This window comes from Myotis nattereri (assembly GCF_964212035.1).
Source record: "Myotis nattereri genome assembly, chromosome: 1".
NCBI lineage: Eukaryota > Metazoa > Chordata > Mammalia > Chiroptera > Vespertilionidae > Myotis > Myotis nattereri.
The window spans coordinates 109,101,536-109,172,764 of NC_138075.1; the positions used below are offsets into that span (position 1 = coordinate 109,101,536).

At 51.1% G+C, this 71,229-nt stretch overlaps 2 protein-coding genes across 3 annotated transcripts in view; one reads left to right on the forward strand and one right to left on the reverse strand.

The window, feature by feature from the left end:
- Positions 1 to 8,858: 8,858 nt before the first annotated feature.
- CSPG4 (chondroitin sulfate proteoglycan 4) lies at positions 8,859 to 43,810 on the forward strand (the record flags this gene model as incomplete). The annotated part of the gene is made up of 10 exons (XM_081107664.1): positions 8,859 to 8,946; positions 28,471 to 28,634; positions 30,065 to 33,592; positions 34,727 to 35,209; positions 35,544 to 35,720; positions 37,281 to 37,479; positions 37,561 to 37,695; positions 37,807 to 37,973; positions 41,507 to 41,690; positions 41,988 to 43,810. 10 exons carry the CDS (start codon positions 8,859 to 8,861, stop codon positions 43,808 to 43,810), a joined length of 6,948 nt encoding a protein of 2,315 aa, XP_080963790.1.
- Positions 43,811 to 69,564: 25,754 nt separating this feature from the next.
- SNX33 (sorting nexin 33) overlaps positions 69,565 to 71,229 on the reverse strand; it is a gene marked incomplete at both ends in the record, with an annotated part of 7,949 nt that continues 6,284 nt past the window's right edge. For both annotated transcript variants that reach the window (XM_081084489.1, XM_081084488.1), the window contains one exon: positions 69,565 to 69,818. In XM_081084489.1, the coding sequence (XP_080940615.1) occupies positions 69,565 to 69,818 (254 nt within the window). The remainder of the gene's footprint in view (positions 69,819 to 71,229) is intronic.

A 71,229-nucleotide genomic window follows, 5' to 3' on the forward strand; every position in this document is an offset into this window, starting at 1 on the left:
CTGATTTTGATTGCTGTACTCTGATTGTGAAAAAGATGGTCCTTGTTCTTAGAAAATACACACTGAAGTATTTAAAGATAAAGGAGCAGCAGTATGTCTGCAACTTACTCTCAAATACTAATAGTTCAGGAAAATATATGCACGTACATAGAAAAGAATTGAAAATGTGGTAAATATTAACCTCCGGGAAATCTAGATGAAGGGTATGTGAGAAATATTTATAATGTTCTTGCTTCTTTTCTGGAAGTCTGAAATTATGTCCCAAAAAAAAAAATGTGAGGAGAAAAAAAATGTTGGTGTGTCAGAGTTCAGTCCTGGGGCTTCCTGTCATTTGCCACTACACTCTTCTTGTCTGGGTAGTCTTATCTTCTCTTGTTGCTCCAGCCCCACTAACTGTACCCCAACAATTCCCAGATATATGCTTCTGGCCCAGACCATTTTAGGGGCTTTAGGCCCACATATCTGACAGCCTGCACAGCGTCACTTAGTTTTCTCACAAGCATCTCTAAATCAACATGCCCAAAGCTTTTCCCATGAGATGCCCCTGCCACCCATTTATCTCAATGAATGGTATCACCATCCATTCAAGTGCCCACACTAGAAAATTGAGTTTGTCCTATACATCTCACTTGTCCCTACTCCCCATATCCAACAATCACCAAGTGACTTAGGGAGTCTGTGAGCTCCCAAAGGCAGGGTTTCTGTCATTTACTCTTGGGTCCCCAGCCCCCAGCATAGTGCCTAACATTTCTCTAGTGCTTGAGAAATATTGTTGAATGAATGAATGACTCTATTCATTGATTGGTCAAGGAAACATCACTCCTCCTCAAAGAAGCAGAGTTCAAATAAGCCAGTCAGAGAAAGATAAATACCACATGATCTCACTCATTTGTGGACTATAGAGAACAACATAGACTGATGAAAAGGGACAGACCCAAAGACTGAGAAACAGCGATCAGGCTATCAATCCTCAGAAGGAAAGTAGGGGAGGGCGGGGGTAAGGGGAAGAGATCAACCGAAGGACTTGTATACATGTATATAAGCCAAACCAATGGACATGGACAACAGGGGGGTGGGAGCATGAGTTTGTGTGTTGGGGGGGGGAGGTTGGGGGTTAATGGGGGGGATGTGGACACATTTGTAATACCTTAACTAATAATAATAATAATAAAAAAAAGCAGAGTTCTACTCTGTGAGTCCCAGACACATTTCCAATCTGGCTCATTGGACTACCATTTACAGTTGTACAGGTTTGTATCAGCTACCTTTTGCTGCATAACAAAACTGTCTTCAAAATCTAAGGCTGGCCCTAGCCGGTTTGGCTCAGTGGATAGAGCGTCGGCCTGCGGACTCAAGGGTCCCAGGTTCAACTCCGGTCAAGGGCATGTACCTTGGTTGCAGGCACATCCCCAGTAGGGAGTGTACAGGAGGCGGCTGATGGATGGTTCTCTCTCATTGATGTTTCTGACTATCCCTCTCCTTCCTCTCTGTAAAAAAATCAATAAAATATTTTTTTAAAAAGAAAAAAAAATCTAAGGCTGTTTCTGTAGGTCAGGAATTTAAGAGTGGCTTAACTGGATAGTTCTGGCTCCAAGTCAAGATGTGGCAGTCAAGATGTCACAAGTAGAGGAGAAACCAAGATGGCAGCATAGGTAAACACCGGAGATTGCTGCCTTACACAACCACTTCAAAAATACAACTAAAAGATGGAACAGACATCATCCAGAACCACAGGAAGGCTGGCTGAGTGAAAATTATACAACTAGAAGGAAAGAGAAAAGCATACTGAGACTCAGAGGAGGTGCGGTGCGAAAGTAAAACACAGAGGTACAAAGACGCATGAGAGAGGGTTGGCGGTTGAGGACACAGTTGTCTTTTTTAATCGGGAGGGAGTCTCAAGCTCTGAGCTCCAGTTCCAGGCGAGTCTCTGGGGACCCAGACTCATACGGGAGAAACTGGACTGTCTGGCATTGGTCGGAGCTCGAGGGCAGCTTTCTCTCGGGGGTGCTTGCAGCAATTGCCAGGACACTGAGAAGCAGGACCTCTGAGGGCAGGACTAAGAGCAGCCATAACTGCTCGCTCCACCCTGTTGATCCCTTGGGACCCTGCCCTGCCCAAGCCATAGAGGCTTTTACATATGAAAGACCTGGCCCTTTGCAATCTAAAATTACCTAACAAACTGCAGCTGGCCCAAGGCCCCAGGGCAACTTGCATTGTGTCACAGCTGGCTCCTTCTGAATAGCCTCAGGCAGAGGCTAGATTAGCACCTCCTTAGAGATCCAGGAGCCAGTGTGCCCCGTGGTCAGAGTGGGACCATCCAGATTGCAGCTCCTTGGATTCATAAAGGACACACTCAGGGGGCAGACTCAGTGAGCACCAAAGCCCCATTGAGGCAAGTCTTGCCCGGAGGGGTGTCTGCAGCACAGAAGTTCTCCCACTGCAGACACAGCTGATTCTCACAGCCAATTGGCCTGGAGGTCAATCCCTCCCAGTATTACCTACAACAATCAAGGCTTAACTACAACAAGACTATGCACAAAGCCCACAAGGGAGTGCACCAATAGTGTCTACCTCAGGTAATTGGGGAGACTGAGCCACTGGGCCCTAGAGGACACCTAGTACAGAAAGCCACTCTATCAACACAGCAAATCATAAAAAAATGTGGAGACAAAGAAACAGGACACAAATGACAGAAATGGAGGAAAGCAAACTATTGGATATAGAGTTCAAAACCACACTTTTAAGGTTTTTCAAGAATTTTCTAGAAACCGCCAACAAACTTAATGAGACCCTCAAGAAACCTAATGAGACCCTCGAGGTTGTGATAAAAGACCAACTAGAAATTAATCATACACTGACTGAAATAAAGAATAATATACAGAGATCCAACAGCAGACAAGAGGATCCCAAGAATCAAGTCAAAGATTTGAAATACGAAGAAGCAAAAAACAAGCAACTGGAAAAGAAAAATGAAAAAAGAATCCAAAAAGATGAAGTTAGTGTAAGGAGCCTCTGGGACAGCTACAAGCGTACCAACATCCGAATTATAGAGGTGCCAGAAGAAGAGAGAGAGCAAGATATTGAAAACCTATTTGAAGAAATAATGATGGAAAACTTCCCCCACCTGGTGAAAGAAATAGACTTACAAGTCCAGGAAGCGCAGAGAACCCCAAACAAAAGGAATCCAAAGAGGACCACACCAAGACACATCATAATTAAAATGCCAAGAGCAAAAGACAAAGAGAGAATCTTAAAAGCAGCAAGAGAAAGATAGTTACCTACAAGGGAGTACCCATACGACTGTCAGCCGATTTCTCAACAGAAACTTTGCAGGCCAGAAGGGAGTGGCAAGAAATATTCAAAGTGATGAATACCAAGAACCTACAACCAAGATTACTTTAGCCAGCAAAGCTATCATTCAGAATTGAAGGTCAGATAAAGAGCTTCACAGATAAGAAAAAGCTAAAGGAGTTCATCGCCACCAAACCAGCATTATATGAAATGCTGAAAGGTATCCTTAAGAAGAGGAAGAAAAAGAAAATGGTAAAGATACAAACTATTAACAACAAATACACATCTATCAACAAGTAAATCTAAAAATCAAGTGAATAAATAATCTGTTGAACAGAATAAACTGGTGATTATAATAGTATCGGGGCATAGAAAGGAGTGGACTGACTATTCTTGGGGGAGAAAAGGGTGTGGGGGATGCAGGAAGAGACTGAACAAAAATCGTGCACCTATGTATGAGGACAGTGTGGCGGGGGGAGTGACCGAGGGTGGGATGGGAAACAGGTGGAGGGGAGCTATTGGGGGGAAAAGAGGAACAACTGTAATAATCTGAACAATAAAGATTTAATTTTTTTAAAAAATGTCACAAGTAGGGCCTGCAGTCATCTGCATGGGGCTGGCAGATCCATTTTCAAGATGGCCACTCACATGAATGGTGAGTTGATGCTGTCTGTTGGAAAAGGACTCAGTTCCTCTCCACATGGGTCCTCCACAGGCTATTTAACTATCCTCAGGCCATGGTGTCTGGCTTCCCCCAGAGCAAGCAATCAGAAGAGAGCAAAGCAGAAGCTTCCATGTCTTTTATAATTTTGCCTTGGAAGTCATTCTCCATCATTTCTGCAATGCCCTATTGATCATGCAGGTCAGCCCTATTCAATGTGGAAGTTGACTACACAAGGGCATGAGTGCCAGAAGACCACTGAGGGACATCTTGGAGGCTGGCTACCACAGGTATTTTACTGCACAAGAACACTTAGCCAATGGGGCCAAAATGCAAGCTCTCTGTTCTTGTGTAGAGTGGCATACCCACTAAGTCCCACACTACTAAGCCCTGCCAGCTAGCTCCAGTCTTGCCTCTTCTTCAAGGGACTCCCAGGAGTCATGCAGAGAGCAGGACCCTGCCATCAATACTTCCCATCAACATAACCACCAGGCACTGCCCTTCACAGTTTATGAAGCCCTAGCACCTCTGTTGGAGAGCATCATCCAAGTGCTACAGTGGTTGTAAAATTTACAGATTAGGGGAATGGTCCAGAGAGGTGAAGTGACTCACCTGAGGCCACACAGAAAGGCTTGGCAGAATCAGACTTCTGGCTCCTAACTCCACATTCTTTCCACTGCCCTGCCCAGCTGCCAGCTCAGACCCATGTCCCCTAACATCCACTGAAGCTTCATTCATAGTCCTGAGGAGGTATTTCTCATCCTTTTGGGAAAGCCCTCCACAGTCCTCAAAATGTGCCTGCCCTATGCTAGAGCCTGAGCAAGTATGTGCATAGATTTTCCATCCAAACAGGGACTGTTTGTTCCCCCTCCCAAGGCTTTCTCTGTAGGTAGCTGGGTGTCCACTGGTGGGGCACAGCAGGGTTAACAACATGAACCACTATTTAGAAATAGTGCAACCCCAAGGGAGTCAGCTGTGGCCAGCTGGTCACAGCCACTGAAGCCACAGCCTTTGTCGATGTGGTATGCATGATGAGTGTCTGCTCCTGGGAACAGAGGCTCTGAGAGGGTCCTCCCACCCCCAGTCTGTCTGTCCAGAAGGGCTTGGGGCATGGTTCAGACCCTGTCCCTGGCCAGGGCAAAACTCTGCCACTGGCCTCCAGCCCACAGACGGCTGCTGGGGGCAGCAAACATGATATTTCAGCTCCTGAATATTGTAATTGTTGGGAATAGCTGCCCCACCCCTCCTGTGCCTGGCCTCTACACTTGGAGGAGCTCCATCAATGCCTTCAGCCTAGAGCAGGAGCAAGACCACTCCTAGCAGAGGCCCCTGTCAGAGGCCCAGGCCTGGGGCCTGCTGATGTGGAGCTCCTGCCCATGAGACTGCAGGGGCGAAGAATCAGGGACAAAAACCTGTGTCTCTTTGCACAGTAGTGGTCTGGGTTCTGTGTTCTTCATGGCAGAAGGCCAATTCCCTGAGGGCAGGACCTGGATAGTGAAAGCACACCCCAGCTCAGGTGCCATCCCATTTAGGGCATAAGCACTCACCATTTACTAGCAAGCTGGCTTTGGTCACAGGTTCCTTGGGTAGGGCCCAGGTGTTCAGGGTACAAAACATGGAGTCACTCAGAGTGCCAGGCCGTGGCTAAGGGCAGGACCAGGCCACAGCCACTACCAGAGCAGGCATTCTTAATCCCAGAAGCACTGAGGGTAAGCGTGACCAGGGGGGCCTGACCAACATGATTGGCTGAGTTCTGCTTGCAGAGAAAGGAGTGATGCTGGGCTCTCTTGTTTGTTCTCCCAGAAGCAAATCTCTTGAGGAAACTGAGGCAGCACGTACCACAGGTCAGTGTAGCTTCAGAAAATTTGGAATCCTTCTCCACCCCTGGACTGTGGGCATCCTGCTTTATTCTTTGAATGTGTTCTGAGTCTCCCTCTTCCCAAACTGGGAGTGCTATCCTGTGCTTTGCTGGGGAAAAGTCAGTCAAGGGGACAGGTGAGACCCTGACTCAGACTTCCTGACCTAACTAGGCATGAGGAGAATACAGAGACATCACTTCTCCGGGGAGTCTGTGGAAAAGGAGGCGAATGATGGGAAGGAGGGCTGAAAGGGCTTCCTGGAGGAAGCTGAGATGCAGCCAGGGAAGCAGGAGCAGTCAGAGATGGTCACTGAGGATACCTGGCCAATTCAAGCCAGAGAAAGTCATGGCAAAGGTCAGAATGCAGAGGGAGAAGGCCTGAGGATGCCAGAGCTTCGGGGCCTCAGGGGCACGCTGAGGAGGTTGAGAGAGGACAATTGAGGAGCAGGCAGCAAGCATTGCCCAGTCCAGAGACTTTTGCTCTGAGATAGTAGGAAGTAGTCAGGAACCAGTTCAAAAGCAATGCAGGGCCCCAACTTTCTGCCAGTCTGCCTGGCATGATGCCACTCAGCACTGGTCCGGGGCTCAAATGCTGGGCTACAGGCTGAGCAAAGGCCAGGCTTGTATGTGCCAGAGCCCCAGCATCACTTTTCCATTATAGCCTCAGTTTTCTCATCAGTGAAAAGGAAGCATGGTCGCCTGACACACACACTTCTCAGGGTTGTCAAGAGACCAGGTGAATGTTTTATAAACTGGGAGGCCCAGCAGAGAACCAAGCATGGGTTGCCATTATTTTTCCAGGCCTGTTTCTCCCCCTAGTTAGTGACAAGGCAAGGGAGGCTTCGAGCTAATCCTGACTCCATCTTGAACTGCAACGGGCGGCTCCACAGACAGTGGACTCCTGGTGGGTAAATCTGTGTGGGTAGGAATCAGGCAGAACATGGAGAGAGGGAAGAATGAGAAGATGGGATGGCTGGAAATCTACCCCCAAGTTTGTGATTCATAAAGAGACAAAGCCCTTCTCCAACCTTTTTTTTTATTATTATTCCTAAAATGAAAGCTCTAGTCCTTCAAACACAGTCTTCCCAGCAGCTGCCATCCCCTGCCCCAGGCCCACACTTGGCCAGAAATTAACCCCTAACAAGAACCAGGTGCCTTGCTAACTAGGGGAGAAGGGGAAAAAAGGAGCAAGTTGTAGAATCAGCTAAGCCACTAAGACCAACTGAGCACAGCCTCACCCCAGGCCTTCTAGGGTGACCTAGATGAGACTTCTTAGGTTTGCCAAAATTCCCACAGAGCAGCAGCAATTGGCTTCCTAGTCAACCCCACAATGCATTTATTGAGCGTCTACTATATGCAGCTGCCTCTGAAGGGGAAAGTTCAGCCTTCAAGGGGCTTTCCTTCAAGGGAGATGAAGAGTATGAAGCTGTATGCAAACTGAAACGCGGATGTGCAGCAGGACAACAGAAAAAGAGGAGAAAAGACAAGTATTTGTTGAACAGTTGCTGTATACCAGGCACTGGGCTAGACACTTGAAGTACATTAAAGCATTTAGTCCTCACAAATACAATTTTAGGAATGAGGAAACTGAGCCCCAGAAAGGTAAAGCAACTTGCTCAAGTTTGGACAGTTAAGTGAAAAATCTGAAATTTTAAATCAGGGCTGAGTTCAAGACCAGTGCTCACAACCACCTCACAGACCTGGCACTATCACACTGTGCCTTGGTGGTAGGAGTGCTGGGCTTGGGATCAAAAGACCTGGTTCCACCTCTTAGCAGCTGTGTAGACTCACTCAAGTCCCATAAGCTCTTTAAGCTTCAGTTTCTTCATCTCAAATGGGGCTTAATTTTGTTGCAAATTGTGAAATGCTGTACACATGGTGAGAATGTTACTGGTCAAGGGGAGAGGCTGGGGAGAGAGTACTTGGGGTTGAGGGTAGGCTTAAGCAGGCAGGTGTGATAGAGGAATTCTGATACAAGAAGGGAGAGCACTGCAGGGGTACATGTCCAACCATTCGCTGGACATAAAAACTGAGGCCAGGCAAGGCTGATGCCAGGACCAGCAGAAAGCAGGCAGAGCCTAGGTACTGGAAATCTACAATAATATAGCCTTTTCCACTCCTGTTTGGGACAGGATGAGGTTGTTGCCTGGGAGGGAGCCAGGCTCCAGCCTGAAACTGTTAGGTAGAAGCTAAATCCAGGGCCAGATTTCTCGGAGGCAGCCCCAGGAAGTTGAAACAACCAAATTCAGGAGTCAGGGGGCCTGGGATTTGAGTACCAAATGGTCAGGGACCTAATCTCCACCTGTGGTCCTTGAAAGAACCACTTCCTGCTCTCAGCCTGTTTCCTATTCCATGAAATGGGGAAAGGGGTGGTTCTACCCACCTTGCAAGGCTACTCTAAGGCAAATGATACCACGGAATTGAGAACCCCTCCTGCCTTGTGGGTGAGTGTAGGACATCTCTCCTCTAAATACTAGAAACTGAGGCTCTGCAGAGAGGAGAAGGTCAAGGTTGCAACACCAGGGGGCAGAGAGCAGGTGAAGAACCTAGGGTGATGCCTCTCTGCCCAAATGGAATCCTGAGGAGACCTCAGAAGCAAAGAGGCCCAAAAGCAGTATGTGGGGTGGGGTCCTTCCTCCTAGCCCTAATATGAGACCTTGCCTCCAATCCTTGCAAGGGCAAAAGGAAGAAAAGTAAGTGGGCCACCCTAACTCATATAGGTCTAATCTCTTCTGGGACTTGGTCCCAAATATTCAGGGTGGGGTCTGTGTCTGACTGAGCTGTAAGGGTCCACTCACCCCTCCATAGGAAGGAGTAGCCTAGCATGGGCCCTTTAAGAAGGTTGTTGGGGGGGGAGAAGCGGGGGATGGGGGGGTGGGGGGTGGGGACAGGCAGGGAGCCCGGTGAAATCCGAGTGCTGGTTGGGCTGCTGCTCCGCCCCCAGAGTTAAGTAGACTATGTGCACCGGGAGCCCCAGCCCACACCAGAAGAGCCGAGTTCTCTCAACTGGAGACTTTGGCGCTTAAGTCCGGCTGCCAGCCCGCTGCAATGCACACAGATCCTCAGCCCCGAATCCCAGCCCCTGCCCTGGCCTTGGCTTTGACCTTGGCTATGTTGGCAGAACCAGCATCTGCAGGTAAGTGAGGGACCTGAGACCCCAACCCAGACTGGCAGGAGCTGTGGAGGGTTCCTTAGATAGAGAAAAGGGATGGGCCCCAGAAGTGGCCTCCAGACTAGGAAACAAGGAGGCTGTGCTCCTGCCACCCCAGGCTGGGGTCTCTGGGAACTCCACCCAGGAGAGACGCTCTCCATCTCAGGGTTATATGGGCTCTGGTTTCCTGAGCTTGGCCCCAGAAAGGGATTGCCCAGGGCATGGCACTATGTAGGATTGTTCTCCATACCCAGTGGAGCCCCTTCAATGCTGTCTGAGCTCCCTGAGCCCAGTAGGCTTTCTGTGACCACACGGTGCCCAAAGGACACCCAGTGATGAAAAGTACCCCAGCCTCAGCCACCCAGGCCAGGAATGGGGAGTGCTGAAAAGCAAGAAATGGGGAGGGAGCTACCCTGCCCCACCCTATGCTGGGGGGATGGGGCACAGGCACCTCAGCCTCCACCTCCTCCAGCCTCCTCTGGTCTCCTCCAGCTGCCTCCCAGCTCAGTTCCTGCTCCTACTCCCCTTGTCCAGAGATGCATTTTCTGTCTGGCTTCTTCATCGCCACCTTCCTCCTGTCCTCATCCCCCTCCTGTCTTTTTCTCTCTCCTCTCTCCTCACTGAGAAGTCTTGATTGGTGACAGACAGGACCACCCACTCTTCAGCCTCCTAGAGGCAGGTCTGGTGCCTCTCCATATCCTGTGCTCCAACAGGGGCTTGTCCCTCAGACAGCTCTGGGTAACCCCTGACACACCTCCCTGTCCCAGGCATTGGTGGCTGACCCCAGCAGAGACTGGATGACAGTTTGCCTTCTGAAGGGTGCTAGGATGTGTCCCCTCTCAGTCACAATGCCAGAAATCCCACCACTGCAGCATTCTTCCTTCAGTGAAAGCATAAGAATTGTGGCCTCAGAACCCATCAGTCATTATACCCATGTATGAGTCAGTGCTTCAGCCTACAACTTTTGGGACCACTCCCAAGAGCAACTTTGAGCAGAGGAAGGACCTGAGTCTCCCTTCCATGGGCTCAGACCACTAAAAGGGAAATGAGTCAGGGGAGAACCCCACACATACTGGGTGAGTCAGAGCCAGATCCCCAGGCTTGCTACTCCCAGCGCCAGAGACTCCATCCTCCAAGGTCTCAGGGCCTGGGTGATGGGCAGGTCTCTAGAGAGATGGGATGTGGGCATCTGAGGTGACTGGGGAGGTTCACTCATGTAGCTCCACAGCCTCCAGCCAAGGGAAAGGTTCCAGCACCACCACTTCCTTAGCTTCAACTGAGAGCCTCTTTCAAAACCTCCTCAGCATCGACAATGTGCAGGTACCATGCTGGGCAGTGAGGAGTGCACAGAAATTTATAAGCTGAACTTGGTTTCATTCAGGAGCTAGAAAAGCAGATTAGAACTCAAACAGCAATTCCTGTCATGTCTGCAAAGATCCTGATAAAGGGTATGGAGAAAAGAAACCCAGAGGCAGCTGGGGCCAGGCAGAGGATGATCCGTGAGCCAGGGCTTGGAGGGTGTGAAAGGTCACACTCCAGGAAGGGGGTCCATGAACAATGGCCCTGAGGTGGTATGAGCAGAAGGATGTTGAGATAGAAAGGCCAGCAGCCTGGCTGAAAGACACATTTTGAGCAAGAGCTAGGAAAAGCAATTGCACTGGGGCCCAGAAACTTTAAATGGCAAAATGCAGCCCATTGCCTATGCCCTGCTGAGGAGCCAACAAAGGTTTTAGAGAGGAGATGACATGATGCCAATTGGGGCTTTATAACATTAAGCCAAACCCTGCCTTTAGGAAGGATTTGGAATTGGGTAGGGGTTGGGTGACCTGGTATCCTCTCCCCCTCCCAGGCAGAGTTCCTCTCCAAAAACCCATCTCTGTCACCACACCTAGTGAACTCCCTTTCCTGGTCTCTGCAGTAGGGACAGCCCCTGCCTGAGGAGGACGTCACTCCTACCACCCCTAGACACCCCTGGCCCCAAAGGCCCTCAAGGTACAAGAGTGAGGCACATTGGGCATCTAGGTCATGGGGCCTGAGAGTTGAGCACCCTTGGAAACCATCTGGTCCAGCCTTCCAATTGTACAGACAGGGAAACTGAGGCCCCAGGGAGGAAGCAAAGTGCCCTAAGTCCCACGGAGAAGCCCAGCTGCCAGGGAAGAGCCTCCAGTCCTGCTCTGAGGAAGTAAGTGTGGTATCCAACTCCTTCAGAGCACTGCGGGAGGCCCTCAGCAGAGTAACAAACATTGGGGAAGACTGGGTTTGAGCTGATGTGGAGATGACAGAATTGGAGGTCAGAGTGAACATAGAACGGGTGTAGCTGCCTTTGAAAGGTAGGTGAGGGGTTGAAGTGGAACTCAGGCAAGAGCCCCTGGCAGGGAGGGCTCCTGTGTAAACTTGATGGGGGCTCTGAACTAATGGGTCTGTCTTAGAGAGCATGGGGGGACCAGGTGCAAGGAACTCAACCAGGGCAGACTCCCTGGATGGTCTGGGGGGAACAGTCTCTGAGCCATGCACATACTAGCCTGAGCCTCAGGGCAGGGCAGAGGCTAGGGCAGCCGTGGGCAAACTATGGCCCGCGGGCCGGATCCGGCCCGTTTGAAATGAATAAAACTAAAAAAAAAAAAGACTGTACCCTTTTATGTAATGATGTTTACTTTGAATTTATATTAGTTCACACAAACACTCCATCCCTGCTTTTGTTCCGGCCCTCCGGTCCAGTTTAAGAACCCATTGTGGCCCTCGAATCAAAAAGTTTGCCCACCCCTGGACTAGGGCCTTCAGCCCAGACCACCCAGACTCTAGAAAAACTGTTTCAGAACCAAGTATAACTGAGCCCCCTCCCAATGTTTGTCTGCCTGCCTGCCTGGGCAGGATAAGAAGGGCCTTTCAGTACAGCCGCCTAGGGGGCCCAGACGGGGGCCAGGCCAGGTGGGCCAGGCCATTGGCGATGGCTAGGAGGAAGTGGGGCATGTGGAGAGTTCTCAGAGGTAGTATATAGGCTCAGTCTGGGAACTGGGCATGCTGCCCAGGAGGGGGCAGGCAGGGGAGGGGGAGTTGGAAATAACCCTGACATACACACTCATTGGTGCACACAGATGTGGGCTCGCACATGAGTACAGACAACCCGGCACACAGCCAGCTGCCCTCACAGACCTGGGTGGGTAGCTGCTACCAGGAGCCCAGGATGGCTGCTGCCTCCCTATCTGGGAATACAAGCCCCATATTTCACAGACCTGGGCTGGGTGATGACTGAGGGGGAAGGAGGTGAGGACAAGATGGAACCAGGGATGCTATGCTGAGCTGTGGCTCCTATTTGGTGCCAGGAGCAAATGAAGAAAGGGGCCTTTGGGTCCAGGACTTAAGCCTGCTCACTGCCTGGTCCCTCTGCTCCTCCACTGCCTGTCCCCCAGTTCCCGGTCCCATCCAGCTCCCCTTTTCCTTCCAACATGCCCCCTGCCCCAGCATATGTCTAGTTCTGTAGAGTCTTCTAGAGTTAGGACTCTTTCTCCAGGGGCAAATGTAGGTTGTGTTTCAGAAGTACTGTATTCATTGTTACTGAATGTGTAGGAGTCATCTTTTAATTAACTGAATTGGTATGAACAATTCTGTACTAGGATTTTCTCTGGGGTAGGAAATCCTAGTTCTTCCTGCTTCTCAGGAGAGTCCATAACTCCAAACAGGGGAGAGAATGGAGCTGTGTTATAATAGGGGTTCTACCTCCAGAGATACCCTGTGGGAAGGCTAATCATATTGCCATGAAGCCTCACAGCCCTGCAAGTCAAGGACATCCATGTTTTACAGATGAAGAAATGAGGCTCAAAGAACAGGAGGGACTGGCCTCAGGTCACTCTGGGCACACAGGCCATGGTGTTCTCACTCACCCCAACAATAGCTGGCTCTCCCATATAAAACCAGGTGGACAGCCACCACCAGGGCCCCCCAGCAGGGAAGAGAGACAGGTCATCAAGGGAGAGACAGCTCCCTGAGGCCCCCAGATCTCTGTTCCCATCCCCCCATGCCCCTCTAACACCCCACCTCTCCAAATCCTCTCCACTTTCTCATAGCATAAGCAAATCCTCTTCAAGAAAGCTCTGCACTCCTCCCCCAACAGCTGGAATGGCAAAGGAAATCACATTTGTCTCCGATGTAGGGGAGTGGCTCTGGGGCTGCCAGCAAGATGGCTTGGTGGCATGGCTCACCCATGTTCTGGACAGTGCTTATCCTGTTGACCATTCCTTCCTCCCACTCAACTCCTGCCCATGCCCTGCCCGCTTCCAGCCTTTGAAGGAGCTGGCTCTGCCAGGCCTCCTTCCACTGCTCATGCTAAACTGTTTCAGTGTGTGTCTCTCTCATGGCTTAACTGTCATGGTGTGTCAGCAAGACTGCCTCCCCTCCCAGACCTTACTGCAGAGACTGCTGATCTCAGGCCAGACCCCCATGGTTCACAAGGAAACCAGAACCCAGAGAGGGGCAACTATTTTCTCAGAGTCACACAGCAAGTCCTTAGCTGGGCAGGGTCTGGGCCTCTCTGCTCTTTGCCCTTATACCCTGGTCTAGATGTGGCTTTGCCCACAAGACCAGTAGCTCCCTGAGAGCAGACCGCCTATTTGCTATTCTCAGGGGTCTCCACTTCTTGCTGAGCACAGGACTGGACCCACAAAGGGGCATAGAGACCACTGAGTCAACCAGGGGTTTCCAGACTGTGCCCAGGGTGTTCCAGGGCTTTACATCCCCATATCTAGAAATACAGGATACATGCCCCACCCTAATCCATGCATAGCAGTTTCATGGATTAAACATTTATAAATTGAGGTTTTATTTTTGATAAAGTATTCTGTGGCTTTAAAAAACTAATAAATTGCTTTGAGTTAAAACATATTGAGAGCATAGGAGATTCAGACCAGATACAAGGAAGAACTTCCTGGCTTTCAGAGAATCCAAATCACGATTGTTACAAAGGACCCCTGGAAGTTGTCCTCCCCCAGGTGGACACAGTCTGGAGACCCAAAGGCAGGGAGCAGAACACAGTCCCAACTTCCTCCCAGCCAGGCCTGGGGGCCTGGCCTCTCATGCCCCAGCGTCCCATTCGTAACCCTCCTAGAGCCAAATGGGACATTCCTAAGCATCCAGGTAAGCAAGAGCCTCATGGTGCCACCTGCCTGTCCCTGCCTCAAATACCAGCCTCCACATTCAAAGTGATCCTGTGTCCCACAGCCTAACTGATGAACTAGGACAGCAGATAGTAACCCATAACCCCTAATACCTTTCCACCTTTGCCCAGCCGGTTCCCTACAACTGCTCTTCCCTTTTTCTCCCCATCCTTCAAGGCCCAGTTCCAACATCACCACCTCTGGGAGCCTTTCTAACCATTGATTGCTGAGGCCCACGGCCTGGTCTGCCCTCCTCTTGGCCCCCACCTTGCATCTCTATGAGCTCACAAGCCTTTCTTCCCCTATCTTCATCTGGCCTCTGCCCCAGGTGCATGACCTCCATCATTGCACCCAGTGGGAGCATGGGCACGCACACATACCGTGTTGCTCAGCAGCCTGGCTTAGAGCCTAGCAAGGAGAGTGTCTAGCCCCTGAGACAGAAGTCCTGGGGGAAGTCCCCAACTCAGGACACACAGCCCCAGCTCCACCACCAGAGCAAGGCCTCTGGCCTGAGACAGGCTGCTCTCTGGGGACATAGAGGGGGCTGGGAAGAGGAGACCAACTTCCGTTCCCACCTAAGAGCAACTCCTCCCCCACTCACATTTCAGGAGGGCCAACTATAAATATCAGTGGGCCCTGGATGCTGATTCCCACGACACCAACCCCTCCCTGCCCCCTTCCCTCATGCACATTGGCTGGGACCAACCCCGCACTTCTGCAGCTTTAGGCCAGTCAGCAGGCAGGCCTCAGGCACACACACACACACACACACACACACACACACTTCCACAGTGGTCAGGAAAGGAACAAATCACCCTTTTGGGTGCTTTGAGCTCCCTTTCCACTCTCAGTTCTGACTCAGGCCCAACCTCTCCCCACTGTGAGTCCTTAGCTCTGGGAACCTCTACAGGCTGGGGGATGAAGGAGGCAGGAACATAATGGTAAAGAACACAGTATTAGAGAGTCTAGAATTTAATTACAGCCCTACCACTGGATGCATGACCTTGGGCAAGTGACTTGGCCTTTCTGAGCCTCAGTTTTCTCCTCTCTAAAATGGATAAATAATTCCTACTTCTTCTGTTCATCAAGGATGAAAGCCCTTTACCTAGAATAGGAATCTGCTCCTGAGGTTGCTGTCACTCTATTTCCATCTCCTTCGGGAATGGGGGCAGCCCCAGCAAGATGGGGGATCCTGCTTAGGAATCTTTCAGAAAGGTCCCCAGGTTGGGTATTGGATATGGGGGCCCTGTGAGAGGGTCTGTGTGGGATAAAGTGACATAGAAAAGAGGAGGTAGGCTCCAAAGGGAGCTGTCAGCCAGCCACTGACAGCCTGCCCAGGGGGAAGGGAGTCTGCATCTGACTGACCCTCTTGGCTGAGACCTACACACCCTTCCCACTGTGAGGAGAAGCAGGACAACCCCTCCCAGCCCTGACCCAAATCCTAATAGTCCCTTAGATGGATATCACTGAGCCAGAGTGCCATATAATCAACGTGTGCTTAACAGATGACCAAATGACACTCAGACCTGCCCAAAAGCAGATGAGCTGGGACAAAGAGAGGACAGGAACCAGCACCTCCTACATGACAGGGAGCCTAACCGCCTTTCTCTTCATTTGCCCACCCCTCAGGGGCCTCTCCAGAGGTAGGAGCAAAAGTCCAGGGCCATGAGATGGTTCAACTGCCAGAGTTCCCATGGAGATATTACCACCACTCATATGTGGCAGTGGCTGCATAGTGAAGAGCAAAATGAAAACTGAGGGAGTGGGGGATCCTCTCTGCCCTGGGCTGCTTGGAGCCATTGGGATGTTGGTGATGAGTCCCTGTATGTGTGAGATCAGGGTTGGTAGAGGTGAGGGGAAGTGAGTTTCAGGAAATGAGCAGCTGAGGAGGTTGGGGGTGTCACTGGAGAGACACTCTGGATAATAAACTAGCCAGAGCCTGGGCCCCCAGCTTAAAATCCCACTGTGTGGGCATCCTCTGCCTTCACCCTCATAGGGGTAACTCTTCTCAACAGACCTTTGGGCAGATCCCAGCTAGCTCCCCGGATATGAGCTAATAGCTAATAAAATCCAGGCCCCAGCTGCTAGCTGAGACTCTACTTCTGGGCATCTGGTGCCCACATGCTTCCAGCCACCCATTTGGAGCCCAGCTGAGCCCCTCCAGGCGCAGGTACAGTTGTTCCCCTTATCCATGGGGGATATGTTCCAAGACCCCGAGTGGATACCTGAAACCTCAGATAGTTCTGAGTCGTATACATACTATGTTCTCTCCTAAACAGGCACACCTAGTTTTATTGTGCTTCACAGATATTGCTTTTTTTTTTTTTTACAAATTGAATGTTTGTGGCAACCCTTTGTCAAACAAATCTATTGGTGCCATTTTCATATTATGGATAGCATTTTTAGCAATAAAGTATTTTTTAATTTTTATTAGAATATTGAAGAAGGAGGGAGGGAGGGAGGGAGAGAGAGAGAGGCGGGGGGGGAGAGAGAAACATCGATGTGAGAGAGATACATCGATCAGTTGCCTCCCACACACTCCCAGACTGGAGATTGAACCCAAAGCCTAGGTATATGCCCTGACCAGGAATTGAACCCATGACATCCAGTTCATCAGACAATACTCCAACCAACTGAGTCACACTGGCCAGGGCAGCAATAAAGTATTTTTAATTAAGGTATGTACATTGGTCTTTTTAGACATAGTGCTATTGCACACTTAATAGACTACAGTATAGTGTAAACATAACCTTTATATGCACTGGGAAACCAAAAAAATTGTGTTTTTCACTTTATTGCAAAGTTCGCTTCATTCTTGTGGTATGGATTCAAACCCTCAATATCTCCAAGGTATGCTTATACATTTTCACTTAAAGGAAGCAATTCACGCCTTCTTTTTGGCATATCTAAATTACCAGCATCACTAGTCTTGCACTTTGGGGCCATTAGTAAAATAAGGATTACTTAAACAAAACAGCCGATCTTATCTGATCATTGAGCCAGCTACTAAGTGATAAAGAGGTGGGGGGCACATACAGTGTGGAGAGATGCTGGACAAAGTGATGATCCATCACACTATTCAGAATGGTACACAATTTAAAACTTATGAATTATTTCTGGAATTTCCATTTAATATTTTCAGACCATGGTTTACCATGAAACCACAGAAAGCAAAACCACGAATAAGGGGGTACTTCTGTACTCAGATGGGAGCCTGTCCCTTCAACTGTTGACAGCCCTGGGGAAGGGGAGAAGTTGTAGGGACCTGGGTGGCCTTAGTCAGACTTCTGTTCCTCTCTGGGTCTCTGTGTAGGATCTTCATCCTTCAAGGTCAATTCTAAAATTCTGAGCTCAAGCCTCTTAGGAACAGGACAAGAGACTCTGCTTCTGTCCAGACAGAGCCAGATGCTTGTTCTGGGCCACATAACAAGGTAGGCTGGGCCTGGGACAGGACTGAGAGGCAGCCCAGCCTGCCAGAGCTCCCAGGCATTGGGAAACCGATTTTCTCTGTAGCACAAAGCCCTGGGGCTCTCCTGGAATGAGAGTAGCAGCTTCTCTCCATCCCCACTTCCCATCTTACACCCTCTGACTCCAGCCCCACCCTGCCAAAAATAAACCCAGACCACCCCGTCTTGTACCAGCTAGACCCACCCAGCCCCTCCAGAGGCAGCTGAGTCACCGCTTGGAGCTGCTTCTTTTTTTAACTGTCTGAGTCACCAGTGTGGCTAAGTCTCCATGACACATACCTCAGGCTGCAGCCCCCAAAGGTCCAAATGAGGGAGGAGTCAGAATAGAGGCTGGCAGCAGGTGTGAGTTCAGGCTAGGGCCTCCAGGCCTGAGGAACTCACCCCCTAGCAATCCAGAGCCCAGACCTGCCCCTAATGATCCTGTCATTACCCTGCCCCATCTGCCAGGACAGTCCTTTAGGGATTTTGGTGACAAAGCCCATCTGCATCGGCCCTGCTTCCACAGCATATTGCCAGGAACAGAGGGTCTCCAGGCAATGGATGGAAAACAGCCCAAGGTCTGGTGAGCCCTGCAGGGTAGGAGTGAGCATGGCTTGGCTTTCTGAGCTGAAGGATACAGAGATGTTCAATTCCTGCCTTTCCTCACTGGATCCAACTCAGACTGTGACCACTCTGCCCAGAGCACCAGGAAGACTTTTTGTGGGACAGAAGCCCCCACTTCAAACCTTTCCTTGCTCTCTCTATGTCCCTTCCACAGAACCAACTGAGCTGCCGAACTTTCCCCCATCCCTGTCTCTCTCTCTGCCTCTGTCAGCCCCATCTCTCTGGCCTTGCTCTGTTCTTCCTTTACCCAGTTGTGGTGGCAGTCCAAAGTGCTCCCTCTGAGGCTGGCACCTCCACAGGTTCTTCTCTGCCTTCCCAGTAGACATGACACACCTCACCTCCACCCATTCCCACAGAGACTCTGAGCTCCAGGGACCAATTCAAAGAAAAAGTTTCCATCTCCCTCAACCAAGTCCCCTCCTTCCCCTGTCCAAAAACACAGCTATATCCTGTCCCAGGGAGTGTCAAGATCCCACAGGCACTTCCTTAGCAGCTAAGAAAGTGGGAGGGGGGAGGACGGGGCCTTGGAGGCCCCTTTCCTCCTCCCCGCCTTTCCCCCGCCTGTTTGGAGCCTGCACAGCCTCAAACCCCATCTATCTCCTGTCTGTGCTATGGACTCCAGCTATAAATAGGGACTCTGATTCTATTTTCTTTAAAAACAAGCACCAGACTCTGTTACCACAGGCCCAGAAAAGCACTCCCTGGCTGGGGCAGGGTGGGGACATTGTGTGCAGGCCCCTGCCTCTGGTTACTGGGGCCCTAAAAGACAAAGGGGGACTAGAAAGAAGCCTGGAGGTGAGACAGGTTGGGTAGAGCTGGTCAAGCCCCCAGGTGCCATCCTTACCAGCAGTCCACTAGGGAATATGGCTGCCCCTCTCATCCTCCTGGGCCCGTCCTCCTTTCTTCCCATCTCCCTTCACCAAGCAGCCAGTCTTATCCCAAGACTCATAGTGTTCATGGAGAGAAGTGACAGTGACACAACTCCCCAAGCCACAGTGGAGTGTCTTTGCACCCCCAATGCAGAGGAGCTTTGGGCTGTGGGGAAGGATGAGGAGAACTTTTATGAAGGAGCATGAGGGCATTTCACAGGCAGAGAAAGAAGAGCTCACCACGTAGAAGACCTTGAGCAGAGGCTGGGAGTAAGAACCTGACAAGTATGGATGGAAAACAGCCCAAGGTCTGGTAAGGGTGGCACGTGGGGTGTTCAAGGGAGGTGCACAGGAAAGCCTGTGGATCAGGAGCAAGGTCACCCAGCACCCCACATCAGTGCTGCACTAGGGGGTTGAGGTTTGATCATGGGGCAATGGGAAGCCATCAAAGTCTTCCAGGCAAAGAAGGATGATGGAGTGACTTTCATTTTAGGTTAACTGTGGCTGCTATTAGCAAAACAAGGCAGAAAATTTATTAAGCCGGGCAATTGATGGTGGCCATCTGCTTTGCAGGATAGCACAGAGGAGCAAGAGGGGGAGTTGAATTTGAAGGAGAATTTAAGAGTAGGATGGGTGTCCATAAGGAGGGAGGAGAAAGAATGTCTGAAACAACTTTTAGATTTCTGCCTAGCAGTGGGTGGGTGGTGGGACCTTCACTGGATGGGAGCAGAGATGACACTGACTCTGGCTTGAGATGGGTGGGCTTGGGGGTTCCTAGGGTTGTTTCTGGTGTAGATGTCTACAGGTCATTGGCAGTGCCAGAGACAGAGATTGGGTACCATAGCAAAGAGGTGGTACCTGAGGCCAGGAAAGAGAGATGGACTAGAGAATGTGGTAGTATGGGCACAGCTTGGAGGTACTGATAGGCTAGAGGGGTTACAGAATTAGTGAGCATGCTAGGTAGGGACCTATGCCAAGAGGATTCAGGCCTGTCGTGGGGGGACTCAGTCTGGGGATCTCTGGGGTACCTGGTTGGCACAGAGGCCACTAGCAAGGACACTTAGGTTACCTGGTCCACCCTCACAGGTCACACCCTCCTGGCAGCACACCACCAGTATGAGAGCTTGCTGTTCTGCCTATCGGCTGTCAGCTCTGCCAATAGAAAATCCCTCATTTGAGCCAAATGCTTCCTCATTTAATCTTTGTATTCCCTTAAGTGCTGGTACTTCCTCTGTCAGTACATGTGTCTAGTCCTCCTGGATGATAGATGCCCTAGGCACAGGACACAGGCTCTGGGCCCTGTTCTCAAGAATTTCCAGTCTGGTCAGGCCTGTCATCCCTTAGGCCAGAGGTGAATTCTGCTGTATCCACTGTAGTGACCACACCTCTCCACCAGCAGTTCCTCTTGGGCTGGGCTAGGCTGATCTGGCCAGGGCTTAGGTGTATGTGTCAGTCTCCACACCTAAGTCCCTTTTCACAGATGGGAAAACTGAGGCCAGAGAGGGTATGGCAGCATGTGGCTCTGAGTACAGTGTGTGTGTGGGTTCCTGACCCAAGCCTCTGCTTCCCCCAGGTCTCCTGGACATGGAACCTCTGTCTGTGGGGTCATCCTACCTCCCTTCCCTATATTTCAGATGGGAGGACTAAGGCAAAGATAGTGGTGTCTTCTCTAAGGCACATAGCCTATTGAGCACAAGTTGGTCAAGTTGGTCCAGACCTCTGTCTGGCTTCCACTGTTCCCCCATCCCAGCTAACACTCACTGTCTCCAAGCCGTCTGCCAGGCTCAGAAAAGCCCTGAGGCACCTCTCCAACAGCCTTCCCTCAGTGATTTCTCATCCCAGAGCAGAAAGGATTCTGACAGAAGGGATGGCCCCTCAGCCTCCTGAAGGCAGGCTTCTCACCCTGGGTGGAAACCACACCTCCCACCTCTCCAGCCTCTTCCATGACCTCTAAGACCTCTATGGGCTGGTGGATCAGAGAGGGACCTTCTTCAGTGCTGACTCACTTATCACTATTTTCTGGAACGTGTCATCCTCAGCCAGCCCTGAAGACCCAAAGCCAGACCCCAGCCAGCCATGCTGGGAGAGGCCAGCTGCCAAACCATGCTCTCCCCTTCCCTCACCCCCTCCCCCCTCCACCCCCCCCCCCCCCCCCCGCAACCCTGAAAGAGGGAGTCTTAAGGACAGGAAGGGAAAAAGTGTGTCTTCCCCAGGCAGGGGGCCAGTTCTCACACTCAGGCAGATGCTCCACTTCTAAGTCACACATAGCAATCAACACCCCCTTCTATGTGCATACCCCACCCTGACACCTACAGTACCAGGCTCAGGAAGCACACCAACAAGGTCTTGAATCCCATTCCATGGCTGCTCTTTATGCCCTAGCACAGGTAACTATCTTCTTTGCCTCAGTTTTCACACTTGTAAAATGAGAGCAATCTCACGGGGACCCTGCTGGACGTGAGGGCTGGACAGGCCAGATGCCAGGCAAGCTCCTTCACTCTTTCTTCTCTCCAGAGCCCCTACCTCAGCCTGGTCAACTGAGATGAGGGACCCATATTCCCTCCAGGGCCAGGAAAGCTAGGGGAAAGGGAATATGGATGAGGGCCTAGAAATCCTCCCTTTATAAGGAGGAAAATCACAGGACAAGAAAAGGCCTTTCTGAATTGCTTCAAGCCACAGAAGCCCCACCCCTTCATGTTCTGGCTTGGAGAACAGCAGGCTTCCACAAAGACTCCACTGAGGGCCCTGCTTCCTCCTGCCCCAGCCTTCCAGCCTGGGTGGACTCTGGGCTGCTTCTTCCAGCAAAACCTTTCATTTTCTCTCCCACTTCCTCTGTGTCCCACATGGCCCCAGGGTAGGAACACATGGCTGGGAGCCCAGGGCACCAAGTCTGCCTGATCAGTGTCTGTGAACCAATCTCTGTATCTTACTCCACTAGTCCCCTGCTTCCTCCCCAGAGGCACTCACCTTCCAGAGGGGTTCCTAAATTGGACATGTTCCTCAGTGTATGGCCCTTGGTATGGGTGGCCTCCAGGTACTTGGTTAGAAGACCAGTAGCTGAGGCCAGTGACCAGGGTCAGGGCTCAGCCAATAACTGAGGAAGCCATTGTCCTGCCCTGTACTCCTTGGCAACCAAACACAAGGTCAAGTACCCTGAGAGTGAGTCTTGTGGTCAAGCGTTCTCCAAGTGAGGAGGAATGGGGACCACAGCTGAGGTCTCTGTAGTGTTGAGATGTAAAGATAGGGGTTTGCCCACAAGTACAGGAGCCTCTCCAACAGCCTGCTCTCAGTGATTCCCACACTCTGTATACTGGGACAAGCTGTTGTCTCCTGAGAGGAACAGGAATGGCCGCTGTTTTAAGTTCCCCATGACTTTGAACTAATCTACTGTTGTTCCTATGTCCGTGCCTTGAGGGTGCTTGAATGGCCCTGGGTTATGGACTCCATCTGGAACCAAGGACACAGGTAGTAAGCACTGAGGGTGCCAGGTGCATGAGCATCTTCCAGGCAGCCAGCCCTGGCAGGTCCAGTATTCAGAGACAGGCTGGGCCCACCACACCAAATCCTCTCTTGTTCTGCACTCACTTCCACCACTACCCACTGTGCAAGGGTTAGGGTCTGCACTGCTCCATGGGACTGAGTTCTCATACCAGTACATTTTCTCTCCCAGCTCTGCAATGGGAGGGAGCAGCATAGGGAATATCAGCCCCATCAGGTTCTAAATCAGAGGGAACTTCCCTACCCCAGCCTCATTAGAGGTTCCCTGGCTTGGGCAGCAGAATACTGGGGATCTGGCTTGAGGTGACCTCAGGGAGGGCCCAGCTACAGGGGAAGGACACCTGGCCCATCCCTGCTCTCACACAGGGCCATTCACAAACACACCCATGAAGACAAAGGACCCTTCACCCTTGCTTTGGCACTCTCAGAATACCCCACTCTTCAGAATCCCCAGGGGGAATCTCCCAGCCTCAGCCTCTCCCTACCCTGAATCTGGAACCAGGATTTGTCACCCATAGTGGAAGAGTACAGCTTCACCTAGAGCAGGATCCCCTCTGTCTCCAACTGGCTTGCGGGTTGTCCCCTCCTCATCCTCCTTGCTCCTGTCCACAGCAGCAGGCTCACTGCCGATATCCTGCCTTCTCCAACTCTCTTGGGTTTTTCTTTCCCCATCTCCCTCAGGCCTCAGTCTGGATCCCTGAATTCAGTCTTTGTGGAGGAAGGGTCTTTATTTTCCATTCTCAGGTGTGGTTTTGTTTTGTTTTCATTGTTAATCCTCACTTGAGGATATTTTTCCATTGACTTTTAGAGAGTGGAAAGGGGGAGACAGAGAGAGACGCATCATCTGGTTTCCTCCCACATGCAAGGCCGGGATCGAGCCTGCAACCGAGGTATGTGTCTTTGACCAGAATCGAACCCTTCAAGTCTGCAGGACAATGCTCTATCCACTGAGCCAAACTTGCTAGGGCCCATTCTCAGTTTTAATATCTTTCTCAGGCTTTCTGTCTTTCCTAGGTTGGTTCTCCCTCTACATCCCTATCATTTCAGTATTGTATTTGTGGATGAATGAATATGGTTCTGCCTTCTCTCACCATCCATCTCTCAGCTCCTGCTCTGTCTCTGTACCAATAAGTCCTTCCTCAACAACACATGTCCAGGTCTCCCACCACCCACACTTGACTGTGCGCCTAGGCACTCCCCACTGGCCATCCTGCCCAGCAGCTCTCAGCTCCCAAACTTTCTCCCTTATAAAGTCAGACAGCAGCAAACACCCAGGAATGCTGCTGCTGCCCATGACGCATGCTGGCTGTGGGGCTGCCTGGCTTCCCCCAAGCGACCAGGAATGTGGCAGGAGCAGGCACAAGGGATCAATTGCCAGGGAGGCGTGAGGTGGGGGTGGGGGTGCCCAGACAGGTGGCAGGGCCAGCACTGAAGGCTTTCTGCTTTTCTCTGTCAAATTGCTTCTCCTCTGGGGCCTCGGGTGTTCAAAGAAATGGAAGCCAAGTCCCCCTACTGCAGGCAGGGCTACAGAGAATTTTGTGGTCCCCACAACCCAGGAAGTGGGAACCAGGCTGAGAAGGCAAGAGGCCCCAGGCCAGACTCTTTAGACTGTTCTGGAGCAGGGGTGATGTTCCCAGATACAACCAGGATGGGGCAAAGGGAAGAGGGGAGGCAAAGGCTAAGACAGGGAGAGATGAGGGAAAACAGGCAGAGACAGGCAGCAGGGTGGCTGAAGAGCCAGGACAGAGATAAGGAGAGATGGGACAGACAGAGAGAGAGACAGTCTGGCTAGCCTGTTCCTAAGGACTCAGAAGGAGCAGGGTCTGCAGCAGCCCACACCCCCCCATCCCCATGCCCGACTGGAAAGGCACCATACTTGAAACCTGTCCCTAGCCTGGGAAATGGTCGACAGCCTGATGTGCACATACTCTGCCCCTTGTCACAAGAGCCTATTGACAGGCAGACACTTGGGCATCACCATGGAAGTAAGCCTCAGGTTTAGGATCCTCCCCCCCACTCCCTGCAGAGCAGGAGCCAGGTTCCCATTCATAAATGTCCCAGGAGTGCCCCCAGGGAGCCAGAAGATGCCCACATAACCTGTGCCCTGCTAGAGGGTGGCTTGCTAGGGTCCCTTGGCCTAGGCTTCATCTCCCCGTGTGAGAAGGGGCTTGGTAGGGAAGGACACAAGCTCTTTCTGTGCTCCTAGCCCTTGTCTCAGGAAGAGGAATGGAGCTGCCCAGCCCTGGGCACAGACAGCAGTGCCCTATTCATGGGCAGGAAGGGTGGGATGTTATGGGCCTTCTCCACCTTCAGTAAACCTCTTAGAATCTAAGACTTAGATGGATGGGCGCCAAGGAGGAGGGGCAGAAAGCCTCCAGGAACACAGGGCCCCTTTCACAGAGCCAGGCCCAGCCAAGTCATTGTGGGTGGGCACTGAGGGGCAAGACAGGCCTAGGCACAATCACTGTTCTGTCCTGGCAGCTCCCAGCACACACACACACACACACACACACGCACGCACACACGCACATGCACAAACATGCAGCCTTATGCAAATCCAAAACATACCCCCAGCAGCCACCCACACACTTGCACACACATGCAAATACACATCTGTATTACTCTGGACACTCACCTATCTTCCTTCTTCTAGGCAGAGAAACTCATACATATAGGATTCTTCTTGCTCCTTCACTTATCCCCCTGACCCTGTGGAGCATCCTGCTCCCACCATTCTGAAAGCTTGGCACCACTCCGGCAGCCCACAGCATGAACCCTCTGCACACCCATATTAGAGAGCAAACCTCTGGAGGGGGGAGGGACCTCCAGGAATAATTCCAACAAACAGGAGGAGGAAGGATTGGAAGGAGTGCTCATTTTACAAAATGGTGACCAGGAGGCCTCCTGTACAGCGCACACTGGGGATCAAGCCTCCAACCCTAGCATGGGCCCTTCTCCAGCTGCTGCAGGCCTGAGCTGGTATTTTGATGAATCATGGGTCTTCTTGACCCAAGAGAATCAAGGGGAGGTCTCCAGACATTTCTAATTCCTCCTCTCCTCCCGGATCACCCAAATCCCCAGCAGTCACTAAGCCCAATTTAGTCATGTTACCTTTCCTTCTACTCTCCTCTGTCTTCAACATTCTGGAGCCTATATATTCCTGCTGGTCTCTCACTTGTCCTTGTCCTTGCTTCCCATTCCCCTTCCTCTCTGCTCCTCTACGCCACCTTTATCTCCCCCAGGAAGCCCTTGGGGATTGACTTCTAGCTCATTACTTCTTTATCCTGTACCACCTATTCATTCAAATTCCCTCTCCAACTGCCCCCTCCCCAGGACAGAGATTCTAGGTTCTTGCATCTGCAGCCATCAGAGACAGTAAGGGGCAGAAGAAGAACAGAAAGTAGAGGCAGTGAGGTGGGGGGTGGCGGGGGGACTGTCAGAGTTTCCAAAACCCTGGCCAGCAAGGCCTCAGAAGCCTCTGTTGGGTGGAGGGGCTGCCTGGCCTGTGAACTCCCAGCATAGCACAAGGCTGCTGTGTGAGCCTTTCCCTGCCTGGCCCCATTGGAAACAGCAGGGTCCAGCCCCTCAATGAGCCCATTCAGACTCCAGCCCTCTGGAAAGTACCTCTACTAGTACATCCTGCTGCCCTCCCACTTGGGCTTGGAGAACCAGGCCAAACTGGCTGCTGGGAGGGCACTGGAGGCAGGTTGGTTAGAGCCAGCCATCTATTTCAATTCCTGCTTAATCCAGAGCCCTGACCTTGATCATGCCCCAGCAGATTTATTTATTTTTAATATATTTTTATTGATTTCAGAAAGGAAGGGAGAGGGAGAGAGAGATGGAAACATCAATGATGAGAGAGAATCATTAATCAGCTGCCTCCTACATGCCCCACACTGGGGATTGAGCCTACAACCCTAGTATGTGCCCTGATCAGGAATCAAACCATGATCGCCTGGCCAATGCTCAACCATTGAGACTGGCCAGGCCCCAACAGATTTATATCCACCTTTAGCAAAAGGGAGTACCGATGGGTGTTTGGGTTCATTCCCACACAGGGGAGAGAACTGGGCCCTCTCTCTGTGGGTGGTAGGCAGGTAAATGTTCAGCAACAGGTTCTCTGAGAGAGAGTGAGCCCTGATTTGTGGTTTTGGCCTCGTTACATCATGTTATAAATATTCTCACCATGCAACATCACCTGGCTAACAATATCCCTAAAAATTTACAACCAGCTATTGCCAGCTGCTATGAGCGCTGGCCTACCACCATGCTGGCCCTGTTCTGCAAGGGCCACGTGCCCCAACCTCTGCAGCTGTGTGTGCACTCAGTGTAGTATGCTGCATTTTGTTATTAAGAATCAATGTCCTTGCAGGTAAGTTACCCACAGGTCCCCTGACCTGTCCCTTACCAGCACCAAGGTCTGTTGGCCTTGCTGGGCTTACTGGGCCACGTTCTCAGGTGGTTTTGAAGTTCTTATTTGACTCCTTTACCTACCCAATCAAAGGCTCCTGTGTTTCCAGCAAGTGCCAGCAAAGGAGATGACTATAAGGATTGTAAGCTCAGCCCAAGTGGAAGAGCGTTATCCTTGGACCTCCCTCACATAGTGCTGGCTGCCCGTAGGGCATACATGCCTCCGACTCCTCCAGTGGCTATTTTTTCAGGCACACATCAGCTGGTTCAGGTTGGCCGGGGACTAGTAGGTATATAGCCAATGCTAGACCATCCCTATCAAGCCATCAGCCTTTATTCACTCACATGGGGTTTAAGGGAAGCCTAACAGGGATGAATCATCTTTTTAAACCATTACTGTCTGCCTCTCCCAGCCTTGGACATCTGGGGGACAGATTCAAAGTTATTTTTGGCCCTAATCTCCACAAAGGAATAGGCCAGAAATTGTAGCAGCAAGTTGGAGGGCAAGAGAGGCTAATTTGAGGAAACTGCCTGGAAGGAGGTGGCAACTTAAAAAGAGGAGGTGTCCCAGCATGGGACAAAAAGGACCCTGGACAGTGACCACTAACCCTATGAAGCCGCTGCTGCTTTGGGAGGCCCACTGGCCTGCCCAGCAGACCCTCAGCTCCTCCCAAGCCTTGTCTTCAGCCTCAGACCCTGCCTTAGAGAACTCAGCTGTTGTCATCCCTGGCTTGCAAACAATGGGACCGGATCTGACTGCTCACCAGGGACCAGTAATAGCTCTACCGCAGGATGCAACATGGGGTGATGCAGGAAGTTTTGGCCCATTTGGGGTCTAGCACTGCACATGGCCTCCATCTGGCCTTAGAACTTTTGCTTCTCTATGGACTCAGACCAAACAAGCTGCCTCTGCCCCCCCGCCCCAAAAGCAGCTGGGAGCATGGCCCAAGAGAAAAGCAAAGATGGGTGAGCTGCCTGACAGGAACACCACCAGGCCCCAGCCAACCCACGGAGGTGGGGCATAGCATGCAAAGTGGCCAAAGTGTAAGGGTACTTAGGAGAAGAAATTTGAACAGGGATCAGTTGAGGGTAAAGGTGATTCTTCTGGAACTCCAGTCCTGGGATTTGTGACCACCAGAGAGGTGATCACACCAGTGATGGTTTTCCTTTGGGCCAAGAAGGGGCCAGACCCAGATTCTGCTGGGGCTGAGGGGAAGAGAGCCATTGCTAGTAGAGGACCCTGGCCCCAGGAACCTCTGAAGAGGAGACCTGAGTTGCTTGAAATTGCTGGATTGGGCCTTCTTCAGAGGCAAACTCTAGACTGGGTACCTTCTGGGGCCAGGACCAAGCAGGTGCTGGGATCTGGCTGAGGCCCATGGGACAGCCATGTGGAAGACCATGAGGGTGCGCCAGCATGAAACTGTTCCCTACAGCACACATATTCACTCTGTAGCACCTGTCCTCCTCCAGGCAAGGGTCTGAGACTTGACTAAAACTCCCTCTCTCACACAGCCTCCTTCTTCGGTGAGAATCACCTGGAGGTGTTAGTGGCCACAGTTCTGACCAACATAGACCTACAGCTACAGTTCTCCACATCCCAGCGTGAAGCCCTGCTTCTCCTGGCAGCAGGCCCAGCTGACCACCTCCTCCTGCAGCTCAATTCTGGACGCCTGCAGGTCAGTGACATCTCCCTGCTGAACTCTAGCTTTCAATGGCCCCTAACTAGCTATGTGACCTTGTGCAAGTCATTTTCACCTTGGGGTCTCAAGTTCTCCACTGTGAGATGGACAACTGAATCCCAGAAGCTGTGAGTCTGTCATGAACTTGCTCTGCCCTCCTGTTCTCCAACCTCACTTCTTACCACAACTCTAGCTGGCCTTTAGATGCTGACTACTCCAATGGCTTTCAGTTCCCTGGTTATCTATGGTCTCTTGCTGCCAGGTGTTTTCTCACTCCAATCCCTGTGCCTCATGCCTGTCTCACCAACTCCCTGCACCTAACACTAGTCTCTCCTTGAAGTCTCAGCATGGACATTTCTCCCTCCCCCTACCCCCAACCCCACCCAGTGATCACCTGGGCTCTGCATAGCAACAATCATGTCTGTAGGTGATGGCAACAACAGTACTGCCACAGCTTCCTCTTTTTTCCATTTAATCCTTCAAGTCACTACAAGCTATATTAGCAAGGATTCCTCTGGCTCTCTCTTGAGGCTTCTCCCTAACCATGAAGAGTTTGAGAACCCAAGGTCTTAGTCCAAATGAGAGTCAGCTGATTCCAGGCCACACTGAGGAGAGGACCATGGCCTGATCACCCATCAATCCATCTGCTGCTGCCATTGCTTCTCACTGCCATAAGATATCACTGTTAAACCTGGCCTGGTTATAGCCTGGTCCTGATACCCTTCCTCTCGGCCAGATGCAATAAGGCCACACCCCTACAGAGGTGCTCCCTACTTGGACTGCCAAGGTCTCATTAATAGTGCTCTGCTCTTTCAGTTCTCCTACTCTGCCAAGACCTGTTCTGCCTTCTGGTTGTGGGAGCACTGCACCAGAGTCAGTTTTGGTGTCAATGTCCTGCAGTCAAAACCATGTCCCTCTTCTCTCCCTAGGATCTCCCCTCACTTTAGGTCATGGAGCTTTTCTTACTAAACCTTCACAATGCAGAACCTCTGGTTGGGCTCCCCATCCCTGAATAGTGAGCCTGGCTGCTTTGGTAACCCTCCATGTTTGCCCCACTCAGGGCCCTCAGCAGGGGTTCCCAGGTGCCCATGATGAAATCTTTTATATTCCAAAGTAATTTTTCTAGCATCTCCCAGCCAAGGAAAGAGGGAACAAATTTTTTTTAACCCAGATTGAATATCTAGGAGAGCATCCTCTAGATATCAGTTATTTGTGGATAGGGACCACATCTGACTCATATCAGAGACCAGAGGCTATCCAGGCCTCATAGGGATCACTCTGGTGAGTGTTTAGAAAATAAGAGATGACAGAAAGGAGAGAGAGTGGCATGAGAAGACCTTGTCCTAGGCCCTAGGGACCAACTATGCTTTTCCAGCAAAACTGGTAGATTCACAGGGCTGCCTCCCCTACTCCCCATCTCTCCTCAGGTCAGACTTGTCCTAGGCCGGGAGGAACTGAGGCTGCAGACCCCATCGGAGATGCTGCTGAGTGACTCCGTCCTCCACACAGTGGGGCTAATGATATCAGATGGCTGGGCCTCGTTGTCAGTAGATGGGCTCCTCAACACTTCCACCCCAGTCGCAGGGGGGCCTCTGAAGGTCCCCTATGGACTCTTTGTGGGGGGCACTGGAAGCCTGGGCCTGCCCTACTTGAGGGGAACCAGCCGACCTCTGAGGGGTTGCCTCCATGCAGCCACCCTCAATGGCCACAGCCTCCTTCAGCCACTAACCCCAGATGTGCATGAGGGCTGTGCTGAAGAGTTTTCTGCTGGTGATGATGTGGCCCTGGGCTTCTCTGGGCCCCACTCACTGGCAGCCTTCCCTCCTTGGAGCACTCGGAATGAAGGCACCCTAGAGTTTACACTCATCACAAGGAGCCAGCAGGCACCCCTGGCCTTCCAGGCAGGCGGTCAGCGTGGGGACTTCATCTACTTGGATATATTTGAGGGCCACCTGCGAGCTGTGGTCGAGAAAGGCAAGGGCACTGTATTGCTCCACAACAGTGTGCCTGTGGCCGATGGACAGCCCCACGAGGTCAGTGTCCACATGGATGCTCACCAGCTGGAAATCTCCGTGGACCAGTACCCAACACGTACTTCCAACCGTGGGGTCCTCAGCTACCTGGAGCCACGTGGTAGTCTTCTCCTCGGGGGGCTAGATGCAGAGGCCTCTCACCACCTTCAGGAACACCGCCTGGGCCTGGCCGCGGGGGCTGTCAGTGTCTCCCTACTGGGCTGCATGGAGGACCTCAGTATCAATGGCCAGAGGTGGGGGCTCCGGGAGGCTTGGCTGACTCGAAACATGGTGGCCGGCTGCAAGCCTGAGGAAGATGAATACGAAGAGGATGCTTATGGCCCCTACGAAGTTTTCTCCACCCTGGCACCTGAAGTTTGGCCAGCCATGGAGCTGCCTGAGCCCTGTGTGCCTGAATCTGGGCTGCCTCCTATCTTTGACAATTTCACCCAACTGCTGACCATCAGCCCCTTGGTAGTGGCCGAGGGTGGCACAGCCTGGCTTGAATGGCGGCATGTGCAACCCACCCTGGACCTGAGAGAGGCTGAACTGCGCAAATCCCAGGTGCTGTTCAGTGTGAGCCGCGGGCCACGCCACGGCAAGCTAGAGCTGGACATTCCGGGTGCGCGGACTCGGCAAATGTTCACTCTCCTAGATGTGGTGAACCGCAAGGCCCGCTTTGTCCACAATGGCTCTGAGGACACCTCCGACCAGCTGGTGCTGGAGGTGTCAGTGACAGCTCAGGGGCCGGTGCCCTCCTGCCTTCGGAGGGGCCAAACTTACATTCTGCCTGTCCAGATAAGTCCTGTCAATGACCCGCCCCGTGTCATCTTCCCACATGGCAGCCTCATGGTGATCCTGGAACACACACAGAAGCCACTGGGGCCCGAGGTTTTCCAGGCCTATGACCCAGACTCCCCCTGCAAGGACCTTACCTTCCAGCTCCTGGCTAGTGGCCCCGTGGAACGCCGAGACAAACCCGGGGAGCCAGCAACCGAGTTCTCCTGCCGGGAGCTGGAGGCAGGCAGCCTTGTCTATGTCCACAGCGGCGGGCCTGCCCAGGACCTCATCTTCCGGATCAGCGATGGGCTGCAGGCCAGCTCCCTGGCCACATTGAAGGTGGTGGCTATCCGGCCAACCATTCAGATCCGCCACAACACAGGGCTGCGCCTGGCCCAGGGCTCTGCTGCACTGGTCTTGCCCACCAACTTGTCAGTGGAGACAAATGCTGTAGGGCAGGATGTGAGTGTGCTATTCCGAGTCACTGGAGCCCTGCAGTTCGGGGAGCTGCAGAAGCAGGGATCAGGTGGGGCAGAGGGTGCAGAATGGTGGGCCACACAGGCCTTTCACCAGCGGGATGTGGAACAGGGCCGCGTGAGGTACCTAAGCACTGACCCACAGCACCATGCTGAGGACATGGTAGAGAAACTGAACCTGGAGGTGCAGGTGGGTCAGGAGACCCTAAGCAATCTGTCCTTCCCTGTGACAGTCCAGAGAGCCACCGTGTGGCTGCTGCGGCTGGAGCCACTGCACACTCAGAACACCCGGCAGGAGGCCCTTACCACAGCCCACTTGGAGGCCACCATAGAGGAGGCAGGCCTGAGCCCCACCACTTTTCACTATGAAGTGGTTCAGGCCCCCAGGAAAGGAAATCTGCGACTCCAGGGCATGCGGCTATCAGAAGGTCAGGGTTTCACCCAAGATGACCTGCAAGCTGGTAGGGTGACCTATGGGGCCACAGCACGTGCCTCAGAGGTGGTCGAGGATGTCTTCCAATTCCGTGTCACAGCTCCGCCACACTTCTCCCCTCTGTACACCTTCCCCATCCATATTGGTGGTGACCCTGATGCTCCTGTCCTCACCAATGTTCTCCTCTCAGTCCCTGAAGGTGGTGAGGCTATCCTCTCCGCTGACCACCTCTTCATCAAGAGTCTCAACAGTGCCAACTATCTCTATGAGGTCATGGAGTGGCCCCGCCATGGGAGATTGGCATGGCAAGGGACACAAGACAAGACCATCATGGTGACATCCTTTACTAATGAGGACCTACTGCATGGCCGGCTGGTGTACCAGCATGATGACTCTGAGACCACAGAAGATGACATTCCATTTGTAGCTACCCGCCAGGGGGAGGGCAGCGGTGGCATGGCCTGGGAGGAGGTACGTGGTGTCTTCCGAGTGGCCATCCAGCCCGTGAATGACCACGCCCCCATGCAGACCATCAGTCGCATCTTCCATGTAGCCCGGGGTGGGCAGCGACTACTCACTACAGATGACGTGGCCTTTAGCGATGCCGACTCTGGCTTTACTGATGCCCAACTGGTGCTGACCCGCAAGGACCTCCTCTTTGGCAGTATTGTGGCTGTGGATGACCCCATGCAGCCCATCTACCGCTTTACTCAGGAGGACCTCAGGAAGAAGCGAGTACTATTCGTGCACTCTGGGGCTGACCGCGGCTGGATCCAGCTACAGGTGTCTGATGGGCAGCACCAGGCCACCACACTGCTTGAAGTGCAGGCTTCAGAGCCCTACCTCCGTGTGGCCAATGACTCTAGCCTCGTGGTCCCTCAAGGAGGCCAGGGCACCATTGACACAGCTGTACTCCACCTGGACACCAACCTAGACATCCGCAGTGGGGATGAGGTTCACTATCATGTCACAGCTGGCCCACACTGGGGGCAGCTGCTCCGGGCAGGCCAGCCAGCCACAGCCTTCTTTCAGCAGGATCTGCTGAATGGGGCCGTTCTCTATAGCCACAATGGCAGCCTCAGCCCCCATGACACCCTGGCCTTGTCTGTGGATGCAGGACCTATGCACACGGATGCCACCCTACAAGTGACCATAGTCCTAGAAGGGCCACTGGCCCCACTGCACCTGGTCCAGCACAAGAAGGTCTATGTCTTCCAGGGAGAGGCGACTAAGATCAGAAAGGATCAGCTGGAGGTAAAGGGCTGGGGGATGAGCAGCATATGGGCCTTCATGCTGTGTGTGCTTGGATGTTTCCGGTATGCCTGTGGTGGCTTCTGGGTCAGGTGTATGTACATGCTTTGGGTATGCTCCTGTTCACATGCATGTTGTGTGCCCAAGAGTTTCTGGGGAATTTGTTGTACATAAAGCTACCTGTGCATTGTGTGTACCTCCATATGTGTACATGCTGTGGTTAACGATGCATGTTTCTGGGCCCCTCCCAGGCCACAAAATCTCTGAAGCCTAAGAATTGAGCCTAAGAATCTGTATTCTAGTAACAATAAGTTCTCTGGAGGGTTATCTTGGACACAAACTTTGAGGACTACAGACCTTGGAGACAGGCTTAGCTGGTCCTCAGGCTCCCATGTCCTCAGCTCTTTTCCCAGACTTCAGACTAGGACTCATGGTCTGAAGAGAGCTGCTGAACCCCCAGGAACCTCACAGAGCAACCACAGGCCTCCCAGCAGGCCCACTGACTTGCTTTGTGATCTTAGCCAGTCTCTTGCCCTTTCTGGACCTTATTCTCCTACACTGTCAATTTCTGAACCCCTTGTGGTTCTGGCTGTCTGGGCTTTTGTCAGAATGTGACTATATATATCTGGCATCAGGCTGTCTTTGCTCTGGAGAAGGCAGCATTTGAGCCAGGCTTTGAAGAGTCTGGGATTTCAATTAGCAGGAAATGGGGGGAACCATATTACAGGCCCAGGCAAAGGCACAGAATCAGGAATGTGAACTTGGGGGTGGACAATCAGGTGAAGGAGCATCCAGAAGCCCTGGATCTAGACAGGGTCTGCAAGTCCCACGGAACCTATAGTGTCTTAGCGTCTGTGCCTCAAGAAGGATGGGGCGCTCTCTGGTGGTGAGAAGTGACAATAGTGGAGGCGGGGCAGCATGCGTGTGTGTGTGTGTGTGTGTGTGTGTGTGTGTGTGTGTACACACGTGTGGGATGATTGTGTGTCCCTAGTCACACGTCAGTATTTAGTAAAATTATATGTCTATGTCACTGAATCTGAGGATGTGAGATTGTGTACATCTCAGGGAGTGTGTCTCAGAGGTCATGACAGCCTCCCCTATGCCTGTGGTGAGTCTCTGTGACCCTCTGTTAAACAGGCAGCCCAGGAGACAGTGCCACCTGCAGAGATTGTGTTCTCAGTGAAGACCCCCCCAAGCGCTGGCTACCTGGTGATGTTGTCTCATGCCACCCCTGCAGCCGAGCCACCCATCTTGGACCCCGTGCAGAGCTTCTCTCAGGAGGCCGTGGATGCAGGCAGGGTCCTATACCTGCATTCCCGCCCTGAGTTCTGGAGTGATACCTTCTCCCTGGATGTGGCCTCAGGCCTGGGTGCTCCCCTCGAGGGTATCCACATGGAGCTGGAGGTGCTGCCCACCACCATCCCACTGGAGGCACAGAACTTCAGTGTCCCTGAGGGTGGCACCTGCACCCTGGCCCCTCCGCTGCTCCGCATCACTGGGCCCTACTTCCCCATGCTGCCAGGCCTTGTCCTGCAGGTGTTAGAGTCACCCCGGCACGGGGCTCTGCGGAGAGAAGACGACCCTCAAAACAGGACCCTCAGCACCTTCTCCTGGAGAGAGGTATGCTGTCAGGGAGGTCCCAGGGGTACAGTCCAGTTCTGGGGGCAGAGTGAGGGAGCCTAGGGGTGCCCAGTCTGGAGATGTGTGAAGAGAGGAGGCATGGAGCCCACCTTTACAGAGCATGTTTGCTTCAGATGCCTTACCTCATTCCTTCTTCACCAGGTAGATAGAAATGACGATCCCATTTCCTTCACTCCTTCATTCCTTTACTCGGGGAGAAAGGGCTGTCTCCACCTGCAGAAACTGAAGTGCTAAGGGACTCAGTCTCCTCCCCCATCTGAGGGCAGGGCATGAAGGGTACTGAGCCTGACCTCCAGCCTGGGCCGACCTGCAGGTGAAAGAACAGCTGATCCACTATGTTCATGATGGGAGCGAGACACGGACAGACAGCTTCATCCTAGTGGCTAATGCCTCAGAGATGGACCGCCAGAGCCATCCCGTATCCTTTGCCATCACCATCCTGCCTGTCAACGACCAACCCCCTGTCCTCACCACAAACACAGGCCTGCAGGTGAGAGCATTCTAGAACCATCTCTCACCCCCACCCCCTCCTGGAGAAAGGCCCAACACACAGCTTCCCCCTCTCTGAGCCTCAGTTTCCTCCTCCTTATAATAGAGACAATGTCACGTGCCTCACTAGGTTGTTGGGAAGAGGGAAGAGCTATTGCACTGAAAATAGAACACAGGTGTGAGGTTTTCTTCTTGGACACTTATAAGTACAGGAGGCAACCTTGTGAATGGCCACACCTGGCACTGCTCTTTCCTGGGCTCACTCCCAACAGAAGGGTTTTTCTATGGCTTAGGACCAGAATTCCTGAAGAAAGTTCTTTCAAGCCCTTAAGGGTGGACTCCAGGTGAGGAGCCATTAAGCTCCCCACTTCCACCCCCAGCAAGTAAATCTCACAGCTTGGCTCCCCAAGTCCCTGCCCCCACATGGGGCACAACAGTGGTGCCCCCATTCAGCAGAGGTGGAAGCTGAAGCCCAGACAGGTGACAAAACTTCTCTACGGTCTCAAAACTAGTTATTGGTGGAACAGAAAGGGTGTGGCTTCACCCAGCAAGACAACGATGGACAGGGTGTGGACTCCAGGTCAGCAGAAGACATGGGAGGCTTTGAAAGAGGGCTGACAGGCTGTCTGTGACATGAGCACTGGGCATTTTTGTGATATAGGATGTGCTACTGCTCAGTGGTAGGGAGACCAGCAAAAGGTAGGGTATAGGCTAAGCGCTGTCCCTCTACCCCACCCCCTGTCCCCCACCCTCACCCCGGGGGAATAGTCAGGTGGTACTGTGTGGAAGCTCAGCCACCAGGTGGTGCTGTCCACTGTGTTCATGCCAGGAGCCTTCAACCATAGTTGTCTTCCTTCTAGAGCTCTGGCAGGAGTCAGCTGGGGCTGGGAGAGAGAGTCCAGGCATCCCAGAGACCTTAGTTCTCCAGGTTTGGAAGCCCCTCCCCAATACTGCTCACAAGTTGTTGACACAGCAGGGCATGTAACAGGACTCTGGGAATGGTATCCTGCCCTGCTGGCAGGTAGGAGGGCGGAGGGAGGTTCCCCTTCACTCTGAGCATAGGGAGGGGCAGTCCGCATCCAGGCAGGCCTCACCCACCCACTGAGGCTTGTGACTACCCTATTCCCAGTGCTGTTTCAGTGCTTCAGGGTGGTGGCCAACCATTAGCCTCTCCAGCTGTCCCTGCCTCCCATCCCCTCCCTCATCTGGAAGGGGAGCCCATTTCTAAGTATCCTGGGCAGGCGAAATTACTGTTCCCAGCCCCTGCTTCCCAGACTCACTGCCCTGCCAGTGAGACAACCAGATTAAGCATTGCTGTTGGCCAGGCTTGGAGGGTTCTGGAGGTGAGAAGCCTGTGAGAGTGAGAGCTGGAAGCTTCCTGAGGTAGAGGGACATGAGCTGTCCTTGAGGGACAGTCAGGATTAGGGCAGATGGGAGCAGGGAGCCTGGGCCTGGGGCCCCTGGGGTAACAGAGAAAGGTGAATACGGTGGGACCCTTTGTGCAGACAAGCCCAGAATGGCCATTGGTGGGGGCAGAACCTTCACAGGCCTGTGTCCCCAGATGTGGGAGGGGGGCACTGTGCCCATCCCTGTGGCAGCCCTTAAGGGCACAGACGGCGACTCAGAGCCCGAGGACCTGGTCTACACCATCGAGCAGCCCAGCAATGGACGAGTAGTGCTCCAGGCAACACTGGGCACCGAGGCCCACAACTTCACACAGGCCCAGCTGGACAGTGGGCTTGTGCTGTTCTCACACAGAGGTGGGTGCTTAGATGTGGGGACACCCTGAGGAGAGGGTACCAGCATGGGCCAGTGATACCCAATTCTACATCTGCCCTCAGGAGCCCTGGATGGAGGCTTCCGCTTCAGCCTCTCTGATGGCAAGCACACTTCCCCTGGACACTTCTTCCATGTGATGGCCCAGAAGCAGCCACTCCTTTCACTGGAGGGCAGCCGAACACTAACTGTCTGCCCAGGTGGGTCTGTCAAGTATGGGTGGCACACCAGGGTCATGCTGCCTCTCCAGAAGTCACAGGCCTTGCCTGGCCCCTGGCCTGAGTCTGACAGGCCCTTTTTGCCTCTCATAGGATCTGTCCAGCCGCTTAGCAGCCAGAACCTGAGAGCCACCTCCAGCATAGGCACCGACCCTCACCATCTGCTCTATTGGGTGGTGCAGGGCCCCCAGCTTGGCCGGCTATTCCACACCCAGCAGGGCAGCACTGAGGAGGCCCTGATGAACTTCACTCAGGCTGAGGTAAGGCCTCAACTCTCTACAGCCACATCTTAGGTGGCCCACTCTGCCATGGACACACATGGATACGGGTACCAGATCCAGCATAGTTGGCAGCACACTCCCTGAACCCCTTATGACCAAGGCCATGCATGCCTTGCTCTCCAGGAGCCACTAGGCCCTTAAGGCAAATGGGACTTAGTGTTCCATGGTGAGAGAGAAGGATGCAGGAGGTCAAGGAGCTCAGAACAGGGATCAGGTCCTGGGACTTGGCTTCCAGAAGGAAAATGAAGTTGGACCCTAGGAGCTAGAAAGTGTGCACTGGTTGGGGGACATTAGTACACCCCAGTGGCTGGTGAGGGGCATTGTTTGGTTCAGGGGATGGAGTTTGAGATGAAGGCAGCCCTGAATGGAGGCTTCCCCTGGACAATTTGGGCCTGTGGACAGATGTATGAGCTTGGGTCTCAGCTCAGGAGCCAGCAAGAAGCAGAGTGGGTCCTGGGAGCACATGAGTGGACAGAAGGCAGCTGAGTAGGTCCAGTGGGGAGTGGAGCTGCCATCTGTCCATCACTGCAGTTTCAGGGCTTGACTGTCCTAAGACACAGCAGAGGCTAACAGTAAACACTCAGACTACAGGGCTGCTGGGATCACAGAGCTCTGTGCTAACAGTACCAGTACCAGCAGCCATCACTTAACACCCCTTCTATGTGCAAGAGGTGCCAGGGCAGCCTTGGTTCTCCCAAAGACAGAGCAGGTAGGGAGCTTTTAGGCCTCAGGAAAGGAGAGTCTTTAATGGTAGTGGGAAAGGTTTCTTGGGTCTCTCATATCAACATCCACTAGGCCTGGGTTCTTGGTTCTCTTGGAGCCCTGGCTTCTGCTATGGCCCTCTTCCTGCCCCTCCCTATAATGAAATATTCAGTAGACTGGAGGCTGCAGCAGCTGTGCACCTGAGTCCCTGGGAGCCTTTATCATCAGATGCCCAGGAAGTGGGAGGGAATAGACTAGGCCTCCTGAGCCCTGCCCCCACCCTACAGTGCTTCTCCCCACATCCCAGTAATCTGAAGGACCAGGTTAAACAGTCAACAGGGGGTGAGCTGGCAGTGCCATGCAGAGGAGCATGGCAGAGACCCATCTGCCCTTGAGGAAGGGGGCTGAGGAAGACTTGGTGATATCTGACATCCACCACTGCCCCACAATATTCTGAGCTGGGTGGGTCAGGGAACAGGTGTCCCCATCTTGCATATAAGAAATCTAAAGGTCACAGAGGTCAGGTGAAACGTCAGAGCATGTGGCTAGTAAGAAGCAAAGCCAGGATTGTGTCTTCTGACTGTGAGTCCAAGGTTTCTTTCCCTAGAGGACATTGCTTGCTCCCAGAGCTTGGGGACCCTCTCCACTCTGCCTGTGATTTGCCCCACCCTCAAGCAGACCCCTCTCACCCATGATGTTCCTGTGCCCAGGCATTCAGCCTCCCACCCTCACTCCCAGCGGTCTTCATTTCCTTCCTGCCCACCCTTCAGCCTAGGCCAAAGGTCACACCTGGCTGTCCTTGCAGGCCACATCTGGCCAACAGCCTGCACAATGCATTCAATAATTTTTTAATTAATGGTCAACGTACAACCTTTAGAAAATTTCAATTAAAGAAAGCTAATTTCCAGTTTTTTAAAAGGCCTGTGTTCCCTCTTACAGCAATCAGATGAGAAGCAACCACCCTTTTAATTAGGCTGTGCTCCCCAGTCATCACAGCCCTTCTCTCCTAAAGCCTTCCACACCAGTCAGTTTCCATGTGGCTATTGCACAAGTCCTTTTCTTCTGAGTGAATGAAAATAGTTCTGTGTCTTCTAAAAGGAGAAAACAAAAGATAAGCCAAGAGAACACATTAGGATCAGAAGGGGAGAGGAACTTCTTTATGGAAATGAAGAATATGCCTGGTATTTAACATGCAGACAGTCCTAGCAAGCAGCAAGTTGGCTGGACTGGACTTGCTAAAGAAGGGTGGTCACAGGTGCAGTCAAAAGGGTAATGGGGTCACAATGGGGTCTCTGTAGTCAAATGATAAGCTATTGCACAATCTGAGCAAGAGTGACATGATCTTACTTTTTAAAAGCTCACTCTAGTTTTTGTATTAAGAATAAATTGTAGGAGGAGGGGAGCAGGGGCCAAAGCAGGCCATAGTTAGGAGAGCTATCACCATAATCCAGGCCACAGATGATGGGGTGTGGGAAGAGGAGGGAAGTCAGGGATGTTGCCAGAGTTTGGCCTGAGCCATTAGAAAAACAGAGCTGCTATCTTCTGCATTGGGAAGATAGAAAGGGGGGCAGGCCAGGAGTCTGCATGGTGCATGCAGAGTTTGAGATATCCACTATACATCCTCAAGAAGCTGCCAAGGACACAGGTAGATATGAGAGGCTGGGGTTCCAGAGAGAGCAGTCTGAGTGGGAGGTAAACATAAGCGGATCATCACATAGCTGGCATTGAGGACTAAATGAGAGCAAGTTGGGCTTGCCTGTAGATGGAGAAGAATCTCAAGGCCAAATCATAGATGTTGGGAAGAACAGGAGGGACCAAAAGAGTCTGTGAAAAAGCAACTACTGAGGTAGGAAGAAAACAAAGACAGAGGGCCATCCTGGAGAAAGTTGCATTAGGAAGGGATGCTCACATATGACATCCAAGGCAAGATGAGGCCTGAAACCCACCACTAGATCTAACAACACGGGGGCCACTGGTGCCCCTGGCCAGAATAGGAGCAAAGCCTGGGTGGAGTACACTTAGGACATCATGGGGGGAGTGTGGGCTATTTTTTATTTTTTTTAAATATATTTTTATTGATTTCAGAGAGGAAGGGAAAGGAAAAAAGAGATAGAAACATCAATGATGGGAAAGAATCATTGATTGGCTGCCTCCAGTACGTCCCCTACTGGGGATCAAGCCCACAACCCGGGCATGTGTCCTGACCAAGAATCGAACATGACCTCCTGGTTCATAGGTCTACACTCAACCACTGAGCCATGCCAGCTGGGCAGTGTAAGCTACTCTTTTTGCAGTTTGCTACAAAGAACAACAAGGGGAAGGTGGCAAATGTTTGTGGGAAAAGTGAAGTCAAGTTTTTTCTTTAAAGTGGAAGAAAGAATAATATGGCTGCATAATGATGGGAATGATCCATTTGGGGCAAAACTGACACCATATGAAAAAAAAGGGAGATGGTAAGAGGTGTACTCAGTAGGCAAGAGGGGCAAGGATCAGTGCAAAAGAGGAAAGACCTCTGTTGAGAGAAATAAGGTAGAATATTGCTTTCCCCAGAGGCTCAGAGATTTGCCCAAGGTGGCAAAGCCTGGGTCTGCCATATGACTGCCTAGTGGTAGCCCCTGAGACAGTGAGAGTGCACATTACAGACACCTCTGGGAGGTGCACATTACAGGCACAACTGGGAGAGCCTAGAATAAGGCTAGGAGGCTATTGCTATAATCCAGGGATGGTCTGAGGGAGGTGCCAGCCTGGGAGGGAGCTGCTGAGCACAGAGGCTGGACCTGCCTTGTTCCAACGGTGGTGGTCTCCCACAGGTGTATGCCGGGAATGTTCTATATGAGCACAAGATGCCTGCTGAGCCCTTCTGGGAGGCCCATGACACTCTGAAGCTCCGTCTGGCCTCACCTCCTGCTCCTGATGTAGACACCACCCTTGCTGTGGCTGTATCTTTTGAGGCTGCCTGTCCCCAGCGCCCCAGTCGTCTCTGGAGGAACAAAGGTGAACAGTATGATAGGCTGGCAAAGTTAGGAGGACACTAGGAGAGGCCCAGAGAGGAGTGGACTAAAGACCAGGGTCAACCCCCAGGACCTGGGATGTTATAGAGAGGTTGGGCAGATAGAGAGGCTTTGAGGTCAGAGGGGAGACATGGTCCTTGTTCCTCCTGAGAACTCTGAACCCCATCCTGGGATACCTGGTCTGAGGGGGGAGGCAAATCTTGCCTTGGGGGCCCCAGCTGAAGGTCCATGGCTCTTACCTGCGTGGACTGAACCTTAATAGCCTGTGTTTTACCTGCAGGTCTCTGGGTCTCTGAAGGCCAGCGAGCCAAAATTACCAGGGCTGCCCTTGACGCCTCCAACCTCCTGGCCAGTGTTTTGTCATCCCAGCGCCCAGAGCACGATGTGCTGTTCCAGGTCACACAGTTCCCTGCCTGGGGCCAGCTGCTGCTGTCTGAGGAGCCCCTCCATGCTGGGCAGCCCCACTTCCTACAGTCCCAGCTGGCCTCAGGGCAGCTGGTGTATGCCCATGGTGGTGGAGGCACTCAACCAGATGGCTTCCGCTTTCATGCCCACCTCCAGGGGATGGCAGGGGCCACCTTGGCAGGACCCCAAACCTCAGAGGCCTTCACCATCACGGTGCGAGATGTGAATGAGCGGCCACCTCTGCCACAGGCCTCCATTCCACTCCGGCTCACCCGCGGCTCCCGCGCCTCAATCTCCAGGGCCCAGCTGAGTGTGGTGGACCCAGACTCAGCTCCCGAGGAGATCGAGTTCAAGGTGCAACGAGAACCCGGCAATGGCTTCCTGAGTCTGGCAGGGGCCAGTGCGGGCCCTGTGAGGCACTTCACCCAGGGCGATGTGGATGCAGGGCGGCTAGCCTTCGTGGCCAATGGGAGCAGTGTGGCAGGCATCTTCCAGCTGAGCGTGTCTGATGGGGCCAGTCCACCCCTGTCCATGTCCCTGGCCGTGGATGTCTTGCCATCGACCATTGAGGTGCAGCTACAAGCACCCCTAGAGGTGCCCCAAGCCTTAGGGCACTCCTCACTGAGCCGGCAGCAGCTCCAGGTGGTTTCAGATCAGGAGGAGCCAGACGCCACATACCACCTCACCCAGGGGCCTCAGTATGGGCATCTCCTGGTGGGAGGGCAGCCAGCCACAGCCTTCAGCCAGGTCCAGGTAGACCAGGGTGAGGTGGTCTTTGCTTTCACCAACTTCTCCTCCTCTCACGACCACTTCAATGTCCTGGCACTGGCCAGAGGTGCCAATACATCAGCCACAGTGAATGTCACTGTGAGGGCTCTGCTGCATGTGTGGGCAGGTGGGCCGTGGCCCCAGGGTGCCACCCTACGCCTGGACTCCACCATCCTAGATGCAGGTGAGTTGGCCAACCACACAGGCAGTGTACCCTGTTTCCGGCTCCTGGTAGGACCTCGGCATGGCCGTGTGGTCCGTATGCCCAGGGACGGCCAACCTGTGGAGCGGTTTACACAGCAGGACCTTGAGGATGGAAGGCTTGGGCTGGAGGTAGGCAGGCCAGAGAGTAGGTCCCCTGGCCCCGCAAGTGACAGTCTCACTCTTGAGCTGTGGGCAAGAGGTGTCCCACCTGCTGTGGCCTCACTGGACTTTGCCACTGAGCCTTACAATGTGGCCCAGTCCTACAGCGTGGCCCTGCTCAGTCTCCCTGAGGCTGCTCAGACAGAAGCAGGGAGGCCAGAGAGCAGCCCTCCAACTGGTGAGCCACGGCCAACAGCCTCCAGCCCCGTGCCACCTGTGGCCAGAGGGGGCTTCCTGGGCTTCCTCGAGGACAACATGTTCAGTGTCATCATTCCCGTGTGCCTGGTCCTCCTGCTCCTGGCACTCATCTTGCCCCTGCTCTTCTATCTCCGGAAACGCAATAAGACAGGCAAGCACCACGTCCAGGTGCTGACAGCCAAGCCCCGCAACGGCCTGGCCGGAGACAGAGACACGGAGACCTTCCGCAAGATGGAGCCTGGCCAGACCATCCCACTCACAGCTGTGCCTGGCCAGAGGCCCCCACTAGGGGGCCATCAGGACCCAGAGCTTCTGCAGTTCTGCAGGACATCCAACCCTGCCCTCAAAAATGGCCAGTACTGGGTATAAGGATTGTCCTTGGCCCAGACGCTGACAGGCCAGGGACAGGCTTGCTCAGGCCTAGGCCCCATTGCTCCCATGCCCTGGTACTGTCTGAGTGTCCACAGAGCCAGAAAGACCTGAGGACACCAGGGATGGAGGGTGCTGGGAGGAAGTTTCAGGGGTCTGGGACAGAGTGGAGTCAGAAACTGGGATCTCCCCAGCTCACTCCATGCCTGGAGAACTACAAGGGGCCAAGGACAGAGGCAGGTTTGGGAGGTCAGTCCCCTGCCCTGGAGCTAGTTTAGGACCTAAACCTTAGGCTATCAAAACCAGAGCAACCTCCTACATGTGTCAGGACCCTGGGTACTGGGTCTGTGACCTTGGGTGAGTCACCCCTAACCTTCTTAAGAGCAAGGCGAAGAAAGGAAAGGGAGGGGCAGGCAGGGTTCCTAGGTGGTCCCTCCAAGTCAGGCCTCCCCTTGTCTCTGCCCCAGGGTTGAGAGAAAAATGTTTCCCACTGGTCTTTTAGGGAAATGGTATTCCCTGGAGCGGAGAAAGAGAGTCCCTCCACCCTCTGGAAAGCAGAAGCCAATAGAATATGTTCAGAGTGCAAGGTGGGCGGGTTGCTCTGGGGATGGGTTTATTTAAGGGAGATTGCAAGGAAAGTATTTAACGTGCTGAGCTATCCCAGATTGATGGAGTCCCTGGCCATGTGGGATGGAGGAGGGTCTGGGGCCAGTTCATTTCCACCTGCATGGGATGAGGGCTAAGCAAGCATGCATGTGTGGCCCTGCAACAGGTTGGGCTGGGGAGCATGCAGGGTCTGAGGCCATGGGCACTGTAATGCCTGTGCTCCCCTGAGGACTAGAGAGCAGGCAGTTTGGGACACTCGGCTCCATGGGGCCTAGATAAACGGTGCTTCAGAGGTTCTAGACCAGTGATGGCAAACCTATGACACGCGTGTCAGAGGTGATACGCGAACTCATTTTTTTGGTTGATTTTTCTTTGCTAAATGGCATTTAAATATATAAAATAAATATCAAAAATCAAGTCTTTGTTTTACTATGGTTGCAAATATCAAAAAATTTCTATATGTGACACGGCACCAGAGTTAAGTTAGGGTTTTTCAAAATGCTGACATGCCAAGCTCAAAAGGTTCACCATCACTGTTCTAGACAGCTGTGTGTTGTTTGTCTGACTGTGCACTGGGCCTTTGTCCACATCAGCCTGCACTCCCCTGGTCCCCAAGCCAGCAGGGTGGCCAAGGCCACAGGAGCCCTGAACCTCCCCCTCCTGGGACCTTCCAGATCTCTGCTTCTTCTGTGGGATGGGACCAAAGTCCTTTGGTTTAGTACACGTAGGCTAGGCTCGCTCCAAAGAGCTTAAAGCAAAAAAGGAAACCAAGAGATATTCAGTGCCCAGCCCTAGATGTCTTACCCTGAGTTTTGGCTTCCACAGACCTATCCCTCTCCACCCACCTCTCAAGAGGTTAGAGCACCAAACGGGAGGAGAGTAAGGGAGACATGAGGACCCCAAGGCTGGGCCCTGGTGGTCATGGGAAAGCTGAGACACAACCACCTTAGACACCTGCTCTCAGCTCCATGGAGATATTCACAAGGAAGATTTCTACTGGCCTCTAACCTTCCAACAAGAGGATCAAGGGTGCTCCTCAAAAGCTGAGTAAGCAGCAAGGATTCTGCAAGCTATTTCTGTGTGTGGCCCACGGGGTTGTCATTTGGTTAGGGGTGGGTTAGAGACACGGGGTCTCAAGAAGGCCCCTAATGAGTTCCTGAGGAGCCACCACCCCCTGGTCCTTTCCCTTTGGAGGGTCTCCCAGAATTGGGGGAAATGGAGACAGATTCTGGGCCCCAGGCGATACCCCAGGTTAATGTCCTCAGAAGAAGCATGAGAGGTGTCTGAGCTCTGGAGTAGCGGGGAAGAGGCCTGAGCACAGCCAGATTGGGAGTAGAGAGCCCCAACCAGCCTTTGGAAGCTGACCTGTGTTTGAGTCACCTCTTCCCTGTGCCTCAACATCTATAACATCTAAACCAGAAACTAGGACAAGAGAGGAGATCCCATCCTCCTCACTAGCTGCCCCTGCACCACCCCTCCTTCTGATGCCTTTATATCCAGCCACCTAGATCCTCTTCACTCTCTCAGAAGGCCCAGCCAGCTCTTGTTGCCACAGGGAAAAGCTTGTCCTATAGGATAGCCAGGACCCATAGGTGAGGACCCCCACAGAGATCCCTTCATACCCAGAGCTCTAATCCTGGTCTGACTTTCCGGTTTCTTCAGCACCCTCCAGGCCAGCCTTATGCAGGGCCCTGCCAAGGGTGTCTCTATGCCACACCCCATGTTTTGCTCTGCTTCTCCCAGAAACCCAGGGCTGGATCCTCAGGGCCCTGATATCTGGGGCCAGCCTCCACCCAGAGCAAGCAATTTCCCTGGAACTGTAAGCCGAGACAAGGTGACAGACTCTCCAGGCAGGATCTGGCCTCAGCTTGAATTTCCCCACAGGATTGACCAAACCCTCTCTGTTACAGGCCAGCCTGACCTGCCCCCAGTGTCTACTCTGGCTCTTCTAAGCCTCTGCTGGACAGTGGGCTGGCACCAGAGGAATAGTGTGAGCAACTATGCCAGGATCTTGCAGATTTCAGATATGCCCCCTGAGGCTTAAGGGGATTGCTATCCACTTTACAAAATAATCCACCATTTCCTGTTAAGGAGCCAGCTCCTCCCAGGCATTGAGGATAGAAGCCAACCTGTATATAAGTGATCAGGAATGTCTGGGAGCTTCTGACCCTCTTTCTCATACATACATACACACACACACACACACACACACACACACACACACACACAATGTGCACTTATACAAACAGCTGTGCATCTTCAGATCTTCAGACACACAGTACAGAGATAAATAGCTGCCTACATAATACATGCAGACACACAGAAACCGGAGATTTATGCTCTTTACTTGTGGCCTTCCCACAATCCCAGGAGCTGGCCACAATGAGCCAAGGACCAAGATGCCTTGCTCATCCAGAGACCCAAGTGACACCAGCAGAACTGGGAAGTGCCCCACAGTGGGAGGGGTTGTAGTGGAGAGGGCAGTGGGGAGCAGAGTAGGGGGCTCCAGAGAGGCCCAGATCAAATGGTTTAACCTCTTAAGTACCAAATAATAGGCTCTTTTTGAGCCCCTCTCCTCATTCTACAAGTTGGCCCTTTAAATGAAGTTGCTATTGGAGCTGTGGAACCCACAGAGCTAGAACCATCATCCTCCAATAGAAAGTAGAAGAAATGGCTCCCCACCACCACTTCTGCTGACCAATGGGAACTTCCAGCGTTGCTGACATCTTCCTCTGGGCCCTGAAGATTATAGATCTTAAAGGAATAAAGGTACCTGGGCAGTGCCCGCAGAGTTCTCAGGTTGGGTCTCTTGTTCCTGGCCCTACATGTGAGTAAGCCCTGGCATGTGGGTGGAGCAGGAACCAGACCTACAGGACCCCTCTCTCCAAAGTTCCTGGCCCACCCCAAGTGCTCTCAGGTAACACCATCCCTGTGTAGTTATTGCTATGATTAGTCAGGTGTTGGAAAGCATATTTATTTTGTGCCAAAACTGCTATGGGAAATGCAGATAAGAATCCACCCAGCCCTTGCTGAAGATCCCCCAACCGCCATGAGTAACTACCATACCATGATGTGTGCTGGCTGATGAGGGGAACCCCAGAGTAAGAGGGCAACTGGCGCCCTAGCCAGTTTGGCTCAGTGGATAGAGCGTCGGCCTGCGGACTGAAGGGTCCCAGGTTCGATTCCGGTCAAGGGCATGTACCTTGGTTGCGGGCACATCCCCAGTGGGAGTGTGCGAGAGGCAGCTGATCGATGTTTCTCTCTCATCGATGTTTCTAACTTTCTATCTCTCTCCCTTCCTCCCGGTAAAAAATCAATAAAATATTTTTTTTTTTTTTTAAAGAGGGCAACTGGCTCTGTCTGCTTCCTTCTTTTTTTAGAGAGTGTTGGGCCTTTCCCTGGAAGGAGCATCTATGCAGCCACAAAAGATGAGCCAAAAACGCCAAACTTACCTCCTGTCACATTTCCATTCTCAGTGCAATGAGTGTAGTATTTAACTGAGAGCCACTAGCCTCATAAAGCAGCAGTTCTCAACCTGTGGGTCGCGACCCCTTTGGGGGTCAAACGACTCTTTCACAGGGGTCACCTAAATACATCCTGCATATCAGATTCATAACAATAGCAAAATTACAGTTATGAAGTAGCAACGAAAATAACTTTATGGTTGGGGGTCACCACAACATGAGGAACTGTATTAAAGGGTCGCAGCATTAGGAAGGTTGAGAACCACTGTATGGGTGCCAGCTCCTCAGAGGGTCTTGTGACCACTAGGATAACTGATGGATTGTACAGTGTTCTTTCACATTTCAGTTGTCCTAATAGCTCCTTGGTTAAATCAACCTGGGGAGTGCCAACACTGTTAGCCTGGAGCTGGGAGCTAATCCCAAGGCTTCCTTCTGATGTCTGGTGAGGTCACAAAGGGCTCAAGTGACCAGTCCTGAAGGCCCAAATTCAATGAGTGTCTAAATCTTTGCCATTCAAAGTAGGGCAAACACTTTGGACCAGGAACACCTGCAATACCTGGGAACTTGTTGGAAATGAGGAATCTTAGGCACACCCCAGAGTTGCTGAATCACACTCTGCATTTGAACAAGGTCGCAGGTTCTTGAAACACAACCAAATAGCAAAGTTGAAGACACGCTGACTTAAATCCTCCCCCTCGACCTCTGAGGAAACTGAGCCATGAGAGGCAGGGACCAGACCAACATCACACTAAGGCAAGCAATTTTCAACCTTTTTCATCTCATGGCACACATAAACTAATTACTAAAATTCTGTGGCACTCAAAAAAATATATATTTTTTGTCAGTCTGACAAAAAACTAGGTATGACTTTGATTCATTCACAGTGGATGGCTATTGTTGTGTTGGCTGCTGCTTTTTGTTTTTTATTGACAATCTAAGGGAAAAGAGGCCAGTGTTCCTACTAAATAGTCAGGTATTGCATGTCTTGTTAAATTCTTGCAGCACACCAGTGTGTTGCAGCACAGCGGTTGAAAAGCACTGCACTCAGGCAATGACCCAGCTGGAAGAAGGTCAGACCTCGTGACTGTTCCAAGGTGTTGTCTTTCATTCCAATGGCAATAGATGTTTATGGAACATCTCCTAAGCACCTAACCCTGGGCTGTCCATCCTTCTCTCCTACACTCTTTTAAAGTCCCCATATACCCCGCACATTTGGGGGGTAGGGTTCTGATATGGGGGTTCCTGCCTAGAGTGAAACAAAGAGGAAAGCAGAGAATGGTGATGGCAGCCAGGTCTGATCCAATGGGGAGGGTCTTCAGGAAGCAGCCCACTCCCACCCTTACTTCCCAAAAACTGGTCCCTGGGAAGTGCAGCAGCCCCTGTACCCTGCCTTCTGCAACCTAGCTGGTCCTTTCCTCCCTGACCCCTCCCCACCTCTCTGGGTCCCACATGCAGAGCGAGTGACAAAGGGAGGTGTCACCTGACCAAAGTCACCAGTGAGTGCATCTGTCTCACCCATGGGGGAGCAGCAGGGGCCAGCAGAGAAGGGGGAAGAAGCTGTCAGGCTACCATCCAGGCCTGGTCAGGAAGGAGGTGTTGGGCCTCCCAAAGTTCTCTGTCCCACAGAGAGTGGAAACAAGAGAAGCTGCCACATTAACTATCCCTTCTGCCCCCCAGAACAGTTATTGGCCATGGTCCCAAAACTGGTTCTGGCACCCAACTGCCCTCCCCTTCCAAGTTGCTGAGGCCCTGGCATGAGCAAAGTTCTTCAGTACCTTATAGTAAACATAGTTCAATACTGTCTCCAGCCTTACCCAGGGTTAGGTGCATAGTAGATGTTCAGTAAACATCTAATACCGGAATATAACTCCTCCCTTCCCACAGGTCAAGAGGTCTCTAACCAACAAACCCATCCAGACCTCCTTTCTTCAGTTGCCACTGGTTCCCCTGACTTCCCTCATTCCCAGGGGTGCCGACTGGGTGCCCAATTGCTGCTCTGGTTCCCAGATCCCTTTCAGGACACAGGCAGACCTGACCCCAGGCCCTAAGTTTCTAAGGAGCAGGTTTAATCTGTTCCTCCCAGACTCTCAGAGCTCATTCTTCTCTCCTTTCATACTCACCCATGACTCCCTCCCACCCAGACACTCCAGGTCTATTTGCTCAGAAACCCATGGGCTTCTGCCACTTTCACCAAATCATGCGTGACAGCCCACCACAGATAGAATCAAAGTTGACTAAATATTCAGGAGGAAGAGACAACCCAGAGCCCCTCCCACTCAGCCTCCTCCTGCCCTACAGCCCTTCCTTAGAACCTCCTGTAGCAGCTGATCTAACCACTGCAGGGATTACCTGACCCAACTTTCAGGAGCCAGGAGAAGAGTAGAGCCAAAGGTGTCCCCACTGCTACTCCACCCAGCGGACCCTGCTTTCATTAAGAGCAGCGGTCGCCAACCTTTCGGACCTCATGGACCTTTGGTGATAGCTGCTCCAAATGTTTCCTTAAACCAACGGTCCCCAATCTTTGGCACCTCATGGATCACCGCTGGTCAGAGGCCTAACCTTAGAGGAGTGACTGTCACAATGATGCAGCTTACTGCCCAGAGGCTTGGAGCTCCTCCAGATGCCAAGGACACATCTCTCAGCAATGGGATTCTGAACGCCTAGATTCTGTAGTGTGGGTAGGCCAGCGATGCGAGGCATGTGAGGCCACAGCAGAGAGCTCCAAGATCCAGAGAGATGCAGGGCAACCCTGTCGAGTCTTATTGGGGAAGGGAGCCCATTCTAAAAGAACGTTGAGCAAGCAGGCAGGTGGGTGAAGCTGGCAGAGCCTGGGTGCTCCTGGAAGGTGGTAACTCAGGGAAGAAAGGCCCCTTCTAAGTCAGCCCTGCTAAGAGGTTGTCTTATTGGTGTGGCATCTGGACAGGCAGCTGGGGCAGGACCTGTGAACCCCAAGAAGATTCCAAACCACAGTACCTCAGCCCTCTATCCCCATGATCTGCCCTGAGAACCTCAGAGTCTAGGGACAGAACCCATGAACTAAAGGAGAGAGGGCAGGGGTGCTGACTGTCTGCCCAATGAACTTGTGGAAGTCCACCGACCTGTTCTAACTCAGGTGGGATCACTGACCCCAGAGAGTATGTACCGAGGCCTGGGGGAGCTTGATGCCTACTCTCTGCCTAGAGCCCCATCTCCTGACTTCATTTCTGCCCCATCCATCCTTACCGGTATCCATGAGATGTGGCTAGCTGGAGTCCCCTGCCCTGCTCCCACCTATCAAAACAGAGCAACTGGCCAAGACTTCTTTTCAAAGGGTCATTGTTGTGGCAAAGTTCTTAGAATAACCCAAGGGACATAGTAAATGTTGACCATATGATTAGTGCTGTTATAATGGTAGTTGTTTTGAATTGCTTAGCATATGGGACTAGCATATTGTAGGTGCTTAAAAAAATGTTCAAAGCCGATGTTATTGTTGTTATTATAATTTATTATAGCTATCACAATGTCTGACACATAGTATGTGCTAAACAAATGCTCTGTCCTCCTGGAAAGCCAAATGCATGCAGTCACCATCTGGAAAAGAGGACATCGAGACACTTTCCTTTGCTTGGTTCTAGAAGCGAGAGTGAGTTGTGCAGCAAAGAGGGAGTCAAGTTCTGGGTAGAAGCTGGCAGCCCCACTCTGACTTCTCCTTCTCCATCTCCACTCCAATGATTCACAGGACTCTCCCCGAAGTTGGGGGTAGGGTGGGCTGGGCTGGGACTATCTGGCCTACCTTAGAGGAAGAGAGGAGAAAAAGCCAGAACACAGGCTTCCTGGAGGAGACAGGTTCTGGGGGATCAGGCTGAAAGAAGCTGTGGAAGGCTTGATCTGATAGGGAGTTGCCTCCACGAGTAAACCTGGTGCTGGGCTGGAGGCATGTTCTTCCACCACTGCCCACCTTCCAGGGCCAGCTCTTTAAGATGGGGGGTGGGGGAGCCCTGGCCGGTTTGGCTCACTGGATAGAGTGTCGGCCTGAGGACTGAAGAGTCCCAGGTTCAATTCCTGTCAAGGGCATGTACCTTGGTTGCAGGCACATCCCCAGTAGGGGGTGTGCAGGAGGCAGCTGATCGATTCCTCTCTCTCATCGATGTTTCTAACTCTCTATCCCTCTCCCTTCCTCTCTGTAAGAAATCAATAAAAATATATTTAAAAAAAAAAAAAGAAAAAGATGGGGGGGGGGGGGGCTAATGAGACCCTGAACCAGAATTCTACCCAGTTGCCCACAGTTTGAGTAGCTTCAATTGTCCAACTACCCAAGAGTCATTCTAGGAACCTTAGGAATTTGCCACCCCTCATACATACATATCCCACACCCCACCCAGCTGATGTCAGCAATACTGGACTGAGCTTTAGTGCCTCCTGGATTTGTTTGAGTTTTCCCTTCACTAAGTTAGGGAAGTTTTCTGCCATTATTTCTTCAAACATGTTCTCTATCCCTTGCTCACTCTCTTCTCCTTTTGGCACTATTATTATGCAAATATTATTACATTTCATGCTGCCCCACAACTCCCTTAAGCTGTCCTCCTGTTTTTTTAATTGTTTTTTGTTCTCTGATTGAGTGATTTTTTTTTCTACCCTGTCTTCTAATTAACTGACCTGATCCTCAGCTTCCCCTAATCTGCTATGTATTCCTTCCAATGTGTTCTTTTTTTAAAGTTATTTATTTTTTTTTTACATATATACTAGAATCCTGGTGCATGAATTCATGCACTGGTGAGGTCCAGCCAGCCCAATCCCAATGGGGGCCATCAGAGGCAGGCTGGCTGGGGCGAGGGGCCGTGGGCAGGACTGGCCGGGGCGAGGGGCTGCAGGAGTGCCAGTCATTCCGCCGACCAGTTGATTTGCATATTACCCTTTTATTATACAGGACATTTATATATACACTAGAGGCCCGATGCACAAAATTTGTGCACTGGGGGGGGGGAGGGGGGGGTCCCTCAGCCCGGCCTGTGCCCTCTCGCAGTCTGGGACCCCTCGGGAGATAACGACCTGCTGGCTTAGACCTGCTCCCGGGTGGCAGAGGGCAGGCCCATTCCCTAGGTGCAGTCCTTGGTTGGGCTCAGAGCAGAGCCGATTGGGGAGTTGGGGCGCCGCCCCCTATCATGCACAGAGCAGGGCGATTGGGAGGTTGTGATCCCACCCTCAGTCACGCTCAGGGTAGGGCCAATTGGGGGGTTGGGGCAGCGCCCCCTGTCACACTCAAGGCAGGATTGATGGGGAGGTTGCAGCGCCACACCCTGTCACACACAGAGCAGGGCCAATCTGGGGGTTGGGGCGCTGCCCCCTGTCATGCACAGAGCAGGGTCAATCAAGGGGTTGGGGAGCTCCCCCCTGTCACTCACAGAGTAGGGCCGATAGGGGAGTTGAGGCACCGCCCCCTGTCACACACAGAGCAGGGCGGATCAGGGGGTTGGGGAGCCGCCCTCTATCACCCACAGAGCAGGGCTGATCAGGGGGTTGGGGCACCGCCACTCTCACACTCAGGGCAGGGCCAATGGGGAGGTTATGGCTCTACCCCGTCACACACAGAGCAGGGCCCGTGGGGGGAGAGGGGGTGTTGGGGCGCCGCACCCTATCACACACAGAGCAGGGTGGATCAGGAGGTTGGGGAGCTCCCCCCTATCAGGCACAGAGCAGGGCTGATCAGGAGGTTGGGGTGCCTTCCCCTGTCACGAACAGAACAGGGCGGATAGGGAGGTTGTGGCCCCGCCCCCTGTAACACACAGAGCCGCAGGGCGATCAGGGGGTTGGGGAGCTCCCCCCTATAAGGCACAGAGCAGGGCCAATCAGGGGGCTGGGGCGCCACCCACTGTCACACACAGAGCAGGGCCCATGGGGGGTAGGGGGGTTGGGGCGCCGCACCGTCACACACAGAGCAGGGTGGATCAGGGGGTTGGGGAGCTCCCCCCTATCTGGCACAGAGCAGGGCTGATCAGGGGGTTGGGGCGCCTTTCCCTGTCACGAACAGAGCAGGGTGGATAGGGAGGTTGTGGCCCCGCCCCCTGTCACAGACAGAGCCACAGGGCAATCAGGGCGTTTGGGCACTGCCTCCTGTCACGCTGATCCCGGTGCCAGGAGGCCTCGCAGCTCCGCTGATCCTGGTGCTGGGAGGCATATTACCCTTTTACTATATTGGATAGAGGCCTGGTGCATGGGTGGGGGCCGGCTGGTTTGCCCTGAAGGGGGTCCTGGATCAGGGTGGGGGTCCCCACTGGGGTGCCTGGCCAGTCTGGGTGAGGGCCTGAGGGCTGTTTTCAGGCTGGTGGGTGACTGAAGCTCCCAACTGCTCCTTTTTTTCTTTTTCTTTTTATTCTGGGCCAGCTTTAGCTCTGACTCCAGCTCTGAGGCCTCTGCTGCTGAAAGCAGGTATCTGGTTTGTTTGGGTTCTATAATCAAAACACTATATCAACTCCAGCTCTGAGATCCCGGCTCGCTGAAAGCAGGTTTCTGGGGTTTTGTTTAGCTTCTATATTTGTAACTGTTTCAAACTGCAAGCTCAGAGGCCGGCAAGGCAGGCGGGGAACGTTGGTTTCCTCCATCACTGAAGCAAGCAAGCCTCATGTTAGTTTCAAGCTGCCTGGCTACCAGCCGCCATCTTGGCTGGCAGTTAATTTGCATATCGCCCTGATTAGCCAATGGGAAGGGTAGCTGATGTACGCTAATTACCATGTTTCTCTTTTATTAGATAGGATATGTTTGGGTTTTTTATATTGATTTCCAAGTGGAAGGGAGAGGGAGAGAGAGACAGAAATATCAATGATGAATCAGTGATTGGCTGCATCCTGCATGCCCCCTACTGGGGGTTAAGCCCACAACCAGGGCATGGGCCCTGACCAGGAACCAAACCATGGCCTCCTGGTTCATTGGTCAATGCTCAACCACTGAGCCACTATGGCTGGGTTACAGGTGTTTTTTTTTGTCTTCCCATTTTGGCTGTCTATTTGGGTTTGTGTCTATGTATTTAGTAGATATGCTATGGCTCCAAATCTCTAGTGCAGTGGTTCTCAACCTGTGGGTTGCGACCCCTTTGGGGTCGAGCGACCCTTTCACAGGGGTCGCCTAAGACCATCAGAAAACACATATATAATTACATATTATTTTTGTGATTAATCACTATGCTTTAATTATATTCAATTTGTAACAATGAAAATACATCCTGCATATCAGATATTTACATTAGGATTCATAACAGTAGCAAAATTACAGTTATGAAGTAGCAACGAAAATAATTTTATAGTTGGGGGTCACCACAACATGAGGAACTGTATTAAAGGGTCGCGGCATTAGGAAGGTTGAGAACCACTGCTCTAGTTCAGGACAATGTCAGACACTGTTTCTGACTGGCCCTGAGTACCCTGTTTGGAGCTATCAGCAATCCACAGCTTGTGGTTCCCTCTGCTAGGGCTGGGCGTCTTTGTAAAGCACCAAGATGAGCAGCAGAGTCTGCTTTTCTTTGCCCTGGAAGGTGATCAGGCAAAGACTCAAAGCCTCCAGAGACCCATCTCTGCCTGCAGTCTGATTGTATTCAGGCTAGATTAGCCTCAGGCTATTGACCACAGGGTGGGAGGAGAGGTCTTCCAATAGGGTGGGGCAACTGCCTTTCCTCAGGCAAAATACCACCTGGAAAGCAAAGGTCTGCCTGAGAAAGATGTCCTCCACAGAGTGAAGAAATGACTTAGTACAGGAAAGCAGGGTGGCTGCCTTCCAAGCTCCTGGTTCATAGGTCAATGCTCCCATCTCTGGACTCTCCTCGCATGACTCCAATCCTCTGCTGGAGCCCAAGGTGAGTGGCTGCACACAAAATTTTTGTGCATTGGCCGATTAAGAGGGTGCCTGCATTTCCAGCTGTTTCTCCCTGCTGCATTTCACAGCCAGATGTTATGTGGACACCTTTCTCAGTTCTGATGCTCTGGACTGGGGAACCCAGCTTGGGGTTTAGACTCCAGAGTTCTCAGTGGGAACCCCCCACAGCTAATATATCCCTCCAGAACTTCAGCTGCTGTCTGCAGGAGCCTGGCTAGCCTGCTCATGCCTCCGCACTTCCTATTAGTCTCTATGCGCTCTCCACTTTCCGCTCTTAGTTATCAGGGTTCTCTTCAGCTAGTCTTAAGTTGATTATTCAGGTTGGTTTTTCTGTATTTTAGTTGTAATTCCAGTTTGGTCCTGGAAGAGTCAGTGTAGCTTCTGCTTACTTCACTGCCATTTTTAAGATCATTAAGAACTGGAAACTTCCATTTTGACTGAACAAATGAAATCGATATAGAAATCCAGGATCATGACAAAAAAGATAACCATGAAAGGTATAATGAGAAAAAACAAGACTTGATTTTACTCTCAGTTCACACACACACACACACACACACACACACACACACACACACACAAAATGGGCACAAGAGAAGCTCAAAAACAAGATGGGATAAAGTTTGAAGACATTTGGCTCCACCTTCATCTATAGAGAGCTTTCTGGAAGCTGTATGAAACCATCTTTACAACACAAAGCCAGTACTCACAACAATACTCCACCCTTGTGATCGGCCACAACTAAGAAGGCAATGGCTGTGTAAAGCATGTGAATTAGAGCAGCAGTCTCCAACCAGTGGTTCGAGGACCACTGGTGGTTCGTGAGAAAATTTTGGTGGCTGTAGAAAACTTTGGATATTATTTGCATTTTTTGTTTTATTAATCCTAATAAATAATAATAAAACAAAAAATATTCTAAGAAATTCTTATATTCTAACTGAATGACAATTTTAGCCTTTACACTGCACTAAATTCACGAAATGTACTAGAGTCCCATTTCATGAATTCCCCGTTCTAGTAACTAGAGAGGGGGAAACCAGAGAAGTGCAGGTGGCTTCAGTATTGTTTCAACCATTACAGCAGTCACCCACTCCGAGATTACCAATTCTCATCCAATTGTTTTATTTTATTTGTTATTGTATGTGACTGTGTATTTTCTTTAACTGTTATATTTAATGGCATCAAATAGTTTGACTTAAATAACTATCATTTCTTGTTTGGCTTTAGATTCGAATGAAATAAACCCACAATGAGTGAAAAAAAGCAAAGGAATATTTTGCATTTCTTTAGTAATACAAAAGATAATGTAACTAATGATAATAGTAACAATAGTAATATGTGTACTTCACTTAACCATGAGCTGATCAATGAATCAGTCTCCACAGTCCTCGTCAGGCACCATTAGGAAGAACATTCAAACTAGAGGCAGAGAGAAGTAAAAACTCAAAGAATCAAGAAAATAGATTTGAACTACTTGAAATTTGGATTTGTTCAAGAACCTGGTAGTGAGCTGGATCCACGTTTCTGTTGTGTGTTCTGAGAGTTTATCCAATGATGCTATGAACCTTCGAAACTCGAGAGACACTTGCAATCAGAACACCTGGATTTAACTAAAAAACCACTTGAATATTTTCAAAGAATGCATGAAAATATGCAAAAGCAAGTAATTGCTGTAACAAAAATAACTGTTGGAGATAAATCCTTATTAAAGGCTTATAAAAAGCCATATACGATTGGAGAAGACTTAATTAAGCCTTGCATGTAACAAGCCTGTGAAGGTTTTGGGAAAGTAAGCTGTTCAGAAACTGAAAGCAATTCCTATGTCTGCTAACACTGTCAAACACAGAATTGAAAACATGGCTGAAGATATTGAAAATCAAGTTATAAAAATGGTGAAAAATTCACCATTTTATTCAATTCAACTTGAATCAACGGACCTAAGTAACAAGGCACTTCTTTGTTTTGTGTGGGTTGAGTGTGAAGGAGAGTTACAGGAAGAACTATTTATTCGCTCAACTTGCCGGGTGGAACAACTAGCTCTGAGATTTTTGAAGCACTTAAGAGTTATTTCCTGGAATACAGAATTGAATGGAAAAAATGTATTGGGATATGTACAGACTAGACATCTTTCAGGAATTGTTGCAAAGGTGAAAAATGTTGGTCACCCAGACATTTTGTCTACACACTGCATTATACATCGTGAAGAACTTGAGGTGAAAAAAATGTCCCCAGAACTACACGAAGTATTATCAGATGTTATTAAAATTGTAAATGAAATTCAACACAAAGTGCTCAATTCTCCAATATTTGAGGCACTTTGCGATAAATGGGTTCCCAGTATACTCACCCGCTTCTTCACACTGAGGTGAGATGGCTGTCGAGGGGCAAGATCCTAACCCGACTGTTCGCCCTGCGTGAAGAAGTCAAAATATTTTCCCAGCGACCAAATAATCCGAAATTACGAGACCTCTTCTCCAGCGATGAGTGGATAGCCAAGCTTGCATACCTGGCAGATATTTTTTCACTATTAAATGAACTAAGTATCCTTGCAAGGACAACTTAAGGATGTGTTCACACTACGAGGTAAAATGGATGCTTTCCAAAAGAAAATATTACTGTAGCAAATGTTGTTGGCTGTAGCAAATGTGGTTGGCTGAAGAAGATCTGCAAATGTTTTCAGACTTTGATGAATAAATGAGAGAGAAGGATGTCAACCGGCAGGTGGTAACCATTGTTCAACAGCACTTACAATCACTCACAGAACCTTTTGGTCGTTATTACCCAAAGAAAGAAGATCCCAGACATGGTAATATGTGGATAATAGATCCATTTGCAGCAAACACTGAAGATAGCAATTTAAGCATGAATAAGAAAGCCTCATCGATCTATCATCTGACAACAGCCTCAAAGCTAAATTCCAGTCATCCTTATCAAGACCTCATTTTTGGATCTCCATTAAAAATGAATACCCATTGCTGAGTGAAAAAGCAATGAAAATTTTGATTCAATTTTCAACAACATATTTGTGCAAAAAAAACATTTTCTTTTTTAAAAAATATATTTTATTGATTTTTTACAGAGAGAACGGGAGAGGGATAGAGAGTTAGAAACGTCGATGAGAGAGAAACATCAATCAGCTGCCTCCTGCACATCCCCTACTGGGGATGTGCCCACAAACAAGAATCGAACTTGACTGGAATCGGACCTGGGACCCTTCAGTCCATAGGCCGACCCTCTATCCACTGAGCCAAATCAGTTAGGGTGCGAAAAAACATTTTCATCAGTCACAGCAATTAAAACTCAGTACCAGTCCCGGCTTGAAATAAATACGGTTCTCCGTCTTGCAGTAATGAACATCATTGAGCCAAAAATCCATAAACTTATTTCAAGCAAACAGGAGCAAATATCACACTCTAAAAATGTTTAATACTGCCCTAGCTGGGGGCATGCAGGAGGCAGCCAATCAATGATTTTCTCTCATCATTAGTGTTTCTATCTCTCTCTCCCTCTCCTTTCCTCTCTGAAATCAATAAAAATATATTTTAAAAAATAAAAAATAAATAAAAATATGTAATACTTAAACTTATTTTAATAAATTTGTTGCCAAAACCGGTTTGGCTCAGTGGATAGAGCGTCGGCCTGCGGACTGAAAGGTCCCAGGTTCGATTCCGGTCAAGGGCATGTACCTGGGTTGCGGGCACATCCCCAGTAGGAGATGTGCTGGAGGCAGCTGATCGATGTTTCTCTCTCATTGATGTTTCTAACTCTCTATCTCTCTCCCTTCCTCTCTGTAAAAAATCAATAAAATATATTTTTTAAATAAATAAATAAATAAAAATAAATTTGTTACAATTAAACAACCTTTGAAGATTTTGTTATGATTAAATATTTATAATGTTATATTAAATAGGTGTATTTCATATTAATAAAATGGGAGTTCTTTGATCATTATTTTACAAATGTATTTATCTTTTTTTAAAAAAATCATATTAGTGGTCCACGGGATTTAAAATTATGAATTTAGTGGTCCGTAAGGTCAGAAAGATTAGTGACCACTGAGTGAGTACAGTCATGATGTCCTGAGTGTTCAGTCATTGTAGCCATGAGATCATCATTGTCGAAAAGCAATAGGCATATCACAGCAATAATTTTTTTTAAAGGCCCAGCCAGCATGGCTCAGTGGTTGAGTGTCGACCTATGAGCCAGGAGATCACAGTTCGATTCCTATTCAGGGCATATGCCCAGGTTATAGGCTTGATCCCCAGTGTGGGGTGTGCAGAAGGCAGCCAATCAATGATTCTCTCTCATCATTGATGTTTCTCTCTCTCCCTCTCTCTATGAAATCAATAAAAATATTTTTTTAATGAAAAATTTAAAAAGCAGTCCTCCTCCAGAACTAGTGAACAAAACACTGAGTAGTGAGATGGCAACTATATTACTGTGTTCAAATAGCAGCGAAGTCCTTAGTGGTCCACAGAGTGAGACCAAAAAACCACAAGGGTGAAATTATATACCCAGCATCTGCATGTTTAAATATTTTGAGCCACTGATATTCGGTAATACTTTTTCCAGAAGAAAATAGCTTTTGAAACAAAACCATAAGAAATGCAGTCCTAACTTTTAATATAAAAATGAACTGAACAATGAGAACTGCTTTTAGGAGGTCAAATGATTCAAAAAGTCTCACTGCCTTAAAAAATTTAGTGAAACATAATAATTTTCACTTTTTACTCTGAATTTCTGTACTATTTGTGTTTTTTTACAATGAGCACACATTTCTTACTTAACAATAAAATAAACCAAGAAATGAAGAGAAAACTAGATGATGGGCTGGATACTTTGGTTTCTTTGCCTGAAGATATGACGGGGACATCTTCCCCTACTTTACGCAGGAAGATGTCAGAAAGGTTAAGTAGTCACTAAATTACTATTTTTTTTTAATAATTTTTATTTCTTGAAGTATTACAGAGAGTATTACATATGACTAAATTACTATTTTAGGGAGAAATCACCAACAGAAATACTTCTCTTCGATCTCAAAAACCTCTCACTAAAATGACAGGCTGTTCTAAGGTTAACAGTCTGCCCTGAAAACCAGTTTCAAGCAGAACCTTCCTGGTGTTAGGTTCTCAACCTGTGGGTCGCGACCCCTTTGGGGGCCGAACGACCCTTTCACAGGGGTCGCCTAAATACATCCTGCATATCAGATATTTACATTATGATTCATAACAGTAGCAAAATTACAGTTATGAAGTAGCAACGAAAATAATTTTATGGTTGGGGGTCACCACCACATGAGGAACTGTATTAAAGGATCGCAGCATTAGGAAAGGTGAGAACCACTGTGTTAGAGCATTCATTCTGCAGCGGGGAACAGAAGAGCTGATGAAAGCTAGAAGCAGCCTGGAAATGGAGAGAGGACAGGGGACTTCAGGGCTCGTCCTGAACCAAGAAGGGTGATCCAGGCTGTCATGGGTTTGAGAGCGACGCTGGTGGAGTCCAGAGCAGCAGCCGGGGAAAATGTGTCCGGAGGGGCCAAGCTGCTGTCCAGGTCTGTGAGTGAGAGAGCCTGCGAGAGCAGGCACATGGAGAGAGCCTCTGGAGGTGGGCACTGGATCAGTCCCTGACCAAGGGCTGTGCATGTCCACCAGCCCAAGGCCACCGCTTCTACCAATGCTGGGGCTGGCTAGCACATCCCTGTCTTGATTCTCCTCCAGACCAGGGCTCAGGAGCTACTGCCACTGCCCCTGCTGCAGTCTCCTCATGTGTTGCCACTGTGGTGGAACAGTGAGCACAAGCATGTCACTTTCCCATGGCAGTGGTCTCCTTGGATTCCCAAAGGCCAGGCCGCCACCACACCGGGCATTGGTTAATTCTTGTATGTACCCTGACCAGGATTGTTGCATATCAGGACAATGCTCTAACCAAATGAGCTACCCAGCCAGGGCTAGAAAGACTCTTTGGATGGTCAGGGAAGGCTTCTCCAAAGAGGTAATATGTAAGCAAAGACTTAACTGAGGTGTGAACCACACAGACATCTGGGAGGGAAAACATTCTAATCTAGACAGAGGGGCCAACAAGCACAAAAGCCCTGAGGTACCAAGTTTGGCTTATGTGAGGAATAGCCAACAGTTCAGTGGGCCTGGAGTTGTGGGTCCAAGGTGATATCACAGAGAGTCCTTGTGGTCTTTAGTAAGAGTTTGGAATCTATCCTACAAACGGTAGGAACCCTGCAAGTTGAAAGCAGGGGACGGGCATAATTTGATTTAGAATGTGGTTTTAAAAGATCACTCTGGCTCCTGTTAGATTGTCTGGAGCAGGCGAGAGAGCATAGGAGCAGCTTGGGGCTACTGTAATAGTCCAGGTAGGCATGGTTAGGACTTGGGCCAAGCAATGAGATGATGAAATGGGTCAGATTTTGGATCTCTTTTGAGGATCTAAACAAAGGTTTGCTTATGAATGAGATGTGGTGTGTGAGAGAAAGAGGAGCTGAATATGGTTCCAAGGTTAGGCTTGAGCTCTGGGAAACGTGTGCAAAATAGAGCGCCACCACAGGGATCTATACACTCAGGCACAGATGCACTCAGATGCACACAGCCACCACACAGCTGGGAGCACACATTCCATAGTATCAGGGGTAGACACAGACCCCACCACTTGACCTCTGCCTGCCCCAGTCTTCTCCCACATCAAAGCCCCAGGGTCAGAGCCCCCACGGCACCCCCATCCTACCCAGCTCAGCCTTGGCACTCATAGGACACCCCACCCCAGTATTTTCCTACCAACTCTCATTCCTGCCCATACTGGCTCCTTGAGCAAGGATGCTCCTGACTCAGATTCTTCTGAGAGACCAGAGCCTGGCCCCTGACTCCAGCTCCCTGCCCTTGATCTCACCTGTCCAGTCCTCCTTCTCCATGACCAGATCCTGCTCCCACACTTGTGCCAAGCCAGCTCAGCCAAGGGTTCACAAGCCTAAGTAAGGGCGGTGAAGGATGAAGAAATGACAAAGAGAATAAGCTGGGTCTACTCTAGGTGGATCTTCCTGTGCCTGGCTGAGGCCACAGAGAGAGATCCAGAGGCAAGCTGAGCCTTTATTTTATAGCCAGAGGTAAACAAGGTAGTGGTCACCATAGTTACAATGTTCTTGTGAGTTTCACTTGTTTTGGCAGCACTTGCTATATCTCCCTCAGCCCATTAACTATCCAGATAAGATCTAGGGAGCGTGATAAGGTCAAGCCTAATTATGCTAAGAGGACTGTGCCCTCTAAGCTGGGACTTGCTTGTGGCTTTGCCAGCAGGTCAGTCCGAGGCTTAACCCTATAGCCGCGCCCTACATACACTCCAGCCTGAGGCCCTACAGAAAATTATCACTCAACAAATATTTGCTAAGTGCTCTCTATGGGCTAAGCCAGGCGTGGGCAAACTACGGCCCGCGGGCCGGATCCAGCCCGTTTGAAATGAATAAAACTATTCAAAAAAAAGACCGTACCCTTTTATGTAATGATGTTTATTTTGAATTTATATTAGTTCACACAAACACTCCATCCATGCTTTTGTTCCGGCCCTCCGGTCCAGTTTAAGAACCCATTGTGGCCCTCAAGTAAAAAAGTTTGCCCACCCCTGGGCTAAGCTCTCTACCCTTTCACCTTGACCTGAAGTCCCACCTCCATGTTTACCTAATACCCATCAACTGCCCTATTCCCAGCACTCCTGCATTCACTCTACAGGATGGCTGCCCTCTCTCCCAACCACCCCCCAGGTTATCTCCTTCCCCCATCCAGCCTGCCAGCCATGGACAGGCAGCCTGGTGCAACGGAAAGGGCAGTGCTTTATGCTCAGGCAGCCCTCAGCCCCATCCACCATTGAACAGCTGCATAACCAACCACACACAGGTGACTCAATGCCTCTGCTAGAAAAGGTTGGCAATAGTTCTCACCTTCCAGACTTGTGGGCAATAATTCATGGGAGACCCTTGGCCCAATGCCACAGTACATAGTAGCTACACAATGGTAGCTGTTGTGCACTCAGGCCCACCTCTGCCTTACTGGCCTCTATGGCTTAAGGACAAAGCACACCTGGGACAGTGGCAATACCCACACTTGTGATCTCAGGCCCTAACTGTGATAACCATCACTCAAGAGATGTTGGGGGAAACTGAGACTGAGTGGTGACCTTGCCTGAGGTCCCCCAGGAAGTCCACTGAGGGAGTCCTGAAGTGTGAGCTTGCATCGTAAGTGTTGGGCCATGCTATCCTGTGTGCAATGGAATATGTAACAGCGAGGACACCTCCTGCCCTGGACTGACAAATACCATGGCAGCCAGGAAGCCCCAAAGAGTCTGCTCCCAAGGAAACAGGGTGGCAACATGCAGCAAGGCTCAAGGTCTAGGAGTGGTTGGGAGCCTGGTGCCAGGCCCAGCCCTGCCATCCACCCAGTATGTGGCCTTGAAGGACTCACCCAGTCAGTTTTCTCACCTATGAAATGAAGCACACATAGTCTTGGCTCAAGAGCTGCTCTAAGTTTCTGCGCAGAGGCTGACAATCCCTATGGCTCCTTACTGAGCACTTGCAATGTGCAGGCACTGTCCAGATGACCAATTTTGTTCATGTAACCCTCCTGAAACCATATGAAATTCCTGTTATAAATGGACACATAGGGTGATTATGAAATACTGACCACCCCCTGTCCATCGTGGTGCTGCTTGCACTGGGAGACAACAGAAGCCCCAGACCTCAGATAACAGAGGGTTGCAGTGTCTCTAAGCAGCTTCCAGAACTCCTTGTGCTTGAGCGTGAGGTGGGAGCTATGGATTGATGACCACAGCCCCACAAAGGGCCACAGGTCACAGAAGGGACACTGCCACCCCCTTGAGGTTCCTTGTGGACCACAAGGTACAGGGGCAATTGAGGGAACCCTGAGTGTCAAATCAGAGAAAGGGCCAGACCCAGAGGCCTCAGGATGCGGATCAAAGAAACAAGGGTTGGGAAGGCAGGAAGTAGGGGAAGATGACCAGAAAAAAGGCAAACGAAAGAAAAAAGACAAAAATCAAAATTAATAAAGTTTAATTAAATATCTATAAGACAATACATTGTTAAGTAGTAATGAACCTAACTCAAATTGGTATATATTAATGACTTTAATGTGGAATGCCAGCAAAATTTCTTGTGTGACAGGGTGTGTGATTCAGCCCCTAAAATTCCAAGTGCCAGGGGCCTGCCTATGGTCTTCAAATGTGCCACCCCCAAAACGTAGATGCATCCCTCAGAAAAGAAAGGGTCCCATATTGATTTGAAATTAAATTTCAACCATGTAGGGGAATGAAAAAGCAAGAGAGGAATACAAGTCAGTTATAGAAAAATGTAGGAATGCTCCTCACACATTCATCTGTAATGGAGTCCCTGGGTCAGCCTCTTCATCCCTGGGGGCTGATGGGATCCACCTCCCTTAAGCCCCTTCACATTTCAGCAGCTGGGTTCACCAGACTCCATTCTTTATCACCTCTGAAGTGGAAATCTGCCACCCCCTCTTCCTTCTAACCTAAATAAGTTAATTCATGTGACTTTGAGGAATGGATCCAGAGAGCTGGGTTTGAGTCCAGAGGCCTCAGACTCACCGTGTGATCATAGGCAGACCCTATTCTCCCACTGGCCAAGTCTGAGTCTCGTCCATGAAATGGAATAATGACGCCTAGTGAGGCTGATGTATGGAACAAGGAGGTCACAGCTGTGTGAGACAGTTTTTTAAACAGACTGGACTGCACTGGGCTTTGACTAACAAAACAAAACTCAAGGAAAAAATGTTTGTGTTAAGCTATGTTGAATCCCAGAGTCATTTCATACTTGCCCTTTCTGAGCTCTGTCTGGGGAGGTGAATTTTTATTTTTCTCCATGGTCTTTTGCCGGGCTCACTGACTCTTTCTGCCCTGGCCAGTGGAGAGAGGTACCACAGCCGAATTGGTGGGAAAGCGGGTTTGGGGAAGGGTAGCAGGGAGCCCAAAAGGCTTGACTGCTGGAGGTCCGAGTCAGCAGCAGAAAGGCAGGGTGGACCCAATCCTCACATGCTTAGGGAGATGGTGCAAGAATGTTCTTCTAGCCCAAGACCTGGGCTCTGCCCACTGCATCCTGGCTCTTGCGGATGCAGCAGCCTCAGCTTTAGCTCAAGAGATGGTAGATTCCTGGAGCTTTGTTTGGTGGCTTTAGCCAGGGGCCTTCAGAGGCAGCCTAAACTTAGATACTGGCCCATGGGTGCACAAGGCCAGGCCACAGAGCCTACCAGGAGTTGATTTCTGGCCCGAAGCATCCCCTGGCACACTGGGTGATGCAGCCAGCTGCCACCCCTCACTGGACCTCAAGTTCCTTGTCTGTGCAATGAAGAACTAATATGGTGGTGTCGAGTGATGGATAATCACAGATGGCTGGAGGTGATTCACGCACACTGCCCCAGAAGGTGGTACATATGGGACACCTTTGCTATGTTCACATGTGACTTTGTGGCAGTTTGCGTGTATCACTGTGTGAGGGTATGACTGTGTGCATAAGACTGTGGTATGGCTGAGAGTGATGCCGTAGCTGAGATGGATGTAGTGAACAGATGACATGTATAGACATCGCCAAGTGTGGACATGGCTGTGAATGTGTGACAGTATGTGGCACTGTGGATAGGAGTGCAATTGTGAGAGCACATGATCATGCATATATGTGTATGTGGCCAAGAGTGGTTTATGTGCCTGTGGGTAAGTTGTGTGGCTGTGTGTGGCTATGTCTACTTTAGGTTGGGCAACAGTGTCTGGGACAATGTGAATGTATGGATGACTGTGTGGCTGTGCCACAGGATGGGAGGTGTGATGGTGAACTGGGCCTAGAACACCCAGGCCTGGCTCTGTTTCAGCCGTGGCACAGTGGTTCACAGTCCTCCTGTGTCCAGGAGGCAACAGGATGCAGGATCTGAGAACCACCTCCATCCCCAATACCCTACATGTGGCCAGACTCCTTTCCTGAATTGGGCCAAGATTGGGTATCAGGAGTCCCCTCAGGTCCCCTCAGGTCCTGGTAGTTGCCCAGGGCAGAAAGAGAAGCCTGGTTTTCCACCCCCCTCAGACAAAAATGAGGGCGGGAACTGGAGGCAGCTCAGCCCAGCTTAGTCTAGAACAAGTGCCTGGCTTGTGACTGAGGCCAGCCACCAGGATATTCTCCCACACTATTCCCCCAGTCCCCTGCAGAAAGGGGCTCTGGCCAGCCCCAACAGATCTCAAATTCCCCCAACACCCTATCCCACACACAGACAGAAAAAAAAAAAAAAAAACAGGGAGAGGGGCTATTCTCAGTCCCCACCACACACATGCTATCTCAGCCTACCGACCTCAATAGGCCTAGCCTGTCCCAACACTTCACATTCTGGTTCTTCTCCTAGGTGCAAGCTGACCTGGTATCAGGCCAACTCCCTCACCCTGAGGATGGGAGGTATGGAAGATGGTCCCCTTTCAAGAAAGGGACAGAGGGCAGTCCCAGGGCAGGAAGCATGCATGGGGACTTTCCAGGCACTGTGGGCTAAGAGGAGCATTCCCACTCTACTCAGACTGACCTCAAGAAGTTGCCCCCAAACCCTCCCCACTCCCACAGCCCCCTTGCTGTGGTCAGATTGCTCTCTGCAGAAGGCTACTTGGAGGTCAAAGCTGAGAAAAGATTAAGGGGGAGAAGGTCCTCAGAGGGACTGGATATGAAGGAAGGAGAGCAGGGAGGAGGGAGGGGGAAAATTCCACAGAAAGTCCCAAATCTGACCTAATTTTGACTCAGGGTCAAGGGCCCACTCCAGAATTTCCTCTGAGGACATTCTATCCTGAATGGGGAGCCCTTGCTGCCCCCTCCCCCAGTGCATCTGCCATCCCTTTTCTTATCTCACTGCCCGGAGCCCCCAGGCCCCTGGCCTGGCCAAAGCCTCCCCTGATGTCTGGGCCCAGGCACTTCTCCCTACACCGAGTCCACGTTGCCCTGAAAAGAACACCGTGCTTTCACCACACTCCTCTGTTCCATGTGTGAAGATCCCTGTTCATCCTGCCTGGGGCACCCCCAATGGCAGGGCTGAGGAGTCCTCCTCAGTTTCCAACAAGGAAGCCACCGCATGGCTGGGTACCCAAAACTGCCTAGGAGAGGACGCAGTTTCTGAGCTCCACCTCCTTCCCCTGGGCTGAGGCCTTCCTGGGGAAAGGAACCCCACTGATTAGACATTCCTGAACATGGTCTCCTATCCCTTTTTCATGCAACCCTCAGCCCTAGATCAGAGCAGCACAGCCAAATCCCTGGCAGGACTTTACCATTTGTGAGATGATAGTGAGGTCTGGGAAGGGTGTGAAACTATCTAGAGGTGTTCTTGGCCAGATCCCCAGATAGCACCTCCCACCAGCACAGTCTTCTCCCCAACTATTGAGGTTCTGGGGTAAATTTTGTGCCTATCATAACCTCAGGGACAATCAGGGTTTTATCCTTCCGCACCCTCATCCCCTCTGAGATCTAAATTTAAAAGTCATATTTTTGTTGTCTTAATTGTAAAGAAGTTTATCAAGAAAAAATATTCAAGCAGCAGCCGGCAGGAATGGCCATAACCTCCTGGAGGGGGCTAGCAGTGGCACCTGTCAGTTCCACCCAACTCGCTGCTGGACCACCTCCTGGCCTGGGGAAGGAATAGCTCCCTTGAGGACATAAACATGAGTGGGAGACAGTGCAAATGGCCAGAATCCAGGCAGGCATCACAGTGAGACTGGCCATCGGTAGGTGGACCCAGGGCCAATCAACCTATTTTTCCCCCTGGGTTTCCCACTGTGCACCAGGAAGAATTCAAGGATTCATAGGATCAAGGACCCTAAAAACCTGGGGGTCTGAGCCTGCTGGAGTGTGAGGAGCTATTGTAGTGCACTCAAATATCTGGTACCTTTTGGGTGTGCCCTCCAGGAAGATAACACCAGGGCCCTGGGGTTCATGACTTGTCTTAACATCTTGAGCCCAGGGAAAAGATGCTGTGTGGTCCCCTAACTAAGGGGTGTTAGGGGCTTAGCAGGTAAAAGGGAGTCAGGAGGGTGTTGGCCTGCAGGCCCTCCTGCAGGGGACAGGGGTGGGGCACGGGGGGGGGGGGGGGGACAGGGACAAAGGAACAAGGAAGATTCCTCCCCATCAAAGTAAAGTAGCAAACTTGCTTGGGAAAGGTGAGGGAGAGATGAAGGGTGTTTTCATGCCTCCATACCTTTGCCCATGCTGTTCCTCTCTTCCAAATGTCCTCCCCATCTACTGTCCTCACTTACTATCTGGCAGGTCCTTGTCATTCTTCAAGACACCACTCGAATGTCACCTACACTGTGGAGTCTTCCCTGACCTGCAGAATGAGTGGTTCCCTCTGTGAGCTTCCAGGAACCCCTTATTTACCATGGGTCATTCTGTGTTACCTGTCCCCCCACACCACAAATCTGTTTCTGTGTCTGATTCCCACCTTGACTGGGGACACCCTGAGGGCAGGTGTGTCACAGCCCTGGGTGTTCAACATATGACCCCGGGACCACAGCAGGCCCCAGAGTGAGGGTATGGTGGCCAGATGCACAAGGGCTAGAGGCTCTGCAGTTGGCTAAGACTCTGGCCTAGCCTCAAGTGACTGACCAGCAGCCCAGGCCTCAGCCTGGAGGGTTCCTGGTCCCATTCTCACCCCTGCTGTGCCCACCTCTAAGGGATGGAGAACTTCCCCGGGGGTACCCATGACTCTTCCACAGCCCACCCCCAGTTGCTGCTGGTGCAGGAGGTATGGAAACCAGAGTATACTGCAGTGACCAGGCTGAAGGTGGGGTGGGGCCAGGTACTCAAGGTCAGAGGTTGTCGTACATGCGCAGCGTCTTCTCCAGCTGCTGGCCTACCCGCTGGTAGAAGAGGATCTGCTGGCGCAGGTAACTCTGCATCATGTGCTTAAAGTCGAGCTCACGGCGCTGGTGGAAGTGGTTCATCTCAGCCTGCAGGGCGAAGCCCACCACGCGGCAGCGCCTGCGAATGCCATCTGCTTCATCCTGCGCCATGCGGCCCTCGTCACTCATGCGTTGGCTCTCCTTTACCTTGGCAAAAGCGCCTGGCATAGGCAGAGCAGAAGACAAGGGATGTTAGGGCTCTGATGACCCCAATTTGTTCCCTAAACCCTCTGTTAGTACCCTCAAGGGCAGACAGTGACCTCATCAATTCGACTCAGGCCTCGCTCCCGGACTCCAGACTCCTGGTCCAACTGGGTGTCCCACCAGGATGTCCCAACCCTCACCTAAATAGATGCACCATCTTCCCTCCAAACCTATGGCACCAACAACCCACACCCAAGCAGTCACTGCTCTGCTAGCTACATTCCAGAACTTGGATAATCCTAATTCAGCTCAGACACTACCTCCTCCAGAAAGCCTCCCCTGTAACCCTACTGCATTAGGTGTCTCCCAATGTTCTCAGGTGCCCTAGGTTTCCCTCTCCCACAGCTCTCACCATCCTGCAGTTTCTCTGACTGCCTCCCTATGGGATGTGAGCTCAACATGTCTAGCACCCAGAACAAAGCCTAGCACACAGCAGATCCTGATACATATCCACTGATACATGTTCAACCTGTCCCTCACTGGACAACTACAACAGGCCTCCAAGAACCTCCCCACCTCAGTCCCAGAGAGATTCTCCATAGCACCTGAAGAGCAGCCAAGCTGGGCACCCAGAGTTCCAAGCTTTCCCTGGCTCCCCTCTGTCTGCAGATCAAGGTCCACATCCATTCATAAAGCTCTCTAAAAGCTGGTCCCTGTACCCATTTCACACTGACCCCATGTTCATCAGACACACCCTGCTCTTTCCTAACTTCATCTCTCTGACCCCTGGATCCCTAAGAATAATTCAAAGCCTCCCATCAGGTATACCAGGAGCCTCCCTCAGTGTTCCCAGGAACAATGATTCCCAACCCCATCACACTGCTTATTCTAAAACAGAGCCTCAAAGGCCACCTGGAGTTTTCCTTTGTGTGTGTCTCTCCCACAAACAGATCCTGGCCCCTCCTCACTCAAGCTCCCAGGGGACTAGAGGAGGCCATTGTAATAACCAGGTGACAGATGGAGGGCAGAAGATGAACCTGGGCAGGTGACCCAATTTGGAAGAATCTGAATGAATCAACAGAGCAACTGGTGAATGGATTCCAGTTCTGAATTAACAGTTACTTGACTAATTCTGCATTAAAGCCAATGAGGGGGCAGTTGCTGAGAGGGGGAGGCAGTTTGTCAGGGCCTGGCACTTACTCCCTCAGAGCTGTAGGGAATCCACTGTGCAAAGAAGAATGAGATGAGAAGGGTTTGCACAGTGGACAGCATACCATCAAGTACTTCAAAAGGATCCATTGCATACAAATAACATGCTCATTATCCATACTTCCCATTTCTTCTTTAAGGAGGCTTCTCAGGGGCCTTCAAAATGTGCTATTTTTACAAATTGTTCGATGCATTCAAGATGCATTTATTGAGCATTAC